Genomic DNA, 72,089 nt, shown 5'->3' on the forward strand with positions numbered 1-72,089 from the left:
GTGCATTCTCAAAACCACTTTTACGTTACTGTTCAGACCAGATACAATGCGTTTTTCTAACTCTAAAATTTCACTTGAGACGCCTGAAGTTATAAAGTGTGTTCGTATCTGGAGAAAATATATATATATATTTTTTTTAATATTTTTTGTGTGTTTTTTTTTTGGTCATAGGACATATCTATGGCAACGCGTGAGCTGGCAAAGATTATGTTTTCATGAGTAGTGCAATCATGAGTGTTTATGCCACATTTGTCAGGTCAGGTTTCATGAATACGTTTATTGGTACTCATATATCATAAACACATCACAATACACTGTATAAATTTGGATAAGGGTAATAAGATACGTTTCAAATCTCAACCCAAAACATTTGTATTTTCATTTATTTAAACTCGATCTTAAGCTGAAAATATGCTTGCATATTAATTTAAATGTGTTTGCATATTAATTTAAATGTGCTTGTATATGAAGCGCAATTCCAGTGGTTTCACCAAATATTAAGCACACTCCTCCACACCTAGACAGTCAGACCTTCCTCGTCAAGGTAGAGTGGTATGTGAAGTGATATTTGATATCATTAACACGGTTTCATTTATTTCAACTTTTTCCTCGTAATTCAATACCCATCACTGATTCACGTCAGGTGCATAACAATGGGTTTTTGTTGGTTTGTTGTTTAACGCCTACTCAGCAATATTCCAGCTATATTACGGCAGTGTGTAAATAATTGAGTCTAGACCAGACAATCCAGTGACATCATACGTAATTGGGATATGATGGCATGTGTCAACTAAGAATATTGGCCCACATTTAGCCTTGATATTCGAACGCAGTTGCCTTTGTAGATTATCATTCTGAATTTCAGAAATTCTGAAATTTCGGGAGGTAGCCCACCAGTAGGATTATGATTATCATGCCAGATGATAGATGGTGGAGCACACTGTCACACAGAGAATCATCTGTCCCTAACCTCTTTGAGTTTTTTTCGGTAATTAATAGTTTATTTCTGAGTCCCTGTTACACTGATCTTCAGTAACCCATGCTTGTAAGAGGCGACAAACGGGATCGGGTGGCCTCTTCATGCTGTTAATCATGGATTGTCTGGTCCAGATCCGATTATTTACAGACTGTCGCCATATAGCTGGAATATTGCTGTGTGCGGCGTAAAACTAAACTCACTTATTTAAAAGAAAAGAAGCAAGATTATATCAGTGTTGAAAAGGCAATTGTTATACATAGTTCTGTTACTGAGGCTCATATTAAGGTATGATGTTATAGGCTCAGATATTTGAAAAACAAAAAAATAACTCTGGCACCCATTCACACTCAGATTCACTCGCATTCTTCCCTAAACCATAAAAAGGTTTAACACAAGCACCACAAAACATAAATTTAAGTAGTCAAGAATGGCTGTACTCATTAGATCAAGATTACTGAGCTTGTTTACGTGACGCATTAATCGCTGTTTTGGAAAGACCGTGATTCTTGTGAAGACATGTAACGTAATTCTCAAATGACTGTTTCCAGTTTACTCGTTCATCGTGCAGAACAAAGTATTTTTTAAAATTCGAATCCACTAGCATCGCCCACATTTGCACACCTGGACGTGATAAATTCAACAAATCCCGAACGTTAAATCCGCCGATAAATACATCCCCTTGCCATTTTTACACACAGCGGTGTCAAATATAATTCATTATTTATACCCCCCATCACGTAATCGTTTATTCAAGTCGAGTCGATCAGTGTTTTCAGGCAAGGACCCGAGCTCAGCCTGACCTTGACCGAGAGAGTGTTTACAAACACTTCTCCGCGAAGTCGGCCTGACCCCGTGATCTCGTGACACGGATGTTCATTGGCGGCTTGCAGCGAGATGCAATTGTTTACAAAAAATATTACATATATACCACTTGTCCGTGTGATTTACCTGCATATTATCACGCTCGGTGTGTGTTTATCTATATTTGACGGTGTGATTCATTTCCGACTCGATATTACCTGCTTATTATTATTTAAGTTTAAGAACTGGCCTTGTTTATTGAAGACGTCTTGCGTCAATCCTGTTAGGTGCCTTCGCTCTCATTTCTCACATACGGCGATCGATTTTCTTGTTGACAAAACACCCCATTTTCGCGGGATTTGACTCGCTGCGGAAGAGACTACATTAACCGAGTTTTGTCGAGGTCGTAATATCTATTACAGGGGAGATAGAGCATGACTGTCAAGACCTGCCGTCCATACCTTTACTGCACCTAGATCTCAGACAGATGGTGGCGTCGAGATCGCCTGTTGTTATGGCATTGTAGTTTCACAGTCTCTATTATACATCAGTTCCCCGTCCGTCAGGCTTTGTCCGTAAGCTGAAGATTTAGCTCTAAATGATTTGTTTATTTGTTGTTTAATGCCTAACACAGCAACATTCCAGCTGTATGACGGCGGTGTGTAAATAATCGTGTTTGCATCAGACAACCCAGTGATCAACAGCATGAGCATCAATCTACGCAACTGGGTTACGATGACATGTGTCAACCAAGTCAGCGAGTCTGACCACCCGATCCCGTTAGTCGCCTCTTACGACAAGCACGGGTTGCTGAAGACCAATTCTAACCCGGATCTAAGAATCTTTCGTCTCGCTGTGGCTCCTTCCCAATTTTAAAGGGATTCTTGGTTTTTACGAAAATTACATATTTTAGAAGCTACGCCATATTATATTTATGAAGGTTAGGAAGTGACAAGGAAGAATTATTCATAACCTAATTACCGTTTATGCATTGAAATAACCAGTTGCTGGAACGCATTTAGAGTGATGAATTAAGTTTAACAACATCCTCAGTGCAACGTTTCGATTTCGATTTCCTTGTGCATTGTGATGATGATACATCTGAATAGCTGTCGTGGTTACCTGGGAAAGGTCCACTGACTGCGTGTTGGGAAAACCAACAGACGCGTTTAGAAAGCAACACCAAGTCAGTGGGTCAGTACCCCTATCTTCTGTTAACTTGCTTTGTTAAATTTCCTTATCCAAGTACGTCATAACATTGCCATTTATAATACTGCGCAATTAGAATGAATGAATGAGTACGGTTTTACGCCGCTTTTAGGATGCTCCTGCAATATCACGGCGGAAGACACCAGAAATGGGCCTTCGGCATGACGAGCGAAAGCTTTACCTACTTAGCTGCGCCACCGCGCAGTTAAACATCACATGGGGCGGCTATTGTTTATGAAACTGATTCACACATGACTATAAACGTATGTAAATAAAAATAGCAATGAATGCAAAACAACATGTATGTATGCTGACGAAAAAGTTTCATTTTGTGAGTTTAGTTTTACGCCGCACTCAGCAATATTCCAGCTATATGGCGGCGGTCTGTAAATAATCGAGTCTGGACCAGACAATCCAGTGATCAACAGCATGAGCATCGATCTGCGCAATTGGGAACCGATGACATGTGTCAACCAAGTCAGCCAGCCTGACCACCCGATCCCGTTAGTCGCCTTTTACGACAAGCATAGTCGCCTTTTATGACAAGAATGGGTTGCTGAAGACCTATTCTACCCCGGATCTTCAAGGGTCGGAATCCATTTTCAATCCAGTTAGAGAGTAAAATCACGTCGGCAATTTTTCAGCCTTGTTTCACTAAATTTGAAAGTAAAAAATGTAGTAAGTAAAAAGGAGACAAAAGTGAGAGTTTGGATAGGAGCCGATGTGCTATGTGTGTTTGTTTCTTGTTTGGTGCCGTTCTCAGCAATATTCCAGTTATATGGCGGTGGTCTGTAAATAGTCGATTCTGGACCAGACAATCCAGTGCTCAACAACATGAGCATCGATCTACGTAAATGCTATACAACGACATGTGTCAACCAAGTCAGCGAGTCTGACCACCCGATCCCGTTAGTCGCCTCTTCTTGTTGAAGGCCAATTCTAACCGTACCTACACGGGTTGCTATGATAGAGGGAGGTGTGTAGTATAACACCGAGTTCAAATCTCCAGCCCTATGACAAGGGGAAAACCCATTACACGGATATTAACCTTATACAAGCATGAACATGTACTTTGATGAAGGATTTAATCGATTATTGGAATACGTGTCCACTCTCAGTCCAGTTGTTTGACAAACAGACACGTCTATCAAACGGAACTGACCGTCACAAACTTGAGGAGTAACTTTGATAAAGGATTTAATTTCTGATGTGAATACACAACATGTTTAGTCTGGACGTAAGACGAGGGAGCGTATCCATGACACACAAACGAGAGCCACAAACTTAAGAATACTCTTGGATCAATGTATCTATTACTGAGTTGAATATATGACGGACTCAGACCAGACATATGACGGGAAGGCACATCCTTGACAGAAATGAGCGTCACAAACCAGACTATATACTTTGATCAAGGTGAATTAATAATTTGAATCCATCAAGTACTTAATTTGTATTTGAATGCATGATGTGATAAATCCATCTGAACGACAGACATGGACATCCTTGACAGAAATGACCGGTACAATCCTGAGTACGTGCTGATCAAACAATTCATAATCTGAATCCACGACATATATAGTCCAGACGCATGACGAGAAGGCACATCCTTGACAGAAATGAGCATCACAAACCTGAGTATATACTTTGATCAACAATTTGAGCACTTGATTAGTAGCACATGACTATAACCGTTATGTCACACACGTACACGGATTTTTGTCAAGGATCAAAATAGAGTAAATTCAATGTTTTCTTTTTCCTTTAAGACACCCGTGCAGATCCCAGTTAGAATCGATCTTCAGTAACCCATGTCTGTCGTAAGAGGCGACTAACGGGATCGGGTGGTCAGGCTCGCTGACTTAGTTGACACATGTCATCGTATCCCAATTGCGTAGATCGATGGTCATGCTGTTGATCAATGGATTGTCTGGTCCAGACTCGATTATTTACAGACCGCCGCCACATAGCTGGAATACTGCTGAGTGCGGCGTTAAACAACAACCTAACCTAACCTAAAATCCTTTTGAGACGGCCCCTCTGTTATCAGTGAAAGATAAACAAGTTGTTGTTCATAGCGTGTTAATGTGTGTCACTGACGGGTCATGGGGTCATCAGTCATGTAACAAGGTACAAAAGCTATGACCTCTTCGTTAAAATAGCTGTTGAATCTGCGTGCCGAAACGAAGACGCCCCGAGTTAGTTCAACACACTTTATTGGAGAACATGCAGTATTTGAAATGTTTTAACCTCTTGCCCATAGGTAATAACTTAGGCGAGCCAGGAAATAGTTCATGTCTATTGTGTTTAGTAATAACTTTCCTACATAACCGAAATCTCAGCATGAATATACATGTATATATTTCTATCACTCGTGTCCTTTGTCCGAATCTGACTATTCTTGAGTGTAAATATACCTTATTATTTGTTAATTCAAACTCGCATCTTTTAAATATTAATTAATAAATTAATTATTGTTAATCAAGACAGGAACAGCCCATTAAATATAGTATACAAAAGAACGGTTCCATAATGTTATAATTTGTCTGGAAGAATATTAGACAACATCTCTCAGCCGTTAAAAATGGCAAACACTGGCACACTTTACTCCGTCTCTCGGAACCAAGGATACATTCAAATATGAATCCTGTAAATATTTGACAGTTCAAGATTTCTGTGCTTGAAATTAACATTATTCCCGGTTCCATTTAAACTATATATACATATATCATTTCTAAAAAAACACTTCTGAGATGAAATGTTTCTCTTGAAGCACTCCTAAACCCTTAAATGTGAACGATCTAAAAACCTATTGTTCATCTGAACAAAATATATACCTAACTGTGTCAGAGAATATAAGTATCTTGCACGTCCAGTTAAAGATATGTATGTTATCGATGTACATGAATACAAACAGCATCCACCCAGTATTTTTCGATTTGATTTAGTAGTGGAAAATCGTGATGAATATCTTTGCATACGAGCACCAGGTGACGAAACAGCTGTCTCCAATAACCTTATGTATACAGTTTTCAGGGCCTTGTTCTAAATCAATTTTTGCAGACATATTTCTCCTTTACAAACTGAATGTCATTTGATGCTGACAGACGCAGTGTGAGTGAGTGAGAAGAGTTTTACGCCGCACATAGCAATATTCCAGCCATATGGCGGGGGCCGTCTGTAAATAATCGAGTCTGGACCAGACAATCCAGTGATCAACAGAATGAGCATCGATATACGCAATTGGGATACGGTGACATTTGTCAACCAAGTCAGCGAGTCTGACCACGAGTGAGTGAGTAAATAGATTTACATCTATGACATGACCTCTAGCGTGGCGTGACGAAGAAGAGGTTTTAACACTTTCTCCTGTACAATGCAACATCCTTGGAAATGCGAAGACGTGAAAACGTTGAGTCGATATGGGCACATGAAACAAACTTTGTTGTCGAGCACACGTTTTATATTAACGTTAATTAATTCAGAACTGTGAACAGTTTGCATAATGGCGTAATGATAAGATTGTCTCCTAACAGACACCTGTTGTAAAATAACATTCTCAGGTAATTAGATATTTTTCGCCTACTCGGCAATTGCAATAACGTACATGCAAGCAGAGCACAACTGGTTGTAACAAACACCGTATACTGGTCGATGGCAGATGGGTTTTTAACTCTGCGTTTAGCAATGTTCCAGCTCAGTGATGGTGACGTGTGCAAAGGTTTAAGCGGACAAACTAGTGATTGATGTAAAGAGCAACGGGATGAGATGACGCGTAATCAGCAAAGTCATGGAGTCTGACCTATTATGCATTGCGTACATTGCAGGTGACCAATCTTAAACTCGAATCATTAAGGAGTACACATGAATCTAGTTGACCATGCACCAGGAAGCGTTATCTTGCTGATGACGCAGGAACACAGTTTTTCGTATACAGCAGGGAGATACGATGGCGCCCTTAGTCTACCATGACACATATGAGTGAGTGAGTGAATGAGTGAGTCAGTTAGCTCAGGCATTGCAAGGAGTGAGTGATTGAGTTGAGTTTTACGCCACACTCAGCAATATTCCAGCTATATGGCGGCGGTCTGTAAATAATCGAGTCTGGCCCAGACAATCCAGTGATCAACAGCATGAGCATCTACCTGCGCAATTAGGAACCGATGACATGTGTCAACCAAGTCAACGAGCCTGACCACCTGATCCCGTTAGTCGCCTCTTACGACAAGCATGGGTTACTGAAGATCAATTCTAACCCGGACATTCACGGGTAAGGCGTTGCAAGGCGTGGCGATGATGATAAAGAGGTTTAACGCCATTGAGGACAGTACATCGGTTATATCACGGAGGGTCAGTTTCATGTGGGAGGGAATCCCGAAATTATGCAGGTGTCGACCTAGACTAACGCTGATTCTCTGAATCAATATAATTTTTATAGCAACAAATAATTCCTTTTAAACTGAAAAGGAGCCCCAGTGAGAAGGGAATTTGGGAAACTGAGTAAACCTAGACTTGCTTCATTAAGGGCTTTAGCATTGCGGAAAGGGTTGGGAGGAGTAGAAAATAATGTGGTTCAGGGACTTTGAGACAGAGTTTAAGATATTCAGGTACGTGATAAGGTGGGATACAAAGATGCTGTATCCATGTTTTACAGACAATCACCAAGTTATAAGTACACGTGTATACTCGGCCAAGTCAAATTGTAACGTTGGTACTGGGTGCACCCCTACAAACATCCGCCATGACATTCATTTGTGCATAAAACAACAGTACCTCTCACTGCAATTGAGAGTAAGTGAGTGAGTTTATTTTTACGCCGCTTTTAGCAATATTCCAGCAATATCTCGGCGGAGGACACCAGAAATGGGCTTCACACATTGTACCCATGTGGGGAATCGAACCCGGATCTTCGGCGTGGCGAGCGAAGGCTTTAACCACTAGGCTATTAAGAGACTTCCGTCGCCACATAGTAAAGATCAATGGTATCTGAAGCAGGCTTTAGTCCAAATGACACTTTGTGCTTGACTTCACCGCAAATAGATCACAGCGCGTGGCAAGAACACCTGCCACACGCGCAGTTAACACTGGCCATTGTCCAGAAAGGCCGAGTGACCGGGGTGTCAGGTGCGCGTTGAAGAACCGCTGGGGCGTTGACCAACCGGCCACCGGTCAGTGAGATCAATTCCCACCGGGAGGGATTAATGTCGACCAAACGTCCCCTGCTTCAGCTGTCAGCGTGATCCGGATGTATAAAGGATTAATCCTGAACGAAATGATAAATATAGTAATTTACTACGCATCGCTCCGACACGGGAAACAATGTAGTGTCTAATCCAGTGATTATGTGAGAGATGTATGATAATATTAGAGATATTATCTCCATGTTCATTCTAAACAGGAAAACAATTAGGATTTATTATGACTGCCGAGGGATCAGACAGTTTCAAGTAGAGATGATCGAGAGATAAAATAATATTAAAATTAAAATGTCTGCTTTCGCCGCCAATCCTCTCCCACACAACCCACCTCACCCCACCCCCAGATGAAATCAGGTTAAGAGTGTCCGTATCGAACTATCTGACCGATATTCTGTGTTCTCGAAGAAATGGCCTTACACCATTCGTGACTGAAATGTTCTGAGCCTAACTAGTATCGGATCTAGCATCACCAACGCGGGCATATCCCCACAAGGTCAACACCCCAAATATCAGTTCCCTGCCGGAAAATATGGCCCTAAAAACAATACTCAACACCATTTGTTTTATTTTTATATTTTGTGTTTATAGGGGAGGGGGAACAATCTGCTTGGAATGCAACGTATACACAAAGTGAGTGAGTGAGTTTACATTTACGCCGCTGTTAGCATTATTCCAACAATATCTCGACGGGGGACACCAGAAATGGGGTTCACACAGAGTACCCTAGTCTGTCTCACAGTCCCTTAACCTCATTATGTTCCCGACTGTCTAACCCTCCCTGCAATGGTAAAGCCCTACATGAAGCAAGTCTAGATTCCCTCAGGTTCTGAATCTCCCATCTCACTAGAGCTCCCGAGTTTCAATTTAAATGGGTTTATTTGTTACCATCAAAGTTATATATATTCAGAGATTTTAGTCTAACTGTACACATGTAGGGAATCGAACACGGGTCTTCGCCGCGAGCGAACGCTTTACCCACTAGGCTACCTACGGCCCGTATACACAAAGCGCTGCACAACAATGAACGAAACGAAGATGGCCAAGCGTCGGCAGACGTGTCGTTGGAGCAACAAGAGTCCACTAGGAACAAATGGACTCAATTCCTTTATTCCATGAACAAACACACAGAAGTATTCCTTGCTCCTCTGCTTTAGCATTAACTTACGATGGTCGTTGCTCTACGGTCGCATTATGGAATCGGCCCTAGTCCACTATATCGTCACATTCCAGTTGACCAGCAACGTGGAACTATGATCAAAATCTTTTGCCAATTTTCCATATTCCTTGTACGTATTTTTGTTAAGAGTGAGTTTTTGTACGAGTAAACATATTGCACCATACGTTGTTTGTTTTCTTTCTTTCGTTTTATTTAACGTCGCACGTACTACGTCGCACGTACTTGGCAATATTCCAGCTATATGACGGCGGTCTGTAAGTAATCCAGACACTGATCAATTATGAGCATCGATCTACGCCAGTGAGATACGATATCGATGGCATGCATCAACCAGGTCTGCGAGCCAGACCACCCGATCCCGTTAGGCGCCTCTTGCAATTGCTGCATGAAGACCAATTCTAACCCTGCAGGGGCAGTGCGGCAACCTAATGGTCAAAGAGTTCATGACATTAATACCTTACCAAATTTAGGGGCGGTGGGGGTAGCCAAGTGGTTAAAGAGTTCGCTTGTCACGCCGAAGACCCAGGTTCGATTCCCCACATGGGTACACTGTGTGAAGCCCCACTGTGATATTGCTGGAATATTGCTAAAAGCGGCGTAAAACTAAACGCACTCATTAACTGTTCAGGATGCCGTTGACAAAGCGATCTCAGCGCTAGATGATCGTAACTCCCATGCCTTATCATAGACTTACGACTGGCGTGGCGCTAAGGTTGTTTTGTACAGCCGCACCCAAAACACTTAATTGAGTTACCTGCTGGCAGCGTTCAAAACTGACATTTTATGGACAAGTGGCTTTAATGTAATTTCTCGATTGGCAGCAGTCACTCTAACCCGGCAGATAGCACCCTGTCCCATCACGTGTGAGTGAGTGAGTGAGTTAATATGTAACGTCACATTGGCAATATCTCAGCCATATCGTGACGAACCATCACGTGTGTAGAGATTGATATATGTACCCAGCAATGCAGTGTGTCACAGAGTACGATTCCACAGTATCATAGAACCACTAACAACGAGGTCCGTCCACTCTCCTTCTTCAACTCGGTTATTGATAAGATATGCGAGTTGCTTTAAAAAAACGGGGTTAGTTACCTAGAGAACAAAGTCCAAATCTATGTATCAAAGTCCACAGACAAAATATCGGTTTTAGTCACGTAGTACCTTTAGTTCTGTGGCTTCCTGTCAGCTGTGTCTCTTGTCGTGATGTTATACCACAATAACTATATAGGAAAAACGGCCTTGTATTTTCCGTCGTACAAATCAGTACAGGTTTAGTTTTCAAAATAAAAAGAGAGAGTTGAGTTTTAAAAGTGCCGCTTTGTCTTCCTGAAGCTATGTTTGTGAAAATGTCGGACCTGAATTCACACTTCGCAACACACTGGTTGAACCCACAATTCTCACTAAACTCTATTCGGTTTGTAGAGTCGTGTCCCTTAGCTCTCAAAGGATCTGCTAGTCTTGGTTTTGTTTCACAGATTCGTCCAATGATCATCCGTGGGTTGTAAATGCTGAACGCCAAAGATTAGAATTACTTCGGGCCTTCTTCCCACGGCACCCATGAAGGTCCGGGTTAGAATTGCTCTTCAGTAGCCCATGCTTGTCGTAAGAGGCGACTAACGGGATGGGATGGGGTGGTCAGACTCACTGACTTGGTTGACACATGTCATCGGTTCCCAATTGTGTAGATCAATGCTCATGATGTCGATCACTGGATTGTCTTGTCCAGACTCGATTATTTACAGACCGCCGCCATATTGCTGGAATATTGCTCAGTACGGCGTAAATCTAAACACACTCACTCACTCTTCCCACGTCAGGCTAATTTGCCGTGACATAACTATAGTACTGTTTCAAACCGTGTTTAAAAAAAGAGAGAGCAAATCATCATCATCATCATCATCATCATCATCATCATCAAGCGGCGTTAACACACCTCACTCGCAGGTCAAGCTGACATGCCCTGATCAAGCCGAAGTTCAGTTCAAAGCGGCGTTGAAACAATCCCTTTTAAAGTACACTGCGTAGGAGGACAGAGGAAACGGAGATAGTAATCACTCGATGCTTAAATGTCAACTTAAATACTGTAATAATAGCGTCGATGTGACAAAATATAAGGAAACCGTTATGCAATGCTGTCAAGAGAGAGAGAGAGAGAGAGAGAGAGAGAGAGAGAGAGAGAGAGAGAGAGAGAGAGAGAGAGAGAGATAGGCGGAGGGAGGGAGAGGAGGAGGGGGGCGGGGAGAGGAGGTAGAGAGGCGGGGAGAGAATAGAGGTAGGTTTCGAGTTGTTAATTTCTGGAAGTTTGGAGTCAATAATTACTGGTCTGTGAGAATCGGAAATTAGGTCCGGTGGTTACAATGCGCCATAGTCGCGGAATATTTGATTGACAATCCCCAATCTAATGGCCCTCTATGTCCCACAAGCCCCCTCTCCCCTCAATGTCACGACACGGACATGCCGGAAACACCTCGTCGGATGTTCTGAATTTGGACACAGTATTTCTGTAGTGTGCTACACGTCACAGAAATTCCACTAACTATCATAATTTTAATCTCGGGACGTTTATAATTAATGCGCAAAATAAACCAAAACAGAATCAGACAAGACTGCCCTGTTCAACAAAGAACGAACACAGTTGATTAATAGTTACAATTTATTACACATTGTTACCTGTAATCATCCAACTGCCATATGTTGACATTTACGCTAATTGCACGTCTGGTTCGTATCAATTACCCTCATCTTATGACCTTAGATCTCCTCCGCTTGACCAGCGTTCATTCTGCATGGGTGGTTAAATTACCCATAAATATTATTGTTAGTAATTATCCCTTTGATGTGTGGCCTCAATGCCAAATACCAAATAGAGACAGGTGTGTTTAATTAACAATAAAAACGTGAAGTTTAATACAAATCTCCCGGGTTTTATCGTTAAGATCGTTAGTTTTCCTTTAAAAGTGTGTCAGAGCTAAATGTTTGTTTGTTTGTGTTTAATTGTTCGAGTTGTTTACACATTACATTCGATGTGCATGGTTATCTGTCCTTTCTCTCAGTGTTTGTATAATCAGCAAAAATCGTTGTTTGAGAAGAAAGGAAATAAAAGGATGCAACAAGGAGCGAATGAAAGACCTTTGTAAAGAATTTCCTATTCTTTTGGCGTGGACATACCAGCAGTGATGGATGAGAAATGTTTTAAGATTATAACCTGAGATATTACGATATGTACACAAGGAATTACTGTTTATGTTTAGCCACTGAACACAGTGAATTACGTAATAACATGCACAACACAAAACGAAATATTGTATTCGGAAATGTGAGCTAGGACGGGATTTTTTTTTAAAAATGTGACACAGATTGAGACAATTTGTATAAAGACAGTTTAGAGATAAAACCCAAGATGAAAGCAGCCTATACAAACAAAAACAACTAAATGACATTTTAAAACAAAACAGGCCAACCCGTTACAGTTGCAGCATGTTTTGTGTAGACATTTAGTGATGTTGTCTAATAATATATGTGTATCTCTAAATAGAGTCAGGGGCGGTGGGGTAGCCTAGTGGTTACAGCGTTCGCTCCTCACGCCGAAGGCCCGGGTTCGATTCCCCACATGGGTACAATTTGTGAAGCCCATTTCTGGTGTCCCCCCGCCGTGATATTGCTGGAATGTTCCTAAAAGCGGCGTAAAACCATACTCACACACTAATGCTCCTTTATCAGAGCGGGGCGGCGGGGTAGCCTAGTGGTTAAAGCGTTCGCTCGTCACGCCGAAGACCCGGGTTCGATTCCCCACATGGGTACAATGTGTGAAGCCCATTTCTTGTGTCCCCCCGCTGGAATATTGCTAAAAGCGGCGTAAAACCCAACTCACTCACTCAATCACTCACTTTATCAGAGCAGATCTGAAACGTTTATATTTTAACTGTTTTTTCCCAGGTGTAAGATAATGCAGTTGTTGTGGGCTAAACTTACGCCTTACACACAATTAACTTATGCTTTTTGTTCTTTCCCGCTATGTTTTATATGGACACTTTCTATGAAGGCCTTGACACAAATAAACATTTCGTCATTGGCTGTATCGCTTCGAAGATCATCCGTTATGGCGAATGACGCCGAAATTATGATGGCATTGGACAATAGATGTTGGTGAGATCATGAATTCACCAGAACAGAAGCTAATACTTGACTAAATTCGACTTTCCAGGATTCTTCTTCGCTTTGGAATAAAGGGACGGTGTGGTAGCCTTGTGGTTAAAGCGTTTGCTCATCACACTGAAGACCCGAGTTCGATTCCCCACATGGGTACAATGACCCGGCCGTGATATTGCTTATCATTGCTAAATGCGTCGTGGAACGAAAGTCACTCACTCACTTTAGAATAAAGTGAAACCTCATTAAACCGGACACATGTTAGTCAGTATGGAATTTCGTTACAACGGGTCCTGGTTAAGCGGAACCGTTTATCTTGGTGACATATCTTAACCCACGCGACTTGTAAACTTGGAAATCTGGTTATCTGGAACTTGAATTGGAACCTTAAATGTCCGGATTCTTTAGGCTTATCTGATTATGATACGGTAAATATGCACAAGAAATATTAAAGCAACCGGATGCACTTGAACATTCCAAAATAGGTGAATACACACTGCCATGTAGAAATTCATATTGGGGATTACACTTTCTTAGTAAAGTACAGATTTCTTGTACTTTTGTTGGGTTGAGCCCAATCCGAGATTCAAACCCACACCCTCAGAGTCATGAACCTAATCGCCAGCACACGAAGCCGCGATGTTAGGGTTAGGTTAGGCGGCTGTACTTGAGAAAGACTCCCACAATGTTGTTCAGCACTTATGAAATATACTATATGTTTTCCGACCTTGAAGTCATTAAACAGAATTATGCATTTTCTGCAGTCACTTGTGAATTGAACTAAATGAAGGTTCATCTGATTAATGAGTATCGAGGAAATTATGTTCATCTATAAATTAGACGCAGCTTCATGTTTTTCAAGACATCTTTCCGGAATATACGTCTGTGAAGACGTTCAGATAATGATGATATTGCACAGTTTTATTCATGAGATTCATGTCAACAGTAAGGTCCAGTAATAGATCGATTAAATTCAGCAGTGTTGGTCCTGGGGCCTATAGTACAATTACATGTTGGTTACTTGCACGTGGTGCTAGTAACATATTAAGTTTCTATTGACATTGAATGCATATTTCAGTTAAAAGCTAATGATATTATTGTCACAACATCTATATTGTTTGATGTTAAAAGATTTGGCAATGTGTGTTCATACATTACAATTTTTGACAGACTTGGCAAATAATTAATAAATGATATTGATACCATCTTAATGACTTGGCCATACAGTCATGACAATTTAAGGAGTGAAAAGTGAGCGATAGGTCTTGTGGGAATTCAAAGATTCATTAAAACTTGAGCCGTCTAAGCGTAACTCCTGTGTGTAATATTTGTAAATATTCTATCCACTGTAAACATGCTTCTACTATTAATATTACATGTATTTTCATGGATTCATCATGTTTTATCTATAGCTGTGCTATAGTTTCTCATTAAAATGTCTTTTCTGTTGTCGGAATTGAAGTAAGTCCCACACATAGCTGGGATCATGTCTTTGAAATATATATGCAAACGTCTGGAACCTTGTGTTCCAATACAAGCGTTCGTAGCGCTACGACATTCGCCTGCCTATGATAAACTATAGAGTTGGTCTCAACCATTGACTGGATTACATTCTCATCGTCAGCAGAGAAATTTCGACTTCTCTTTTTCCTTGGGGTGCAGGCGACATTTCGCGATTCCATTTTTGGTAATCCGGAAGTAAACAGAAAACGGAATTGTGGGATATATGGAAGCTAACCAGTGACGTTAACCACACTGTTAAACCTTGACGGCGACGTTAGCTAACGGCATTACTAATCATGTTTTGAACAACGCATATTTAACGTTCTGTTACCTAACGGCCGGTTAAGGATTTAACCGGCCGTTAGGAGTTAACCGGCGGTTAAGATAACCGAGTATTGAACAACCGGGCCCGGGTACATAAATACAAAAACCCCATAACAATACATTATTCACGAATGAAACTCGCTTCTTGAAAATATATATGTGAGCTTTAAGCGGTTCTTTCTTTCATTATAATTTTTAAAAATAGGTTAGAATATCGATCTTCAGTAACCCATGCTTGTCGTAAGAGGCGACTATAACGGGATCGGGTGGTCAAGCTTGCTGACTTGGTTGACTAATATCATCGGTTCCCAATTGCGCAGATCGATGCTCATGCTGTTGATCACTTGATTGTCTGGTCCAGACTCGATTATTTACAGACCGCTGCCATATAGCTGGAATATTGCTGGGTGCGGCGTAAAACTAAACTCACTCACATCTTAAAAAAAGCTATGTAGTGAAAAAACGCCTGTCCTTTTAAAAGGACCTTTGCTCGATAACTAAACAACTTCAGTTTTCTACAGGGTCTATGAAAGTAACACCCGGATGTGTTTACATAACTTTATAAGTTTTCACTGTATCCTTTGTTTACCGGGATGGCTGTCAGAAGTGAAGAGACTGTGTTTATCGATGACATCAGCAACACTGACAACAAAGATTTGCTGACGGTAAGCATTGAGCAGAATATTACTCCACCCAAAGTGCCTTCAAGGGAGGTCTTGGTCAAACAATGGACGTAGGGTTGAATATATTTTGTCCATAACATAGGTACAGCCCGTAAAATCACACAAAGAGGTTAAATTACTTAATACCCCCAGGCAATTCGTCATGCTTCACGTGGTTCCTCTTCGGTGCAGTTTCACTGCAGTGTCAACCTGTTTTGTTGACATTGTTTCAAGCTCCGCCCGTTTTGTAACGAATGCTACCATTGGATCAAATTTGTTAACGGCGTTTTCATTGGTTGATTGGCACGTGACTCTCACATGCCTTGGGCCGACACTTTGTTGAGTGTTTATTGCAAGGCTCACAGTAAGACTATGGGATATTTAGGGACCCTGGCAGAACCATGCCAGCCAGAAGAGATCGAAGTTAGCGTGGAAAGGAATTAGTTCACCATGTTGTGCTTTGTCTCACAACCAAACTCCGTTGTTTTGGAAGTTGAAGTGGATCCGCGCGCCGACGGCCAAGACTGTCTCGATAAAGTAAGTTAGTTTCCCGGCAACAAATGACGTATCCCAAATACTGTTCAAAATCGCATATACAACTTTTTTGACGTTGGATAACTTGACGTCCACAGATTTCTCGTCAAATCAGCTAAAGAGGGTTTTTGTAGTTGTTAGAGAATCACAATCCGTCACGCTTCAATGAGTCACGGGCAGAAGCGCAACCACTTGATGATTTCTCCTCGCTTTTATATTCATATGAGTAGAGAAGAGCTCTCAATTTCATTACCATTCGACTTTGATTATTGATAGTAAAATATTTTATTCAGTATCTCTCAATAAATTTTGCCGTCATATTCGTTCGCCGGCAATGTTGACAACCATCAGCTGTTTGCCATCAGCTGGTCGGCGAGCGAAAATGGCCGCCGTTGCAGGGTCAAAGTCCACTCTGGATTGAACCTGGAGAAATTGCTTTGTCTGTTAAGTGGTAGTGTGCCCATCCTCACGAAGTACATGTCATCAGTATGCAAAATGTCAGATAAAAGCTACTTGAAATGATGAAAGATCTTTAGTTGATGTTATTTCTGGACACCTGATTTAAGTTAGTTGGAATATTGGTTCAACATAGAATAGTGAAAGGAAGATTAGAGTTGTATGGATAACATGTTTATAATCTACCAAGTTCACACCCCATATGTGAAACTCTTTAGACGTGTCAAGATCCATGTTGTCAATTTACTATTAATGAAAAATGCTAATGAATATAAATAGTATATTATGAATTCTAATAATATTGATATGTTTTGATAAAAGATGTGATGTAACTTGACTCTCCATTGGGGATGACCATTATACAGATATACATATACTGTATTGATAATGATATATTCTAACATGTGTTAGATAGTTACCTTGATGTGAGATTCTTATATTGGTTGTGGTTAAGTGGATTATTTTACATGGTCTCTTTTACTAAATTAATGCCACAAAGTACTGCCCATTCTTCAGTCCCATACAGTACACTAAGGATGTACAGTGGATACTAGACCTATGTATTATTCAGTGATTATATTGTTGGAGTACAACATGCTCTCTCTCATATAGACTATTGGTTAGTCTCTGAATATATATACTAGTAATTGTGATAGTAATATTTAAACTGAAAAGGAGCCCCAGTCAGATAGGAAATTCAGACTGAACCTGAGGAAATCTAGACTTGCTTTAGGGCCATGATTACGGGAACTAGTCAAATGGTCCGAAGGACAAAAGGGCCGAGAAGTGCCAAGTCAAAAGGGCCGATGGAAAAAGTCAAAAGGGCCGAGGTGAAAGTCAAATGGGCCGTGACAAAAAGTCAAAAGGGCCTTATTCCTAGTCATATGGCCTGAACAGAAAAAAGTTGAGAAAGGTTTTACATTATTTGTTGACACATATGGCATTGAAACATAATATCATCATAACATTAATAAAATGGTAATGGCATGGTAATAGCCAAGCATGTAGCCAAGTTTTCATGTAATGGCAATAAATATAGTTCACATAATTAACAAAAATAATGTAATAGTAATTTACACAAGTTCATTTGTTCACAATTTACACAAGTTCATTCGTTCATAATTTACACTAGTTCATTCTTTAATAATTCACACACGTTAATTCAAACACACTTGGGGCATTCACTCTGGAGATTTCATTAGTTAAGACACTGAGTCGAGATACTTTACAATAAAAACGTTAGACTCGCATGTTTTGATTAGATTTGGATTAAAAACTTACAACAAAAACAAACCTCCCACGTGGATTAGTCGTGAAACTGAGTCAAGACACTTCACAATGAAAACATTTGCGTCTCATGTTCAAATTCAATTTAAAATAACAACGACAAACTAAACACTATTTACACTTTTTTACTATGTAATTTATGAAAATTTTATTTTCGGCCTTTTTGAGGGCCTTTTTGACTTTCATTTCGGTCCATTTGACTTTTAACCTCGGCCCTTTTGACTAGAACCCCATGATTACAGTAGGGGAAATAATGTGGTTCATGGTCTCGCACTAGCTCTCATACAGAGAGGGCTTTTGTCGTATGTAAAATAAATAGTAGTCACCACCTGACCTGGGTTGTAATTTCCCAAATGATACAGTGTGTGAAACCCTTATCTGGTGTTGCCAGCCATTATATTACTGGAATATTGCTAAAAGCAGTTTTTCACTCACTCACTGTAAGAAGTGTCTATGAAGATCAAAGATTTGTAGAAAGTGGGGAAAGGAGGTCTTTTATATGATTTAAGTATACAGATCTCATTAGATGTGGGCTCGTTTTGTCCCATCAGAACCTGAAGGATCAGAATTTAACACCATTAAACAGCACTGAGTGTCTGAAGTACGGAGGAAGTAAGTTATCCTATATCTAGATTAGAGGAAAGACTTGTTGACCGACCCGCGAGAGCACTGAGCAAAGTCTGACAGCTGCATTCTCGACATCATTGTCCGAGCTTGTGTTATCATTTCCAAAAGTAGGTCAGAGATTTCATTCCATGACTGTGAGTTATACAACTGACTGTAGTGTGTGTTTCATTACCGTTTATTGATATTCAGCAGAGAGCGCAAGGCGTACATCATGCGGAACAGAAAGTATCGTGGTTTGAGACACCTTTATTTGTCTCTGTTACTACAGGTGAACTGACAGTGAACCTGATCAGTTAGTTGAAATTACAGTAATAGTAAACTTAGTCATCGTACAGTTATGGGTCAATTGATTTGTCTTTCTACTGGAACAAAATTGTGAGGTCACCAGCTGGGCATGGGTGTAAGTAGAGGTAAATTGTCATGGTTATGTCTTTAAATTCTTTGACTTCCTACCTGTGTGGCTATTTCAGATTGTTGTATCAAAAAAAAATTATCATACAAGTACAATTTGGCCTTGGACAAGAAGACATAATTCATCTCACAAAACCTAGAGTATACATGGCGTAGTCAGTCACACTGTGTTTTATTGTAAGACTTGCCATGGCTGGCTTTCAAGATCCATGGACTTTAGTAGTTGCAGGCCCTGAATAAGTTCTTTAGGCCCTCAGGTAACAAGACTGCAGGTTAATGTGACATGCAATACTGTGAGACATTAAGAATGGTACAAGTTTGAAATTTGAAAGTTTGAACTCTACCTAATGGGAAGGTGCTTATTTTGAACACTGCATTCACCCTGTCCATTTTCTGCTCCAGTAGTCAATATTCATGAGTAAGTTTAGTTTTACGCCGCATTTAGCAATATTTCAGTAATATCATGGCGGGGGACATCAGAAATGGGTTTCACACATTGTAGCCATGTGGGGAATCGAACCCGGGTCTTCAGCTGGGCTACTTCACCCCCCTCAACACTAATGGATTCTCAAGCTCCTGAAATTTGTGGGTTGCTCAGTTTTTGAGTGTGATCATGTAGAATACATCATTTTATGTGTGGAAACTGTATTTCATGAACTGTGTTAGCTTAAAGAAGACCACAGGTCAGAGTTAAATTTAGCTGATGTTCATATGAATTGTTCATATTTTATTCATTTTGGGCACAAGGAAAAGCCCTTATTTGAGAAGGGTTTGCACCCTGGACCAAGTTGACATTATTGTAATGTTAAAAACAGTTTTTGAGAAGGTAATTGTGAGTATGGGAACTGCTGATCTTGTTTGTGTAGATTGGGTAAATAACATTTAAGATTATGTATATGAATTTAGGTAAGTGAACAATTTTGAAAGATACATTTCTACTGACTGAATCCTGCAGCATGCCAACAATATTAAAGTGTGTTATCCTCTACAGGTCAGTGAACAACTTCACATCATCGAGCAGGACTACTTTGGGCTCCAGTACCGAGGCAGTAAAGGGGAGACGTTATGGCTGAACCTGACGGAATCGGATCGACGATCAGATTGGAGGAGCCCCTCCTTATCGCTTCATGTTCCGGGTGAAGTTCTTTGTGGAACCCCACTACTTACTTCAGGATGAAACAAAGTAAGTCAATACAGAGTCCTACTCTTACGGCAGGTCACCTGGTTGGTAGGGGAATAGTATTTGCCGTGAGCACAGTTGCACTCTTTAGTCCAGACAAGGGGGTATGTTTTGGTTGCCCTTAAGCCAGGATCCATAGTGTGTGCTAGCCTTTGGTCTGTGCTTTTGGGTCATCCATATTGTCCTGGATTCAGTCACTTTTGCCATTTATAGCATTCAGCTATTACGCAATACCATGACTGGAATACTATGTGCACACGATGTACTCCTTTCATGAAATACAAACTAGTTCTGATTGCTATCCTGAAGTACTCTGTGAATCACTTGCTTGATAATGGTGTGAAGCCTACACTGAAGGGTCGCTCTAATAATAAGAAGTTCATCCACTATTGTTATGCTTCTGAAGAAACTAGGTGCTAGACTAAACTAAATAACCATTTTGGTGTTGATAAATTTCTTCTTAGATAGTTTGTCCTTGTAAGTAAGGGTAGAGATTGGGAAAGAAAGCTTGATATTTTTACATTGTGTGTGTCTGAAATTTGTTTTGTGAATTCACTGCTAGTACATTGCGCAGCTGGTATCTCATTCAGAGCCAGTCAAGATTTAGTCAACTATGTCATTTGTTCAAGATTTTAAGTCATGACTTGTCTTTTGTAGGCACCACTTTTACCTACAAGTGAAACAAGAACTGCAGTCCAAGAAATATGAATTAACAGATACACCTCAGGCTGTGAAGATGTTGGCCCTGCTGTGTCAGGCAGAGCACGGGGATGCAACAACCAACTCCTTCCAGCAGAATGTGTACACGCAGATGATGCAAGGACTCTGTGAACCCACGGAGGATATCCTCAATATGGTGTATGAGGAACATTGTGAACTCCGGGGAATGACGGCGGTGAACGCAGAATATCACTTACTTCAGGAGGTGTCCGAGCTGCCTACATATGGTACAGAGTTCCATGATGCCAAGAGAACATCTGGAGAGCCAACCAAGATTGGAGTTGGACCTGAAGGATTGTCCATGTATAATGTCGAGACAAACAAGATGGATAGGTAGGTGATGGTTGATGCATGGTTAAACACTAATGAATCACAACTAGTAGACTCTTAGTTCTGAATGAAAGAGGGGAGTTGGGCCTGGTGGATAGCACAGTGGTTGAAGCTTTGGCTGTTCATGGTGTGGTTCAGGTTTGATAGCTCTGTAAATCACTTCCTGTTGAAAGTGACAACTCTTCCAAATGAAAGAAGACTTTTTTGAAAGTGTTATTCTCTTTCACACAATGTCCATCCCATCCCTAGAAAACATTTTAATAAATTCAAAATGCTAAAACAACTTTGAAGGAAATAATCAGTTTACAAGTGGGATGCAAGTGGTCCAACTTACATGATGAATATGGTACTGTTCAAAGTCTCACGTTTCGTCCTCTAACAGACGTTCTGTTATATTATCATAGAAATCACCTCTAACCAAGTCTGTTCCATTTCAGGATTGCTTATGCCTTAATCCAAATGGCAACCCATATGGATCAGAAAGTTATCCTCCGAGTGTTCGATGAGAAGGGAGAGCCAAGTATCCATCTTGTGTTTCGGTTCAAAACCTGCAAAGCTGCCAATGCCTTGTACCGCTGTGTGACGGAGATGCATTCCTTCTACCGCTGCGACACAGTCCGGGAAGATGTGTCCACACAGTTCTGCAGAGACCTCAAAGGAACAATCTGCTCGATATTCAATGAAAATACTTCACTGGGTAAGTACAGATGTACACTGGGTTAGGATAGGTCCCCCAGAATCGATTGCTTGTTGCAAGAGCAATGTAGCTGTCTTAGTGATAATCATTAAGTTAACACACATGAAACGCATTGAATTTTTGGGGTATTTTGACGTTAGATTTGTGGATCCTTGGTCCAACTGATTTTATATTCATATTTATCGTCCAAACCTGGCTTCCACAGGAGAGATTGCTTGGGTGATGTCAAGAAATGCATCCCATGGGATATTACTCCATTGTAACACTTAGTAAAACTTTGTAGATCTTTTTGAGGCCACCAGTCACTATGACTAGTCAATAAAAAGTAAATATTTTTAGATATATTTGGGATGGGGTGAGATGCTGAGTTGTATACTTTTTGAGATATATGTTGAGGACACTACAGAAAAAACACCTGATTTTTTAGAACACAAAGTTAAGAATAATATCAAGTTTCATTGTGTTGTGCTTTTTTCAGGTAAGAAGTACATCTTTGACATTCGACGTACATGTCGAGAGGCTTATGACCACGCAAGAAGGAAACTGTGGACTGCAAACCAAGATGGTGAAAAGATGAATGGAGCCGAACCTCTTCGGCGTAGTCGTGAAAGCATTGTCTGTGATAACAATGAGAATGCCATTGTTAGAACTGAGTGCCAGGTAAGATGGAATACTAGTGATTCGGACTGTGAAAAGAGTAGTGGTCTGAAATTAATAAAGCATATGGATAACAAACTTTTGTTTATTACAAAGTGTGATGTTTTTAAATAGATGCTAACATCGTTTATTGACTCACCAACTTCTAGAATGCTGATGAAATTTTTAACAATTGTTCTGAATTTGTTGCTGGCTGTTATTATTTTGATTTCATGATAACTTATGAGTGAATTCTCGAAAGACTAAATGTCACCTATCCAAGACATTCAGGAATATTGAATCTTGTTTCAGGAGCTGCGAGCCCGGCTAGCTAGTATTGAAGATTCCCTCCGCTGTGTAGTGTGCATGGACAGACAAATCTCAACAACATTTTGTCCGTGTGGTCACGTGATCTGTTGTTCCGAGTGTACACAACACATAACAGAGTGCCCAGTGTGTCGCACGTCCATAGACAAAGTGCAAAGGATTTTCATTCCAGGCCTTCACTTGGAGCCTCAGTGCTCTCACCTGTAGTGAGAAAAACTCCCGCCAATAGTGCCTGGACGTGTGGGACAGCCTGCCAATGCAACAACCCGGTGATATTGTTCTCGGAGCTGGTTCTTCGGGTAATGTTTTATCAAATGTTTTTGTCGACATCGAGGATGTGCGAACGTTGGAGTTCGTTCTTGGATAACAGCAGTGGAAATGGACCATGTGATTACATTTCGACATTATGCACAAACTTGCCTTCCCTGCTTTAAGCAGGATGGAAACATATCCAGTCTGTTCCTTCGTACAAATGACGAACAGCTTCAATGTGAATTTCCGTAGGTGTCATCCTTGGTACAGAATCCAGTGGATGATACTGGATCGTTTTGTAAATTGTCTGGAATTGTACAGATCTGACTTCATTACTACATTAACAACCCTTGTAGATCATTGCATCATTGGTAGACTAGCGCTTCATTTCATAAAACCATACATATCTGTGATACATAAGAAATTCCACGTTAACACAAAGCCAAAAATAGCTGTAGCAGGACTGAGTAAGAATAGCTTCAGGATGATGTGAATAATTATGGTCTTGAGGTCCAATAATGGGAATGAGGGTAACTCCAAAAATTTGTTTGGGAATTGGTGCTCTGAAGCCCTGCTTACCATAACCATGAAACTGTCATGTCACAAAATGGTTAAATATTTTTCTATTGAATATGACGGAATTATTACAATGTGCTTATTCCTGAAACATCCTTTGCGGGGCCTTGTAGTTCACCGGGGATGTGTATCCATGGTAACAGGTTTCGCAGCATATATTATCTTGATGTTACCTTGTTAAAATCTAGTCAAAGAGAATCAAATCCTTTCCTTTTGGAGCAGTATGGATCAATTTGATAACCATTCAGTACTTGTCCATGATGCTAATTTATTTCACAATATGAAGCTTAATAAGGAAAGTATTTCAAAGATTTTCTTTATCCAAAGTTATACCAGTGGAAATGAAGCTACTGGCATTTGACTGATATATTTTTAACTCTATTCTGTTGTTAAATTTCAGTTTCAAAACAATAAATTTATGGCATTGTTTACTGGATAAATGTATGTTTATTGATCCATGCGTTACAGCGTTTATGAACTGTAGATATTACTGTTATTTTATAGATTATTAGAAACAAAAATCTTTTTAACAGCAGACTGTTTTAACATGTACACGTGATATTTAAGCTATCAGTGTTGAGTTATGTTAACTGTTAACATTCCATTATACACGTTACCGTTCTTGCACTGGTTTTAAGCCAGTGCATCTCAGGAATACTCTTTAACTGTACTTAACTTTTATATCTTTGAATGATAGAGATAGATTTTAACAATTCACAAAGATTGTAAAGCCAGACCAAATTAATTACTTGTTTAATTACATAGTTCTTACCCCACATATTTTAAAAATGAATTATTTTTTTTAAATCTCGGATGTATGATTGTATTTCATAGAAGCTAACAGAGGCATGTTAAATACATGTATATATTTTGAAATTTATAGTAGCTGAGTTCAAGTTCCTATCATGAGCATGACTCTTGAACATTTAGAATTAACTGGTGGGACTTGAATTGTCAAGATTGGCCTCTGCAGTATAGTTGCATGTTATATATTCAAATTTGGGGATGAGGAGTAGAGTTCTGGAAAACTGGAAATTTTGGGATTTAAGTCATAGTAAACAGATAAAGTGGTATGAAGAACCTGTAAAACATCCAATTAAGTTGGTCTGTCTAAAGGAAATGTTATTTTATCATGTGGAGCTGCATGCAAAGCTATAGATTGTGATAGGGGTGTTCCATCAACTGCATAAAAAGGCTGCATTTGTGATAGCAGTTTTGCAGCAAGGTTTTGTGATCAGTGAAATTTGAGGTATGTTCACTTTTTTGAAGACACAAGATCCTTCTTTTAGTCTAAAATTTTAGTACTGTAGTAAATGTTGAAATCAATTTTGGTGTGAGCAGTGTGCGAAGTAGTTTCCAAATTTTGTTTGCCAGTCGGGCTAGCTATGCCTGAAAGTTACTAGCAAACAAACTAGCCCGAAATTTGAATGTAGAAACTAAGCAAAAGATAACGAAAAGGTAAAATACCATCATAAAAATTCACTAGACAGTGGGGCCAGATATACTGGCCCGAGTGGATTTTACTCGCCATGGAATAGCGGGCCAGTGGCTATTTTGCACACTAGGTGTGAGTGATAAATGCCATACTTCAGATTTGGTGGGGTATTTATTTAAGGTCATCAGTGAAAACAGCAGTGCTCTAGCTGTCGTATTTACCCCAAAAATTGTCAACACTTACACACTTAAAGTTATATTAGTGCTAAAATTATTACAATATAGTTTACACAAAGGCTTGAAACAAGTTGTAGCCAAGATTGCCTTGCACAACTTGTTCTTATCAAGCCAATTGTAAAGAGGCTATATTATAACTTTCAACATAGGCTTAGGACCAAAATAGTAATCTTTATTTACACCTGTGGCCCTTGGCAGATGTTGATAAGTATAACATTAAGATACACATATAAAAGTGAATTGCAAATGGCATGATGTAATTGTGTCAGGTGAATGTGCAAATGTGCCATAGGTTTGTGCACAGCTTTGATTTTCTGTAACTTATTTTCCATATTCTGTATTTATTGTAACATAGTGGAATTATCATGCAGGACACACATCAAGGAGATGATGTTTGTGTCACTGTACCACAGTCTTTCGTATGTGGATGTGACCTACGTTTGCTGTCATACCAGCTTCATATCGTGGGTGATGTCTTGAGAATCAAATGTCTTCCTCATCTTTGTACCATCAGCTTTGAAAGAAAAACAGTGGGATAAGCTTAGGGACCACTTCATACCTCAGAGGAATTAACAAAACTGAATGAGCTTGGGTGTTTGAATTCAGCTCTTTAGATGAAATGCCATACAGCTTATTGCAAAGATCCATATTTTGAATGGGTATTTTCCATCAGGCTTTGGTTTGGTGGTGCAAAGGTGTTTTGTTCGTTTGAGGGAACCAGAATTACTAATATATATTGTAATAATAATCGTAGCAATATAAAATCGGTTATATGGTTAAGATTATTTAAGAATATATATATATGTGATATGTTGTCCCAAAACCATTGGTTTGGGTTGAGTGTCAGTTATGATCTAGTCAAGGTGCTCCGATTCGGTCTCTTCAAATTTGTGTTGTGATAAAAATATATGAGTATCCTGAATTCATTCCAAAAGAGTAACTTACCAATGGGCCCAAAATTTGAAGAGGGGAATCTTGAGGGGAATGGGTGCAATTGGGAAGTGAAGCATGCCTTGCATTGTCATAGTAACCGCTAATGTGATGGTGACATTTGTAATATAAATAATAGCAAACATGATTTTGATTCCATGCTGGTATTCCTTTGTACAGGGGTGTCTGTTTGAAGGTACATCCATTGGTTTCACATTTGAATTCTGAAGAATAAACAACCCTGTTTCACTATTTCCTCCGATTTTCCAGATGCTATTTGAATATTTTTAGACCATGATCTCAATTGAATATTACTAAGGATATCTATTGCTAACAACGAGCTGTTGAAACCAAATGGCATCCCACACACTGAAATCTATTAAAGGTTATATTTTGATCTTGTTCAGTGAACTGTACATATATGATTTTCAAATCAAACGGGTTACCTCTGCACAGAGCTTTCCATTGTCAATTTCAAACATAGCCATGTTATTTTTATCATTGTGAATAAACATTCATTGTATTAATATCATGTCTGTCTTGTGTTATGGGGCAGTGGGGTAGCCTAATGGTTATAGTGTTAGCTTGTCATGGGTTCGATTCCTCACATGGGTACAATGTGTGAAGTCCATTTCTGGTTTTCCCCCACCATGATATTTGCAGCTTCGCAAAATAGGCGATTGTAGTCCCACAGTTGGAGAGGAGATCGGTCTATCTGCCCTGTGCCCCAGGTGAAGAATCTTGGTGTTGTTTTCCGTTCTTCAATGTCACCAGAATCACAAGCCTTAACAGCAGCAAGATCAGCAACCTTTCATCTCCGCCGAATAGGTAACATCCGCCGCTATTTGGACATTGACACATCCAAACTTTTAGTTCAGTCATACGTCATCTCACGCCTAGACTGCCGTAACTCCCTTGTGTCAGGAGCAGCAGCAATCCAACATCTCCAGCTTGTATAAAACAGAGCTGCCGGGATCATTACCAGGACAAAATGTCAGGAACACATCACCCCTGTGCTGAGGTTGCTGCACTGGCTCCCAGTAAAGAAAATACAGTACAAAATAATTTGCATCCCCTACTCAACCCTCTATGACATCAATTCACCAGCTTACCTCAAAGACATCATAGAAATGTATCATCCAACTCGTGTCTTGAGGTCAGCCTGAAAATGCCAGCAACAAAAACATCCATGGTAGACAGGGCTTTCAGAGCTAAGTACCGCGCCAGCTTTGTGGAACTCTCTACCAGTTGAACTGAGATCAGTATCTTCCCTGGAAGCATTTGGGAGCCAACTACAAACTCATCTCTTTCTAGCTACCTACTAGTTTCTCCACTTTCTCTGCACAGCGCCACTGAACAGCACTGGTTGGACATTATGCGCTTAAACAAATGCATTATTATTATGATGATGATGATGATGATGACATTGCTGGAATATTGCTAAAAGCAAGTGAATATAGAAGTGAAATGATTTGAGTCTGCTGAATGAAACATATTTTCAGAAGCATCCGTCTGTGTCACATCAGCTCTATAATAATATATTATCACCCAGGGTTAGTTGGTTCGTTGTTTAATGCCGCACCCTGCAATATTATGGCCTCATGGCGGAAGTCTGTAAATAATCTAGTCTGGACCAGACAATACAGTGATCAACAGCATGAGCATCGATCTTCGCAATTAGGATACGATGACATGTGTCAACCAAGTCAGCGAGCCTGGCCACCCAATCCCGTTCGTCGTCTCTTAGGACAAGCATTCATGGGTTGCTGAAGATCAATTCTAACCTGGATCTTCACGGGTGTATCAGCCAGTGATATGTATCATCACATCACATGTGGAGGAGCAGAGATGCATGCAGAGGTGATCTTGTGTGTGCTGTCTAATGCCACTCATTGCATTCAAGAAACATGAAGCTGTCTTGACCAGACAATCCAAAGACTGACGTCATGAGCATGGGTCTACGCAATTGGAGATCTTATGACAGGAACCAGAGTAGAATGAAGTTTGTATTTATGACAAGCAATAGCCATTGGATTTCAAGTGAGTGAGTTTAGTTTAGTTTTACGCTGCACTCAGCAATATTCCAGCTATATGGCGGCGGTCTGTAAATAATCGAGTCTGGACCAAACAATCCAGTGATCAACAGCATGAGTATCTACGTGCGCAATTGGGAACCGAAGACATGTGTCAACCAAGCCAGCGAGCCTGACCACCGATCCGTTATTCGCCTCTTATGACAAGCAAGGGTTACTGAAGGTTCATTCTAACCCGGGTCTTCACGGGTCTATTGGATTTCAAGAGGAAGCACGCCGATAAGCTTTTCAGTCCTTTGATTTTAAATTATCAACATGGGTATTCTGTTTGAAAACTTGTCTTGACAATGAATGTCAATGGCTGAGGGTGAAAACTGATAAATGATGACTTTGCAATGGTCAGCAAAATATTGTCATTGTAAATTTAACCCAAACAATATCTCCTGCAGAAGTGGGAGATGATCAAAATGGGAGATGATCAAAATGGATCAACAAACTATCACAGGGGCGCGTCACGCTTAGAAACAGCGTTAGAAAGCCATATAGGTATATAGATCATTATATAAAAGGATATAGTACTAGTGTAGGGTCTATATACCTATATTGCTTTCTAACGTTGTTTCTAAGCTTGTTCTCGTCACTATATGGCTGGAATAATGCCGATGTGACGCAAAACCCAACTCAACTCAACTCTAAGCGTGACACACCCCTGTGCATACAATGCCATGGTGAATTGTATTGGCCATAATTTATATAATTTATGGCTTTGGGAGTGATGATTTTTATGGAGAAGCATGTACAATGGGAATGAGGCATTTACTCTGGCAGTTAAACCTGCCTGGAAATGTGGCCCGACCGAATGTTGCGACTTAACGCGCATCAACGCAGCATGATCACGTATTGTGAATATCTGTCGTCTGCCAGACTTTGTTGTCATGAAATTCACGTGCTGCACGTATGTTACTGACGAATTTTAAATAAACCAAAATGGGTCAATTCATTCAGGAAGGCCATATCATTTGGTAAGTACGGATCTATTATTGTTGTTTTTAATTCAGTACCGCCTTTTATGGAATACTGCAGAGATAACTGTTTAAATGAAAAGTCTCGATCGTGAATATTATAGGTCTTTTGTAGTTAATGTGTACAGGAGCTCGTATATCTACTCTATTACAACAGTACGTACCTATATATAACGTTCAAGGTTGTATATATATATTTCTAGCAAATGTCATATGTTATATATAGGCATTAGCAAGTGCTGTAATTGGCGACGTGTTGAACACGTGTGTTCATGCGTAGCTACTAAGATGTGTCCAAAAAGTGTCTATTTTCAGAACAGGTTTGGTATGCTGAAACGCAATATATACAGTGACCCAGATAGCATTCAGACGTTGGCCCAACGTTGGCAATGGTTTTGCCAACATTGCCAACTTTGGGCCAACGTCGAATGCTATCTGGGGAACGGTGTTGAATCTGGGCGGGGCGGTGGGGTAGCCCAGTGGTTAAAGATTTCGCTCGTCACGCCGAAGACTCGGGTTCGATTCCCCACATGGGTACAATGTGTGAAGCCCATTTCTGGTGTCCCTCGCCCTGATATTTCTTGAATAACGCTAAAAGCGTCGGAAAGCTAAAACTCACTCACTAACTAACTTGAATCCGGGCCGGCAGCTTGACAATATTGTTTTTTACCATTAAGTGTTATGGGATACAAACATTTTGTGAAGGTCCGCGGTTTTTTACGAATTGGTGCAGTTTGAAGGCATATTTAGTGATTCAGAATCATGATCGGCTGGCCTACGACATATGAATTATGCAAAACAATGATTTACGTAAAACATAAAAGACTAAATCGGATTTCTGTTCACACTAAAGAATATTGTTTCATACCATTAACCAGAATCGATATCGAAATAACACGAACATTTATTTTAACAGTTTGTTCACCAATCCAGATTTATGTGCTGAATAAAATACCTTTTAACCCAATGCACAGATTGAACATGCGCGCTACCGCAAATTTGTTTGGCAAATAAAATAAGCCGACAAGAGTAGCGTCCCTTGTTTAAACAACTTCCGGTTTTGGTGAGGAGCACATGCAGAGGAATCAACGGCAGATTTGATACATGTGTGAACGTTGATTCAAGGAAAATGGCTTCCGCTAGAGCAATTGTCATAGGACAGGTGATCAAAAGAGGCATCGGACGACCCGACACAGTCAAAGTGCGATGTTTGAAAATGTCACTTGACCGTTATCTTCTCAAGGTGAGTAGATTTCTTGCTAACAACATATCACTGTTCAATGGCAACACCATGATAGTAATGCTGAAGGGGTCGTTGTCGGCACAGGTACTACAGATACGTACCCCCAGGTACGTTTCTGTATTCAGATATGTACCCTAAACAAAGTCAAAATACAGAAACGTACCCGGTACCCTAAAAGACGGACGAGTCCATATTCCGCAATCCAAAAACCGAAACCGTATGTAGTTTGGCTGTAGGTGAATTCGTAGACCAGACTGGTTCGTAGACGTGGAAATCCGGTGTATTCGTAGACGGATTGAGCGGTGGATTCGTAGACGTTATTAAAATGGGAAAAGTTCAACCTCAATGATGATGAAAATCGACGAAAAGTGTTTGCATTTTGTGAAATAAATAAAATATATCAGGTAAGTATGATCGGCGGTGAAAATATGCTTAAAATAATAAAATATGCTTCACAGCGGTCCACGTCCGACAAATTCCGACAAATCATAGGCCCCTAATATATTAAATTCAGTTGTGTAAAATTAAAAGATATGTATTAGGTAAGTATCGTCATTCAACGTTCAACTACGCAGACCAGCAGAGAAGTAGCAGAAAACACTTACATCTCCTACACAGAGTATTTCGCAATCAAAACAACTCACCACTTCCTAATTAACATTCACAACAACTCAGTGAAACCTGTTAATCCTCCCACAACAATGAAAACAGTCGGGAAATTATGATGAGTAGACTAATTTTGTCTGATCCGCCGACAAAGTTTACCTGTACAAACACTTATGGTATATAAACCTCAAGAAGGTAAGAAGAAATCATTCTTCTATCACACTTTCTTGTCCTTATCTACCCTTAGCCTCGTATCACTGAAAACAAAGCATAACAACTTCGTTATACACATTCTAAGTAAAAATCAAACTTAATATATACTATTATTCAATTATTAATACACGTCTACAAAATCACCGTCTACGAACCAGTCTGGGTTACGAATCCACCGCATCTACGAACTGGTTCAGTCTACGAAATCACCGTATCCCTGTAGTTGTTCCTGTTCAACTGATTGCGATAAGCAGGGATAATCTACAACAACGTTATATAGTCTCCCTGATTGGTTTCTAGAATAAAAAGTAAGATCCTAAATGAAAACATGCAGGTAGGTAGTCCAGCATATAACTAGACTTTGCACTATACCGAGGTGTGCTGGAATACGAGTTTATTCATATGAACTAGCAGGTAGGTAGCAATGTAGGTTGCAAAAGTCCTCATGGTCTCTTAAATGGGGATCTACCTCCAGTTGTTGGCGAACTATATAGCTGTTTTTATATTTTGTCATTAAGAGAAATATCATTTTATGGTTACTTGCTTGTTTAAAATCTAACTCTGTGATAGTCAGTTATTTTACTGTTCATTGTTGATAGGTATTCATATCATTTAAACAAATATTCCAGCTATATGGCATAATAAATGTAAATAATCAAGTCTGGCCTAGACAATCCGGTGATCAACAGCATGAGCATCAGTCTACACAGTTGGTATACAATGACATGCTTCAACCAAGGCAGCGAGCCTGACCACCCCACCCCAACCCCACGTTAAAAATGAACATAAGGCTGGCTGTATATATGGCAAGAAAAAGGACTGATGAAATATCCTTTTGGAGCACCACTGCTAGCACTGAAGAAGATGGCAACTCAGGGAATCATTTTTGCAGACTAGTGAGGACAGTGATCATTCATAACCCTGTTTAATCTAAATTACTGTTTCAGTAAAGGCAAGTCACTTTCATGGATGACAATGTCTTTATTCTGTTACAATGCGGCATTTTGGAAAGCATCTATTTCAAAATGTCGCACTATAAAAATAAAGTTGTCATCCATGAAGTAACTGGCCTTTTTTGTTTCTCACCAGCTTCTAAACAGACAGGGTGATGGGTTAGCCTCATGGCTAAAGCTTCCTCTCATCTTGCTGAAGACTGGGGTTTGATTCCTGACATGGGCACAATATGTGAAGCCCATTTCTGGAGTCCCCCTCCATGATATTGCTGGAATATTGCTAAAAGAGGCGTAAAAGCCAGCTCACTCACTCACTCACTCAAACATTCCAATCAAACAGATCATCACTGTTTCAGTTCCACATGTTTATATTTCAGTACTTCAACAAGAGGACTCACCACTGGGCCATTGAGACGTCAGTGACCACAGATGTTGGCGACATTGTGATGCTACAGAGACTCCCAGAGAGGATGACAACTAAAGTGGGTCATGAAGTGAAGGAGATTGTTTACAAACTGGGATCTGTGGTTGACCCCATTACTGGGACCAGGTGCCGAGGACAACAGTTCATTGATGAAGCAGAACGAGAACTACAGAAACTGAAAATTGAAGGGGAACGATCGTGATAAGCATTTACTGATTTACATTTTCATATTTGTGTGTGTGTTTGACTTTATGAACTATAACAGTGGAGATGTGTGTTAAAGTACGTCATGAATGGACATGTGATGTTAGTTGATTCTCATGAGATGATGTGTTTCTTGTCATCTGCCTCAACAGTCAATGTGTACCAGGATAAATGTTGAAAGAAGAAGTTTTCAAGAGAGCAGTTTTTGTTGTTGTTTTGTTTGTTGTTTAATGCAGCATTCACCAATACTCCATCTACATGGCTGAGGTCTGTAAATAATCGAGTCTTGACCACACAATCCATTGATCAACAGCATGAACATCGATCTACACAATTGGGATACGATATCATGTGTCAACAAGTCAACGAGCCTGACAACCAGATCCCGTTAGTTGCCTCTTACCAATTCTAACCTGGATTTTCACAGAACAGTGAAATACCTTATAAGTCTTGACCCTGTTTTTACCAAAAAACCTGTCCATCTAATGAACACTCATTCTTTTTGAAAATATTACTTCTTTTAACTGCCAATTTTTGATGATTTAAATAATATTTGCCTTCTGGGATTGGAACATTTTGCTGTGCGTGAAAGTCTGGATGTAATAAGGCAACATTTCGATACAAAAAACAGTATGTATTATTTTTTTTAAGTTGAACCAAACATTTGTTCAATCATTTGTTATCATGCACGTCTTACACTAAGCAGTCATCCATTTGACTTGGGGGGGCTGGGGAGGAGGGTAGTAGAGACCAATCTATTTTTTAGACCAACCTATTTTCTCTCCAACTGTATCCAACTGTTGGATATTTTCCACAAACATGTTATTGATTTCACGCCAACAAACTATTCATTTTGTTGTTCTGTTAAACAAACTGTTCATTTGAAATATCTTCCCACCTATTCCATAGTAATGAAAAACATGCCCCCCAGTAGAACTTTTAAAATGTGTGGCTCATGATAAAGGTAAATTTATGTATTGGCGGATTCATTTGAAAATGACTGGAGACCACATTGAAGATACGTATTTTGTTCAGGGGGGTCGAAAACAACCCCCAACCCCTTTTCAAACTTTCTGGATCCGCCCATGATTTATATATTGTAACTAGGGTTTGCATGGGCATGAAAGGCCTGTGTTAATTTCCCCCAAGAGGCCCTAATTGCCAGTGGCTTTCCCTGAAAGGCCCCATATTTAGCAGAGCTTTTTATGATTTTACAGGGTACTGAAACACAATAAAACTACCTGGCAATGACAGTGGGTGTTGACTAATCTGCATTGTAAAGAAACTTACCCAGTGTAGCAATTGGTGCTTGGAATTGGTTGCACGGTGTACGGTCTTAGAATCATTTACAGACATATTGTTTTTACAGTATTGTTTTATTGTTTATTGACCTGTTTAGATAAGAGTAGCAATGTTGTGGTGCATATAAGAAACGAAACACAAGATTACTGATACTCCTGTAAGTCCAATTAGTACTCTATATGGTTTTCCAGTACTCCTCTGTTGAAAACATAAGGAGTATGTACTCCCAAAAAAATTTTTATCTGGAACCCTAAAGTTTCATTTGCAAATGTCACATCCAATTTAAAATGATACATCTTGCTACTTTAAAGTGATGACTTATATAAATTGTCATGAACATCAACTTCCTGGAGTCTTCAAAAAATATTCAATCATGACTTTTCATTAAGTGAAATGAGTTTACAAAGAATTAAACACATTTTCAGGCCCTGACAGCTTGTAAGATATGTTCCCTGGGCAAGTTTTTCAAACACTTAAACAGTAGTTCCAAAATCGTTTGCATTTGATTATGAGAAAATGTGATCGATTGCTTGGTTGTTTAGTCACTGCGACCAATCTTCCATTATTTCAGTTAATTGGAACACTGCTAGTAGCGATGTAGGTAAGAGTTATCTCCCCCTGTTAATCAGACAAGCAACCAATAGTTTCTCTGTTGTACTATCTACGGGTGCCACGCTAGACAAGACAACCTATAGTTTCTCTCCTGCATTGTCTACTGGTGCCGTGCTAGACAAGACAGCCTATAGTTTCTCTGTTGTACTGTCTACTGGTGCCATGCTAGACAAGACAACCTATAGTTTCTCTGTTGGATTGTCTACTGGTGCCATGCTAGACAAGACATCATATAGTTTCTCTGTTGTTCTGTCTACTGGTGCCATGCTAGACCAGACAGCTGATAGTTTCTCTGTTGTATTGTCTACTGGTGCCATGCTAGACAAGACAACCTATAGTTTCTCTGTTGGATTGTCTACTGGTGCCGTGCTAGACAAGACAACCTATAGTTTCTCTGTTGTACTGTTTACTGGTGCCATGCCATGCTAGACAAGGCAGCTGATAGTTTCTCTGTTGTATTGTCTACTGGTGCCATGCTAGACAAGACAACGTATAGTTTCTCTGTTGTATTGTCTACTGGGCCATGCTAGACAAGACAACCTATAGTTTATCTGTTGTACTGTCTTCTGGTGCCATGCTAGACAAGGCAGCTGATAGTTTCTCTGTTGTACTGTCTGCTGGTGCCACGCTAGACAAGACAACCTATAGTTTCTCTGTTGGATTGTCTACTGGTGCCATGGTAGACAAGACAACCAATTCTCTGTTGTACTGTCTACGGGTGCAGTGCTAGACAAGACAGCCTATAGTTTCTCTGTTGTACTGTCTTCTGGTGCCATGCTAGACAAGACAACCTATAGTTTCTCTGTTGGATTTTCTACTGGTGCCATGCTACACAAGACATCATATAGTTTCTCTGTTGTTCTGTCTACTGGTGCCATGCTAGACAAGACAACCTATAGTTTCTCTGTTGGATTGTCTACTGGTGCCATGCTAGACAAGACAACCTATAGTTTCTCTGTTGTACTGTCTACTGGTGCCATGCTAGACAAGACAACCTATAGTTTCTCCGTTGGATTGTCTACTGGTGCCATGCTAGACAAGACAACCTATAGTTTCTCTGTTGCATTGTCTACTGGTGCCATGCTAGACAAGACAACCTATAGTTTCTCTGTTGTACTGTCCACGGGTGCCGTGCTAGACAAGACAACCTATAGTTTCTCTGTTGGATTGTCTACTGGTGCCGTGCTAGACAAGACAACCTATAGTTTCTCTGTTGTACTGTTTACTGGTGCCATGCCATGCTAGACAAGGCAGCTGATAGTTTCTCTGTTGTATTGTCTACTGGTGCCATGCTAGACAAGACAACGTATAGTTTCTCTGTTGTATTGTCTACTGGGCCATGCTAGACAAGACAACCTATAGTTTCTCTGTTGTACTGTCTACTGGTGCCACGCTAGACAAGACAACCTATAGTTTCTCTGTTGTACTGTCTACGGGTGCAGTGCTAGACAAGACAACCTATAGTTTCTCTGTTGGATTGTCTACTGGTGCCATGGTAGACAAGACAACCAATTCTCTGTTGTACTGTCTACGGGTGCAGTGCTAGACAAGACAGCCTATAGTTTCTCTGTTGTACTGTCTTCTGGTGCCATGCTAGACAAGACAACCTATAGTTTCTCTGTTGGATTGTCTACTGGTGCCATGCTAGACAAGACATCATATAGTTTCTCTGTTGTTCTGTCTACTGTAGCCATGCTAGACAAGAGAACCTATAGTTTCTCTGTTGTTCTGTCTACTGGTGCCATGCTAGACAAGACAACCTATATTTTCTCTGTTGGATTGTCTACTGGTGCCATGGTAGACAAGACAACCAATTCTCTGTTGTACTGTCTACGGGTGCAGTGCTAGACAAGACAGCCTATAGTTTCTCTGTTGTACTGTCTTCTGGTGCCATGCTAGACAAGACAACCTATAGTTTCTCTGTTGGATTGTCTACTGGTGCCATGCTAGACAAGACATCATATAGTTTCTCTGTTGTTCTGTCTACTGGTGCCATGCTAGACAAGAGAACCTATAGTTTCTCTGTTGGATTGTCTACTGGTGCCATGGTAGACAAGACAACCTATAGTTTCTCTGTTGTACTGTCTACTGGTCCCATACTAGACAAGACAACCTATAGTTTCTCTGTTGTACTGTCTACTGGTCCCATACTAGACAAGACAACCTATAGTTTCTCTGTTGCACTGTCTACTGGTGCCATGCTAGACCAGACAGCTGATAGTTTCTCTGTTGGATTGTCTACTGGTGCCGTGCTAGACAAGACAGCTGATAGTTTCTCTGTTGGATTGTCTACTGGTGCCGTGCTAGACAAGACAGCTGATAGTTTCTCTGTTGGATTGTCTACTGGTGCCATGCTAGACAAGACAGCTGATAGTTTCTCTGTTGTACTGTCTACTGGTGCCATGCTAGACAAGGCAGCCTATAGTTTCTCTGTTGGATTGTCTTTTGGTAATAGGGGTAAAACGACGACTGGTCGGCTCGGAGTCAGTATAATGTGTCTGAGTGGGGTATTCATGCTTAACTGCGGCCAATCTGCGCCATGGTATGTCAGTGAACTAGCACTGTAAATTCTGGACTAGTACAAGCAGCCACACATACACACGCATGCACATCGTCATATCAGCGAAATATTCTCAAATACGATGTTAAACCCCGTTTCACCTCATTGACTCATGGTTTCAGTCGGAGATTGAAATGTATGTTCAATGTTGAAATATGTCCAGCTTGATATCAATGTAACTGAGTAATAATGTAACTGAAATGTTGCTTCATTCAGTAAACAAGAAGTTGCGATGATGAATGAGCATATTTTCCTACTTAACGACCATTTGTTAGATTGCCAGTCAAACGTGATTAAGCAGTTTGAGACTTCAGCCAATAGTCCGGAGCCTGTGTCTTGTAAAATTGTGATCTATCTTGTTAGTGCAGCCTAAAGTGAACTTGGAGTAACTGAGATTCACTGAAAACGTAGACTAACGCTTAGTCCTTAAATATATAAAATATTGATGGTAACAAATAAACCCATTTTAAATTGGAAAGGAGCACAAGTGAGTTTGGAGATTGAGGAAATGTAGGCTTGCTTCATTTAGGGCTTTACCATTGCAGGGAGGGCTTGGCAACAGGGGAAATTATGTGGTTCAGTGACTGTGAGAGACTACTGAACACTTTAAGAACCATGTTTGTGTTAGTAGGCTCGAAAGTCTTTTGCACAAACTGGACTAAATGGTGCTGATTATATACACTGACATGACATAGTAGATATTTTGGAATTGAACCGAAGTATGCAGCCTTTGACCTTCATGATATGAATACGTTGGACCCCCAAAATTGTTTCAGGATCTCCCATTTCATTCACTGAAGATGGAGTTACTTGTTTCTAACCAAAATATACATTTTCAGAGACTTAGTGTCAGCGTAGGACTCTCACTGTCCCATGGGGATGGCGGGTAGCCTATGGGCACAATGTGTGAAGCCCATTTTTTGGTGACGTGATGTTGCTGGAATATTGCTAAAAGCGGCGTAAAACCAAACTCACTCACTCACTGTCCCAATATTTGCAGGGTTTCACAACACTGATTTGCTGACTCACCCCCAAAGTTACAAAAGATCTTTGACGAATCTTCATGAAACTGACAAGACACTGCTTAATATGCATGTTGGTATTTTTAGCCTCATGCACTGTTTTCAGGTTGATGTGTTTCATTAACAAGTGGGGGCGGTGGGGTAGCCTAATGGTTAAAGCGTTGGCTCGTCACGCCGAAGACCCGGGTTCGAATCCCCACATGGGTACAATGTTTGAAGCCCATTTCTGGTGTTCCCCGCCGTGATGTTGCTGGAATATTGCCAAACTCAGTCAGTCAGTCATTAACAAGTTTCCATTTCATACATAATTCGCTCAGAAATCAAACAACAAATATAATTGGAAGTGAGATAATGTGTGGTGTTAGACTTATGACATTTTTTTTTATTGGTTGCACGTTTTTTTGTTTTGTTTTGTTTTGCTTGTTTTTTATTCTTCAAATAATGGATTTCTAAGGAACCTAGTATCTATCCAACTCGAAGCTGTTCAACGGCGCATCACAAAGTTTACCCCGGATAATCCAAGTTGCCTGTTAGGCGGTAGAAGGTTATAGTCACATGACTTATCCCACCGGGTACCCATATTCTGCTGAGTGAACACGGGCAATTTTGAACAATAACCCACTTACCTAAGGTGAGACCACATGTATCACACACGCTTCGTTGTGGGGCAAACCACCTCCGTGGTGTAGTGGTTAGAGCGTCCGCCCGGAGAGCGGAAGGTCGTGGGTTCGATCCCCGACCGCGTCATACCAAAGACGTTAAAATATGGTACTTGTTGGTCCCTGCCTGGCGCTCGGCATTAATGGGTACAACAAGGACTGGTCGGCTCGGAGTCAGTATAATGTGTCTGAGTGGGGTATTCATGCTTCACTGCGGCATGGTATCTCAGTGGGCTAGCACTATAAAACCAATTTAAGTCTGGGCTAGTACAAGCAGTCGCACATACACATACACACACATGCACGTCGTCATATGAGCGAAATATTCTCAAGTACGACGTAAAACCCACTTTCACCTCACCTCACCTCGTTGCGGGGCAGGACTGAAGTCCTAAAAACCCAAGCTGCCAGACACGGTCACCCATCCAAGGACTCACCGCGCCCTGTGAGCTGAGCTGTATGCATCTATTTATTGAATACAGGCGAACCTTTTCCTCCTTGCCTCTTGAAATGGTACAGATCGAACAATGTTGAAAATACAACAAAGTGATCATTATTAGTCAAGCATTGTTCTCAAAGAGTGCTTTTACAAAGTCTGAAAGTATGGATGTGTGATGTGGGTACATACGTGGACATAATTATTCCCGGCCTTTCTCTAATAAGCATTGCCTCTTGAGAAACACACATAGTCACAATCAACTGAGGCGCACATAAAATTCCTTTCTTTTGCCTCCACATTCGTAGGAGTGGGTGAGTTTAGTTTTACGCGGCGTGTAGCAATATCACAGCGGGGGACACCAGGAATGGGCTTCACACATTGTATCTATGTACAGAATCGAACCTGGCCCGCGTTTCACAAAAGCCTCCTAAATTTAGGAGGTCGTAGCCCATACGACCTTGTTTACGACCCTCTTCCGACCTCCTTTACGACCGTTTCACAAAGACGTCATATCCATGTCGTACGACGCGGTCCTAAATGCATGTTGTACATTGTATAAGAGATACTTTGTTGCATAGCAACGCATTAAGCGAGACCGAACGGGCACCTGCTTATCTTGTTATTCCCAAAGTATTTCAAAATAGAAATACAGTTTGAATAACAATACAAATGTTATGTTTTTAATTCAATGTACAGGTTATCTTATCGTAAAAAATATCAATAAATGAATTATTTTGGATTTTCCATTGAAAATTACAAGATAAAATGTATAAATCATTTCCATTTATTATCAGTTGTACTTATAAGGTTTGAATTAAGTCGCTGTCCATTAACTTGTTCATATGAAACTGCAATATTAGTCCCAATGTATTGAATATTGCACACTATAGGACCTAAAGTCAATGTTGCAGTTATGGCTACGCTTGATCTACTAACACTTGTGTAAAGGTTCAAAATATGGTGTGATACTCTAAATGTGTCAATTTCTTTTGTAACTTTTATTCAAACCATCAAAATCTTTCAAAGAATAGAAACGTATACCCTATATCCACGTATGATATGATATTGAACAAGGCTAAATGTAGGTACTGAAGTTGGTTTCATGAAAAAAATATCTGAATGATACGCAAAATATACATCATAGTACTGAAAGTGTAATCAGAAGGATAGGACGATTGTGTTTTTTCATCCGACCTTCAGCTCAAAGATATTGCCTAAATAGAGAATACTACACGAGGTCTCATTACATACGAATTATACGAAACGAGTGTCCTTCCTGTGGTATCTGACCGAGCGAAAGTATAATTCGTTTGTAATGAGACCGAGTGTGATATTTTATTTATTACCCACGTCTTACATGCATGAAATTGACAAAATAGCGTATTTTTGTTATGTTTTTGGTTTCAAACCGAAACCGGTTTCATAAAGAGGTTGCGGTAGAGTTTTGTACTGTAGTACAATATTTGCATGACGTCACACTGTAATGACGTCACTGCCTTGGTAACCAACGTCACGATGCATGTCAGTTGTCATCGCCTCGTACAGCCTCCTACAGTAAACTACTCCATAGCACCTCGTTTCCTGGTTTCCAGTTGCTTCATTCGGCTAACATCACTGGTGGAAACATTGCGTTTATGTTTTTAGAAGGATATAATGTCTCAGTTCGACTCACAATTAAACAGCGACACGGCAACGTTCGCAAAATGTTTACATTCCCACAATGCATTTAAGTTGTAGAATGAATGAATTCACGTGTTTGTTATGAATGAAAAAATAGTTACGTCAGAATGTGACCTAATTGAGAGGTCATCGGTTATCCAATCAAATGGTTAGAATCTCAGGTCATGTCGTTACGACACAGGTCAACGCGATATGACACTCGTGTGACGTACGAGATTAGTATGCAACTACCCATACGTTGACCTCGTGGGTAATAATATGTAGTACTACCACAATGTTGACGTGTGACATCACAACCGATGAGAGATTTTTTACAAAATGGCGGCTCGCTGACAAGGGTACACAGGATTTTGCGAGGACTCTTATTCCCTTGATTCAGGGATCGTTTGTACATAAATATGAAATGTACTTAATCAGAGTGACTCTGACTATCTGTGTATTGTTATACATGAGTTTCAGCAGACGAGTACTTCCGTGTATATACGCTCATGCGCAACGAGCGTAGGGCAAAAGAACGAGGAAGTAGTAGTGACGTCTGCAATAACCGATATCTAACTGGAAGTTAAGCTGCGCAAAGACTTCAAACTACCGATGAGTACCTACTACAAAAGTCTGTCCACCACAGACAAACTTCGCTACGAAGAAAAACTGAACTTTCTAGGCTTTTGTTTGGATGACGACCCATACGTAATTAATAAACGATGGAGTGATGATGTGACGCAATGGCCAGATCTACAGTACGGCGATCTGTACACTTACCTCATTGATACACCGGGGCCTTACACAAGGACCAGCCTGCGATCTTTCCGTTCTCTGTAGGCGTATATTTTATTCGAAAGTGGATGGGTTCAAACGACTTTTATCAGGCACAATGCTGCAAAGACCAAGTGTATTTTGAAGGTATGTTCAGTGCTTGTGTCAATTGATAGTGTAAAATCACCTCTATTTTTTTAGTGCAACTGCGCCACACAGCATGGCAATTCATCATTTCGTTCACCGCATCATTTAAGCTGTAATGTCGTTATTTCGTGTTAATTGTATTAAAATGTGAACTATTTTGTTATTGTAGTTACAGATACAAAACCCCAAATAAACCAGAGACCATATACCGGTATATGGTCTCTGAATAAACCAACAAAAAAAACAAACCCCAATTGAACAACCATTGTCCTTATGTTTGTTTTTAAACAAAGTCAATACCCCTGTAGAACAACGCATTTGCGGATGAATAAATGTCTGCATGTATTTATTCCAAACTATTTTCTTTTATAGGCTAAAGTTCAAAGGTCACAGTCTGTAAATGAAAAACCACATGACGCCAGGGTTGGACTTGATGTGTGTGGCAAAATTGAAAGTGCGCATTGCACATGCATGGCAGGGTGAGTGAAAGTTATTATTTAATTTATGGAGCCTTATGTATCTCTATTCGAGATGCATTTGTACAAAATTCACATTAATTTTGTGTGGAAAATGAGTGAATTAATCAATGAGAGTTATGTTTTAACATTGTAAATGCAAGCAGTGGACAATGTTGTAATGGATATGGAATATCAGTTGTATTTTGCAATCACATTGAAGTCATTCAATTTTAAATTTAATAAAATTTGTCATGATAATTGTACAGGTACAATTTATTTCAGACTTGGAGAAGTATGTTCTCATTGTGCTGGGATTTTGTTCAAGATAGAGGCCTGTGTTCGTCTTGAGTTCAATAAAGTTGCTTGCACATCAATGCCCTTTAAATGGAATCAGAACTTTACTCAAAAGGTAATAAACAATGTGTGAATTAGAACTGAATTATATTTCGTCTTGTTTTGTTCAACCATATTTATTATTTCAACAAATTTGTCCAATATCATCCCAAATTGTTAATTTAGAATTAAATTTGTTTATTACTAATATTTATTTCCATGTTATATTTATATTAATTAATAAACAGATGAAGTAAAATGCTTTTCTACAATTATTAATTAAAACAAGCCATAATGTGAGTAGAACGTAATCAAATTCCCATTGATTTCTTGAAGTCAACTTATTTTTGTTTCAGGTTCAGCCAGCACTTGTTGATGACATTTGTTTCTCTAAAGCCAAGAAAGATCAGATACCTGCACCATTGCCTGCAATACCAGAAGTTACCTTTGCCGACACTTCAAACCTAAGATTAAAACTGAGAAACAGTGTTCCAAATGCTGTACTTTTTAGCATTACTCACCCAGTCATTACCGACTGGACTAAGATACAAAACGAAGTTCTGCCTTCACCATTAACTGTTCTCTATGATGAAACAAATAAGTATTTGTCTGAACAAAGTCTACAAATTATGTGTGAGAATGTGTTTTCAGATCAGCTTATGGTAACCGTTGACATGGTTGCAGCACTAGAGAAGGTAACAGTTGGTCAGAGTAAATCGTCAACCTCGTTTGAGCACCGAGTGGGACGTTTAACAGCCTCCAACTTTGGTAGTATTTTTCATTGTAGATGTAAACCAGATCAGTTTTCCTTATTGGAAAAGATCATGCAATACGACCAGACTACAGACACTGAAAACAATTATTGCCGAACTGGGGTGCCAGTTTCTTGTGAATGGGGTCTAAAGCATGAGAAAGATGCTCTTAAACACTACCAGTGCCTTATGATGTCATCTCATTTCAATCTTGCCTTAAGTAATTCAGGTTTAGTTGTGAACCAAGATTTTCTTCACTTAGGTGCAACTCCTGATTCTTATGTGTCATGTGATTGCTGCGGGCGAGGACTAGTTGGGGTGAAATGTCTCTATAAATATAAAGATGAACATCCATGCAAGTTAGCAGACCAACAGTTCTTCCTGAATCCCCACACTATGTCAAACCCATTCTGTAGCAATGCACTTAAGCTTTCACACAATCATTACTATCAAATTCAAGGACAGTTACATGTATGTAATCTTGAATTTTGTGACTTTGTGGTGTGGTCATCTAAAGGTCTTCAATGTAGAACGGGGGCGGTGGGGTAGCCTAGTGGTTAAAGCGTTGGCTCGTCACGCCAAAGAGCCGGGTTCGATTCCCCACATGGGCACAATGTGTTAAGCCCATTTCTGGTGTCCCCCGCCGTGATATTGCTGGAATATTGCTAAAAGCGGCGTAAAACTAAACTCAGTCAGTCAGTCATGTAGAACGAATATTTAAGAATAAGTCAATATAGGATACTTTGAAAGTCAAACTGGAAACTGGACTTTTACTTCTTACATGTAGTTCTACCAGAACTTCTCACCAGAAAGAATGACCCCAAAATGGAACACGCTTGTCCAACCCCAAGAAAAAAAACGGCCACGTAAAGTATGAGGAAAACACTATAACACGTGGGTAGTTGACAATTGTATTTACATGAACATCTGGCCAAGGGAGGTAAGATTGCAATTGTCTTGTCAAATTCTATAATGCAGTTATTCTATAATTTTACAATTTTGACCAATGTTGAAGTCAAAATATGTTTGTATTTCAGGCCTTATACAATCATATACAGATTGAATACACAGACGATTTTAACAGAGTATCACGCTTAGAAATTGCATTGTAAATGTATCGTGATAGTTTTAAGTTGATACAGTTATCATTAGAAGGCAGGAATTGTTTAAATGCTACAGTAGGTGACTTGGAGATGTACCAAACTACCATTCAGGAATATATTGTTTACGCAAATCTAATCTAAGATGGACAGACAAAAAAAATTGAAATATATACTTTACACAATGGGCTAATTCTCATACATGTCGATGGACATACACCGTCCTTCATTAAACTATAGGAATCATATTGTAGGCTTTTATCTCACACTGAGTACCAATCTTGATTAAATATATTGATAGGTGTTTTCTCAGAATTGATACAAAAAGTTTCACATTGCCAGATGAGTGGTTTAGCCAGATGAAACCATCACCATGAGAAAATATGTTTCTTACATGAGATGCCCATGTTACTTTAGCCAAATCATCTAGATGAACAAGCTTATTGTAAGCATTTGGGTAGTCTATTTTCATGCATATATACAATTTTTAGCCAGTATTTTATGCATCTAATATAGGAATTGACATACAAGGGATATCTCCCACAGCCTCCATATACCATATATGTTGGCGTTGACTGTCCCACGCCAAGAAACTTTTACACACCACTAGATGTACTCTTTTGATAATTTCAAAATGCTGGAATCCTCACATCTTGGATACGTTGAGTAAGATAGGCTCTATTTGTGAATCAAATAGCTTCAAAATATTTTGAGCGTCAACAGGCCAAAGTTATGCATCATAAACTATAAACTAATTAATGCTTTCCTGGTTCTCAAGGCTAGTTCAGCAACCAATTTTTTTCAAATTAATGGTTGTATGAAACATAAAACCAAGATATGTGTGCAGATTTCTTACAGTTACAGGTTGATTTACAAAACACCATCTATATCTTGCTGCAACTTGCCCACCATTTTCTGAAAATGATTATATGTGTTACACATACACTTGAGTTCCATGTCTTTGTATAACATTCTAACATATACAATTGTGTCGGAAGCCCAACAACTGATTCTGGTCAAATAATAACATCATTGTCAGATAAAAGTATTAACATTCTATTAGATATTTCTTTGCACTTATCTACTGAAGATATTAATAAATACAATTTATATGAAGGACAATGACTTTGTTGAATTGTACAACTTTAAAATGGAGTGTAAACTGTAGCTAATGGACAATGGATATATTCCAAGTCAATCAATGAACTACATCAAATTATTCCAGGATTGGAGGACACAAGTTCACCAAGGCAGCACACACTTGTACCATCTTGCCAACGGTACATTTCTCAGAGGTCTTCCCTCTTTTGACAAGAGTGATAGGCAGGGGACCCTTTATGACAGCCCAGTCTTTGAGGCGGTTGATAACGCGCTCCACATGAATCCTCACATTTGAGTACACCCTAGATGTTTCAACTTCTTGTCTTGAGATTTGGTTCTTGCCTTTGGTGTATGCAGGTACTGTCAACTTTGCACCCCTGGTTGCCAATTCAGTGTCGATGAAAAAGCCTCAGTCAGCCAAAACTACATCACCTGCAAATACATTGGATAATTGATTAATGTAAACATGATAATATAAAATTCATGGTTGGTATGCTATGCAACTAGTTTCAAGTTCAGAGGAATTATAAAAGAAAAATCACTGCATGAACTGTAATGAAGTATTTTATACTTCAAGCAGTGATTTGCATTTGGAACCTTTGCTGTCTGCTTGTGATTCTTACTTGACCTCACACAAATGTTCTGATCACAGAAGGCTAACTAAGCAGCTGTCATATTGGGCCAATATGTTGTCCACTGAGCTATCCTTATCCATGTTGTCTATTCGTGGAGTCAAGAAGTTAAATGTGAACAAGCTGTGACTGTTGTTACTGTAATTGTGTATTGTACAGAACACTAGTAACTTAAAATATAAATAATATGATGGTTATTCATATTACCTGGAACAAACTTCTCAATGATGCCACTCTGGAGAGTAATGACCTTGTCACTGGCTCGTCCACCCCACACAGGGGAGAGGAAGATGATGGCTCCAGAGGGGCTGATCCCAAGTAGAAACTTTACTGTGTTGTGTTGCTTGTACCGGGAGTATGTCTGTAACCTTGCTTTGTTGTTTCTTGGCCTTTCTATGAAGATTTCAGTACAGTCAATAATACACTTGACTCTTCGAAATGTCTTGTTGCGAAATGCTGTCGGCAGCTGCATGTCCATTGATTCTGGCCACTTGACAAGTCCTCCCAGTTGAATGTACAAGACGTCCAACCAAGCATGAAAGATTTTGGTGGCTGATGATTTTGCTATTCCAAATCTGAAAGCTAAATCTTGCATACACAAGTTACTCCTGAGTTTCATCAGAGTTAGTAGCAGTTCATCTTCCGAAGTAAGCTTACTTTTTTTTCTGTTGACATGATGTGACGTTTCACTTAAAATGTCTTTAAAGACTTCACAACTTTGAAGACCAGTGTAAAAGGACAACTGCTTTGGATTTTTTACCATGTTAGTGAAACAGCATACTCTGTTATTTTGTTTTTGTAGATGAGATACTTCTGCTTCCAACTGTCGTAATTTTGAGTGTAAGGAATCCACATGTGTCTGGACAAGGGTGACTTGCATTTCTAACGTTTCAACATACTTTTGTTGTATGGCATTGGTCTTCTCTAAGCTAAGGGCATATTCTTTCCAGTACTCCCTTTCTTTATGCAGACTGTCAATGTGCAGATCATGTAGTTCAGTCTGGCAGGCATTGGAATAGCAATGTCGGAGCGTCATCATAGGATCCGTCTGTACACATGCATCAGCATGACTATTGTCGTCAGTCTGAATCATATATCATTATCAGTTTATGAAAAATTACATATATAAAAAAAAGTCCAGTTATAAAAATTTAAAATGTAATAAGTTTAAAATCAAAACAAATTAGCCTACCCAGGCAAGTTCAATAGATTTGGGTGTGGAGAATTTACATTCAAGTTTTGATGTGTGTAAATGGTTAAAATATCAACCTTTCATAACTACGAACAGGGTTTTACATGACACAGAAATGTCTCCAATACCAGTACACACCTGTGTATCATGTGCATAGAATGGACACAGAAAACAATTTATATATTTTGCACAATATAATGAAACTAAATTCTCTACAAGCAATATAATGTTCCTGTCATAAACATAATGTTTACACTGTACAATACAGTGCAGTACTCTACCTGATTACTTTTCAGGACCTTTGAAATGGCTAAGGTGTCTTTTTGACCCCTAGTTATGTAGGGCAAGTTTAAACCCTGTGCAAAAATTGTAGGCCATTTTACATATAATGTATGTGGATGCAGTTGGTCTGATTCATGATTACATATGTTAATAGAAATCAGAGACCAAATAATAAGATAATCCCATATAGAAATTTAGGTTATAGTAATTCTTTACTTACACTAGATAGAGACAGTAGAGCAGTTGCAGCCAGGCCACGATTGAAATTCTCATGTCTGTGCTCAAGTCACTTCCTTCGGTCAATCTTCTGAGATGTAGTGACCTTACTGTCTTTGGTGAAGGAAAACAGACTTGGAATATAGTCCACATCATTGGGATCTTTTGATGAAAACAATGAAAAAATTCCATATTTGAAATCTACGGACATGTCTCTCCAATAAACAAATATTTACTTCCCCATGCCCCCAAATCAATTTTAAATTAATTTTATGATCGATTATAGGGTTAGAGATTATGGCAATGTTTCATGTATAATGAGATAACTTTCCTCTAAAACACATTGTAAATAGTCTGGATGCGGATTCTTAACATAAATTTGTCTTTAAAAAGTTGATAAGATGTTTTACAGTTGTTCGTGTGATGAAAGATAACACAAAAATTCGTAAGCGTCCGAAAACCTGCGCACATTCGAACATACATTAAAATTCAACGGAACAACTATTCATAATAATAACTAGATCTATATTTCTAACAGAAGGCTATATTTATCATAGCCCTAATTGCAGTGGTTAAGTTACATAAACATCTGGTAGAGCCTAGTCAACTATTTGGACATGTCCTTCAGATCGTTAATTTTCAAATTCATTTAGAGTGATTTCCCTTTATCAACTACTCGTCGACGCCTTCGTTTTGCTATGATCGATACTCTTTCCATACATATTCTAAAGGTATTGAGCCATTGCAAGCAATGAATAGCCGGCTGCTACGCAGTATTAATCGGAATTTTTCTTTCTTTACATTTCAAACTACAGTAGCGCAGTCTTCCGAGCACAGCGTTTGTTTTCACACCCAATATCCAGTTGGTATTGGTAACAAAGACCAACTGTTATTTGATTTTAAAAAGTATGGGAATTCAGTGATGCATTTGTCGCAGCTGACTATGAAATATACTCAATACCGGCCTTTGCGAGACGTGATTTTGTAAACACTATCCAATATGGCGGAAAGCGCACTTCGGCGTTCGTGAAAATATATTTTTGAAAACATCCAAACCGATTCTAGGTTCATCGGCAGCGTTTCAGATTATCATTAGTGATATTATGAAAAACTGATTTCAGTGATCATTAATATGTTATTTTTGAAATTCAGTACTCCCAGTAATTATCCGATTTTCACATTTGAAAACATACTGTCTACACTGAACAGCAAATAATGCTGTGAATCGTGATTTCGTATTGTGTATAAAATGGCGACATTTACGATGAAGCCTATTTTGAAAGGTTATTTAAGCACTTTAGCTTTGTCTGAGATTTTAGTGGATGGTATCAAGAAACAGGGAATTTCCCGCAGAATACAAAACTTTGAAGTATATTTGTGTGCGTGACATATTAAAGAATTTTATTGGACTTCAAAGTGAGGGTTGAAGAGGAAGGACATATGTCCCTGTGGCACCCAGGGTTTTTTAATCAAGTCCAGATACACGGCCAGAGCACTAGCGGTGTCGCGGAGTATTCTTGACACACTAGCTCGGGATACTCCATGGAGATCCCCGATTTCACTGAGGAAAACCCCTTTTGCCAAATAGCTCTGTGTACACAACACTTGCAGGGAGGTCGGAATAGCATGTGAACGCCTTGTAGGTTTGTTCAGTTGGGGCTCTAACTTTCTGCACAGTTAGAAAACAACATGAGTGTCGAGCACGTTCGACCTGTCTCAAAATTTCTCAGGTCTTCTTTGTTAGCGCGTTTTAATCACTTGCAGTGCCATAAGCGTTCACGCCATCTTTGGAGTGTTTACGACCTCCTAAAGCATTTACGACAGGTCAATCGGGGTCCTAAGTTTTGGGCTGTTTACGGCACAGTGTAAATAAAAATATACGACGTCTTTGTGAAACAGGGTAAAAAAGTAAGAGGTGGTCTACGACCTGCTTTGCGAGGTACCGGTAAGAGGGCTTTGTGAAACGGGCCCCTGGGTCTTCGGCATAAAGAGCGAACGCTTTAACCACTAGGCTTCCTTCGAGTTTCAACTCAAGGACACAAATGCCAATCGGTTATTTAATCGGAATATATAACTGAAAGCCTTTTAACAGGTTCGATACATGTGCATACTTGTTGCTTAAATACGCTAGGTACAAGGACTGCGCGTTATTATCAGCATACCGCAATATGCTTTTCAACGATACGTATTTAGGAGATAAACATCATGTGTTGGCGAATTTCCGGGTGTTATTGAGTATTTGAAGCACGGGAATTCATTTGGAACATATCGACATTGTAAACACAAAAGTAAACCGAAAGGTCCACACACGTTTTTTGTGTCTGCTCTCACTGACATCGAGTACGGGTACATCAGTGAAATGTCATCAGCCGGCCGTTTCGGCTGTCTTCCATGGTAGCATTTGGAACTGCTCATTTGTGACGTCATTCGGACTTTACGTCACAATATGATTTTAATGACGTCATCACAGCTGACGACGTAACAATACAATGGTGTGAGCGATGTTTGTATGTATTTTAAAATACGCAGAGAATTTCTGGGAATCAAATACCATTTGATCACGTTTTTCAACCAATCAGATAAATGACTTTTGGTTTACAATGTAGGATATTTCCTGAGATCTGGTATTTTGAGTTAAAAATATGTATGATGTTTAGTGAGTATCTACATGATTTACGTTAACCTCTACACAAGTAGTAGATTTTTACCCAGTTCCGGACACAATAGCATGCTGTCTGATTGGTTGTTTAACAAGACACGATAAATGGAATATCAAACAACACAAATATTTAAAACATGCAGGTGGCCAACATTCCAAATTTAATAGCAATAGCCTATTCAACTTCACATCCATATACCTATGTTTGTACTTCTTTTAAAACCATTTCAATGCACATTCCGATGTCCGTGAGTGATCTTGTTAAATAAAGATGTTATGGAATAGGTTAACAGGACAACTGCTGAAATTTATGGAATGTGCTCCACTAGCTCCACAGGTATGTAAGGCTGCTCCACATGAATGTGTGGAGCTACTCTTCAGGAATGTCTTTGTTCTCCCCTGGAATGTCTTTGTTCTCCCCTGGAATGTCTTTGTTCTCCGAGGAATGCTATTGTGCCCGGAACTGGGAAAAACTCTGCTACTTACACAGACGTTCATTCACAAGTGGCGGTGGTGGGGCTAGCCGAGTGGTTAAAGCGTTCGCTCGTCACGCCGAAGACCCGGGTTTGATTCCCCACATTGGTACAATTTGTGAAGCCTATTTCTGGTGATATTGCTGGAATATTGCTAAAAGCGGCGTAAAACCTTACTCACTCACTCACTCATTCACAAGTCTGTTTAACTTTTTATTGACCAGCAAAACAGTATACTTTACAATCTGTAAATTGTATAAAAGATCAAAGAATGCCTTACTATGCAACCTTTTTTTGAGTTTGCTGTTATCAGAACAGTAATATTTACTCTTAGCATCTTAGTATGTGGAAAATAGTAACAGCATATACAACCAGTGTCATTTTAAAAAATAGACGAGACTTACCGGTAAGTTGAAGTTTGATATATGGTCAAAAAGCCAGACCCCCAAAATAGTGAAAATGTGGTACAGTTCTGACGACCGAATGGGACGTGATTTTTCACAATCAGGTATGATTAGCTTTGATTTAAAGCCGGTTGTCATCAGCTACCGTGCGTGACTACCGTGCAGGGGCCCTTTTAAGGTGCAACATGTCATTTCAGTTATGGCAATATTTTAACCGATAACTGGACGGTTTAATTTGTTATTTCCAATTCAGGTAAACATGGTGTGCAAATGTTTCCAGATATGATTGATTTTTTTATCCTCCTTTTTGCCGATGATGTAATTTTAGTGTCAGATACTATCGTCGGTCTACAAAAACAACTGAATATTTTGGAACGTTATACAAATGAATGGAAATTATTTGTTAATTTTGAAAACTATCCAACATAGTTATCTTTAGAAGAGATGGGCCTGTCACCTCTAAAGAAAAATGTTTTTTGAATAGCAAACAACTATCTATTGTTAATCAGTATACCTATCTCGGACTATTGTTTTCCCATACCATGAACTTTAAAAAGTGTGTTATAGATCTGAAATCACGTGCTAAGAAGGCTCTTGTTAATGTTATGTCAGTTTCCAAGAATTTTGGAATTTTAACCCCGAAGATATATTTCAAATTGTTTGATTCACAAATCTAATTATGCTTTATGGATCTGAAATTTGGGGATGTCAACGTCATGAATGTCTAGAGAAACTACACCTTTAAGCATGTAAAAGATGTTTAAATGTAGCGCCAGCAACACCAACTTCTATGGTTTATGGAGAATGCGGTAGATATCCGAAGTATATAAATTCACAAATCAGATGTTTGAAATATTGGTTAATGATCCTTGGAATGCACGAACAAAGAATCCCAAAACTAGCTTATAACATGCTTGTACATTTAGATGATAGGGGTAAGACAACATGGGCGTCTTATATTAGAAATCTTTTATTTTCTCATGGCTTTGGATTTGTGTGGCTAAACCAAACAGTTGGTAATGCTAACCTATTTCTTAAGCAATTTCGAGAACAATCTGTTAGCATGTATTATCAATAATTGCATTCCTGTCTAGACATAAACTATATCTATCTGTATTGACATCTAGAAATATCAGACGCACATTTGTCAATCTTCGATTGGGCTTGTTAGACTTATCAGTAAATAAACGCAGACGATTTTCAATAGCGAGAGGTTCAAGGATATGTCCATTATGTAACTCGGCTATAGAAGATGAAATTCACTTCTCTTTTGTATGCCCACATATGCTGATTTAAGGAACAAATATATCCCAAATAATTACCTGTTAAAATATCCTTCAACTGCCTTTGCTTCCATTCTATCCTCCAAAAATGAAAATGTAATACGTAATCTGGCGCTCTGTGTAAAACATGCTGTTTCCTTAGAAGCAATATCTTATCTGAACTGTAATTTCTTTGGTAAAATGTCTGCAACATGGGCTGTATATATACATGTACTTGTATTAGTTGTACATGGGCCGGAGGCCTTAAGTACAATAAATATATTTGACTTTGACTTGATAACTCTGGTTTGGATTGACCGATTTTCATCAAAATAGTAGTTCTGGAATGCTCAGATTATGGTTTAAAATTGTAGCAAATAATATATATATGCTATTCGATATTGTGGTAAGGTTAAATGTCAACTAGAAAGTGCATTTGATAAGAAAAATATGAATTAAACTTTACAAATGAAAGGTAATTTTACCAAAATTCTGTTTGTCTAATTCAGCTGTACCATTTGAAGATCATATAGACGTTTAGTTGGCATTGTATGCATGAAATACTTTGTATTTAGATCAGCAAAATAGTACATAACGTCTGTTCAATAGTAACAGCTCCATGCTTCACATAGTATCAACGATACCAAATATGATAATGTTGGACAATCATTAACAACACACAACATAACAGAAAGCTCTAAAATGTATAATTGTATTATTCCAGATGTCTTTCTTTGCTCATCAAAGAATGATGAGTCAGTCCTAATGCAAGGAACATTTCCTCCACATCAATTCATATCTATTCTTCTTAATAGTCGACCCGTGAAGATCCGGGGTCCATATAGCTGGAATATTGCTGAGTGTGGCGTAAAACTGAACTCACTCACTCACTCTTAACAGTCATAGTGTATTCCCAGTTGACATGTTAGACAATGTCGAACATGCCAAGATCACCGGAACACGTTTCATGTCCACATCCACATGCTGAAGTACACAACAGGTTCAACCTCTTACAGCTACATCTCCCCCTACATGGACTTTTACATGCACAGATATGAAGCTGAAGAAGGTCCACAGGGGTGATTTAGACTAATCTTATTTGCAACTTTATCACAGAGGAATATTTGATGAAGATCATTAGGCGTCATTAATAAAGTGTCAAATGATATATAGCACATGTAAAGAAAAGTTTCTCAGAAATAATAGAGCTAAGAGTGTCATCATAATGTTTAATGTGTTGCCAAATGTGACACATCGTGACATACAGACAAAAAGTTCAAACGGCACAAGCAAACATCAGTTGTATAGACCAACCCCAAAATGAAAATGAGAAACATGAAGCACTCGGTCATTCAACATCTTGTGTGCCCTCCTCGCGCGTCCAAGACACAGGACTGGTACACCTTGTTCTCATGCTCCTTATCAAGTTCATAAAAAGCTTGCGGAATCACATTCCATTCCTCTACTAGAGCTCTGCGTAGTCCTGGGAGATCCACTGGTGCTGGGTGACGTATGTACACATGTCGACCGAGTTCATCCCAGTGATGCTGAATTGGGTTGAGGTCTGGCCGAGCATGCCGGCCACTCCATCCGCTCTACACCCATGCTGCCTGAGGAATTCCGTGACAATCCTGGCCCTAGGAGGCCTAGCGTTGTCGTCTTGCAGTAAGGAGGGTCGACCATATAAGCCATGTATAGCTTGCAGGAATAGTACAACTATAGGAGCCAGAATCTCGTCCCGATAACACTGTCCGGTACGATTACCGTCGACCACGTGTAGTGGAGTACGTCCAGTAGGAGTTATACCTGCCCAAACTATGACCGACCCACCGCCAAATCGGTTATGCGTGGCCACAGTTGCATCTGTGATTTGCTCTCCATTGCGACGATAAAGCCTCTGCCGACCATCATTGAAGGACAAACTGAATCTGGTGGACAAACTGCAGGTCGCCTACCGCGGAGTCCGGCTGCCTTAAACGTCGACGAACGGTGCTCCTGGATATCCTTACATTGTTAACATTGAAGTGTTCTGTCTGAAGATCTGCTGCGTTAAGGAATCTCCTAATTAACGCAGTGTTAATCATGTGCCTATCATCTCGGACTGTTGTGACTCTATGGCGACCTGGTTGACGTGCATATTCCACGGACCCATTGGCTTGAAATTTCTGCCAGTCTACCAATATCATTCTGACTCTCATTAAAGCGGACAGCAACCAGATTCAAAAAGGCCTATAACCTGACCCCTTTCAAAAAGTACAAAAAGAAGGTCTCATTTTAAGCTGTGATTTCAAACAGGTACCTGAACAGTGAACAACAGTGAAAAGCATCAATGCATGTGTATTGTCCTCCACTTTCCATGGATAGAGCGACTTGCACGTGCAAATCATTGACATTAAGTGACAGGTGGATTTCCATCTTGATAATTTGAATTAAAGATGTGCCATTTGTAACAGAATGTATCGGACGTTAAAGAACGTAAAATGACATTTCAACGGCCTGATGTGTTTTTCCATACTGTTAAGAAAGTTTGTAAAACATTCAGTTGTATATATACTAGGCACATAAAGAAACTGTGCATACAAAAATTTAAAATCTAAATTTATCAAACCTGTGTAGACACATAAGGATTTAAACTCAGAGATTAGTGACATGTATCCAACATGCATGCACGTGCCACGTTCCGTGACGTCAGTGGGTTCGTCCTTGAGACGTGCAATACATTTTTGCACGTGCATTCCGGGAAAGAGAAACAGAGCAAATGAATGCCACACAATACTGTCACTTTGGAAAGATCAACCCCTGCCCTTGCGATCGTTCAAAACATTAAACGGCTATTGAAACGCATAGCATGCCAAGGCTCACGTCTGCACAACGTCATGAGGCCATTGGGATGGTCCGTGGGGCAATGTCTCAACGACAAGTGGCTGCACATTTCCACTGCCACCGGAACACCATTTCTGCACTGGTGAGACGCTACCAGAACACAAATGACGTCATCGATCGGCCACGTTCTGGACGTCCACGTGTTACAACGCCAAGACAGGACAGATGGATAAGGGTGACCAATCTTCGCCACAGGTTTCATACTGCAGTGATGACTGCCCGAACCTTCCCAGGACTTCGCCGTATCCACCCCAACACAGTTCGACAACGTTTACGTCATCACGGGATCAGACCACGACGTCCCGCCATACGGCCTATCCTGACATAACGTCATCGACAAGCTCGCCGAATGTGGTGCCGAAATCATGTCCGCAGACCCTTGTTCTGGTGGAGAAATGTTGTTATTACAGATGAGTCAAGGTTTAACATGTCCCATAGTGATGGACGTCAACGTGCCTATAGACGCGTGGGAGAACGTTATGCACAGGCCTGTGTCTTTGGTGGTGGTTCCGTGATGATTTGGGGTGGAATAACAGCACGCCAAAGAACTCCTTTGGTGATTGTTCAGGGCAACTTAACTGGTGTGGGCTACAGGGATCTGATTCTTCGACCTGTGGCAATTCCTTTTCTGCAACGTCATGGCCCTGGGTTAACATTCCAACAGGACAATTATGCCCGCCCTCATACGGCAAGGGTTGCTATGGATTTCTTGTAACACCACAACGTTGACTTACTGCCTTGGCCTGCAAATTCACCGGATCTCTCCCCGATAGAGCATGTTTGGGACGAGATGGATCGACGTCTACGCCGTCTTCCTCATCCGCCAGATAACGTCCTTGACCTTGCAACAGAACTTGAGAGAATCTTGCGTGACATCCCACAAGCCTTCCTTGCACGTTTGATAGGCTCTATGCGTCGTCGATGCACTGCTGTTCTCAATGCCGATGGTGGACATACCAGTTATTGAGCTTGTGGCATGGTCGTTTGACCCCTGTCCCGCTTGTGGACTCGTGACGTCATTGTGATTGACTTTTCAATTGAAATTCTCCCAACTTGTTATGGTCTCATGATCCCTCCATTAAAGTTTATATGTACCTTTGACATTGTTATCGTACTTATCAACTGGGATAATATTTTGACAATGCACAGTTTCTTTATGTGGCTAGTATATTTCAAACGAAGATGTTTAAGAAATAGTGCTACCAATAGCTTGACCCTTCATTAATGACGCCGAGTATATTACAACAGAAACGTATTGCTTTAAATATAAAACGTTAAATGCCTACTTTTATGCACAACTCAAAGATATTCCTAAATAATATTTATATAAACATTTTGCCTCTACTATAACGTTATATGCAGCCTCAGTTTTAGTAATAATATCTAATGATAAACACATAACATGGTCGTGGGTAATGTGGCAGAAATCCCATATATACTTATGCGTAAAAACGCTGTGTCAAATATTGGTATAAGTTGTTGAAATTGCCTGCATTACGTTTTCCTAAAAAGTGTTATAACTTAATGTTGCTAGATGTTTCCCATGGTAAAATTAATTGGGCTCCAGAACTCAAACCTTAGGTTTTTATTCAATAGCATGGGATTTGGTTATGTATGGGAGAGCCAGTGTATTAACAATTTAGACTCATTTCTTTTTGAATTCACGACTAGGGCACAGAATATGTATGTACAGGGTTGGCATGAATCATTAACATCTACTTCTAAAGCTTATTCCTATTCACAGTATACACATATATTTGCCCCCGAGACATATTTAAGTTGTATAAATGTGAACAAATTCCGCATTGCTCGTGCACAGTTTCGTTGCAGCTCTCATCAATTAAATATTGAGACGGGTAGACATATCAACAAGCCAAGGAATCTAAGATTATGTCATATGGGTTCGGGTGCTTACATTGAAAATGAATATCATTTTCTCCTAATATGTTTTGCCTATGAGCATCTACGTACATCATATATTCCTGTGAACTATTATACATCTCCATCATTATGCAAATTTAATACTTTGATGTCCGTTGACAATTCCACTGTGCTACGAAATCTAGCTATGTATCTATTTTATGGGAATGAGCTGCGTACAAGCTGTTTGCTGGCTGTATGAAGTAATATTGTACTACGGGTCGGAACAAATAGAGATTGAGATGGCCGTGACACTACCAGCAGGTGTTGCTGAAGATCAATTTTGATCCCGATTGTTTTACACATCCAACGTATGTTGAACCTGTGAGAATGGTTAATGAAGATAATAGTCAGTCTCATGATATGGATTGTAGGTCATTCCAAATGCTATTATAGACAACACAACGTATGTCGCCAATATTAACTGGTCTCTACAGAAGTCGTACCTCAGAGAGGGAATTATCAAGTTACATTTAATCACTATATCATCGATTCAATACACGTACAGAAGTTGGTATTAACGTCAGTGAGATGCTTTAGAATTAGATTTTGAGCGGAAAACCTTGAAATCGTATATACATAATGACAGTGGAGTCTCTTTGCTCCAAAATCGTACCGATGAATTCCTAATTACAAGGAGTTACAAGTACAATTCGTCAACAATTTATTATATTAATTCAAAATATATTTGATATCTACCAATCGATGTTCCTTTTAAGGTGTGTGCACTTGAATGCCATCATATACGGTAAATTCCTTTGCATGAATGATCACACTGACATGTATTTCACGTGCAAGCATTCGGCTGTTACAGAATGTACAGACTCCCGTGTAACTAAATGTATTAAAACAACAGCAGTCTCGTGATAATTTGGTGGTGGTGGTGGTGGTGGTGGTGGTATAAAATGAGTATAGCATATTGGGCATATAAAGTGATGCAGATATGCTGCATGATTTAAATAAGGGGCTTAAAAAGGAAAGAAATAGGGGTTAAAAAGGGGTGGGGACGGGTGGGGGGGTGGGGGTGAGGGAGGCGGTGAGGCAAAGGCCGTGGCTGTGGGTTGAAAGGCTGTGGGTGAGCTGGCTGGGTTGAGAGGCCGTGACCTTGTACTGGAGAGGTTGAACTGGTTTGTTTACAATTTAATGGCTACTGATTGGCTGAGAGAGGGCGCGGACGTCGTAGCAGAAATAAGGCACTCTGGATAAGTGAAATTGATTCCCAAGTCTAAATAGGTAGGCTTATGTTGGTAATAGAGTAATAGTATGTATAAATGAAGTTTTGAAGCCTAGTCTAAATATATAAGCTATTGAGGGGTAGTGTAATGGAGATTTGTTTGGGAGGTTCTAAATTTTATCGTTAGGTTGGAGTTTTGTAGGAATGTGGCTATGGCGTGGAAGATAGTGGGCGGGTTGAGGGGATTAAAAAGTAAATGTATATTATTGTGGTATTTAGATGGTATACTGCTGTGTAGTTGTGTGATGTTTGTTTGTTTGTTGTAGGTGGCATTGTGTGAATATATGGTTAATGTCTTCTGGTGTGTTGCAGTGGGAGCAGAGTCCATCTGGGTGTCTGTTTTGTTTATAGAGTGGATAATTGAGATTTGTGATGCCTGTGATTAGTCGGTTTATGCAAATGTCAATGTTTTTGATATTGGAGAATGTAGGAAGTTTGCTGATAGGTGTTTTGATGATGTTTATAACCCATGTTGATTTATTATTATTTATGTTGTGCTGGAAGTTTAATTTGGATATATTTGTTTCAATAAGTTGTTTGAGTTCTGTTTTGGATGTGTGGAAATTGATGCTAGGTGAGTTGTGTGTGGTTGCTAGCTTGGCGGCTGTGTCTGCAGTGTTATTTCCTGGAATGTTGGTGTGGCTGGGTATCCATGTGAATGTTATGTTTTTGTTTAAGCGTTTGAGTGAGTCTGTTTGTATTATAATATTATGCATTAAGTCAGGGCCTGATTTTGAGTGCATATTTTGTATTTGTTAGATAGAGCTGAGAGAGTCGGAGAGTATGAGAAAGTTTGTTTGTTGAATTGATGGTATTAGGTGTAGTGCTGAGAGGATTGCAGTTAGTTCGGCGGTGTTAATAGTGGTGTAGTTTGAGTAGTGCAGGTTTGTTGTTAGTGGGGGGGTTTGATCTACATGTATACCTATGCCTGTTTAATTGTTTTTGTTGATGGATGCATCTGTGTAGATGTGGGTGTATGCAAGGTAGTCTGTTTGAATATGGTTGTTTATAATATTTAATTTGGTGTGTATATGAGTGTTGTTTGGCAGGTCCATTCATTCATACACTTATCATATGTCATTGGAGCTGGACGTACTGGTCTCGCCTGGTACGCCCCACACCGATCATCGATACCCTTCATCCAAATTCATCAATCCTACACCCAATCTACCCTCCTCCTCTCAACCTCAGACACCCACATCAGCAAAGCGACCGGTCACCCCTACCCCACCGGCCGCTGGCCGCGGCCACCCAAGCTGGGACTAACAATCGCAAGTGTGCGCCATTTTTTCCTTGTGAATCTGTGTAAATAGACAATCTGTAAATAGACAATCAAATAATTCAAAAACAATTCCTCACACTTCTTCCAGTTTATTTTGTTCACCTTTCATTTGTAATTTGTTTCTATTATATCTATATATTGTGTACACCCACCACAGCCCACAAAACAACTCTACACCCTCCCTCCCCCGCCCCTCCCCACGCATCATGGCCTCCCCTACCCCAACTCATCCCTATTCTCCACCCCTACCAAAGATTTTCCGCCACTCACATCCCCCCACCTAGTTGATTCAATACCAATAAACTTCGGAATCGACCTAGAAACCATCCTTCCTGACCTCCAAACCACAACCAATCCCTCCCAACCCCCAATCTCCAAACACTCAAACCAAACCCTCCAAAACAGCCAAAAGACCACATATCTCACCAAACGACAACACCCAATCCAAACACGCACTCATCGATGGAAAACAAATAAGCTGGCAGCTGCCACGATGGCAATCATCTATACAGGGGTTAATCCACATTGACGCCAGGGAATCACAAACAGATATAGAAAACTACATAGACATTGCAAATATTATCCCAACACAACCTAAAATCACCCAATACTGCACAATCAATAACAAGCAACCCACCATGTACAACTCAAACACCCAAACAACTTTTCTCACCTTTGACACCACCACACTCCCCACTCATATCACATTTGGAGCGCTATCATACAAAGTACACCCCATCAGGAAAACCCCACAACAATGCAGATACTGTTTCTCTTACACACACACAACCAACACTTGCAAATCACCAATGTTATGTCCCAAATGCGGGTCGGACAGCCACACAGTAGAAGAATGTTCATGGCAAAAATACTGCATTCACTGCGACACATACGGACACACTTCAACACAAAATACATGTCCCATCAAGCAAAACCACATCCTCAAACTAAACAAACACATAAAACACACCGACCTGCCGAAACCAGCACGCATACCACTCGCATATCACTCTCTCCTCTCAGTGTCTTCCTCCACTCCATCTGCTAATACTACATCCAGCTCCATCCTCAGCCCCCTCCCCTCTAAACCCCCAAACCAGGTTCCATCCAACCCTCCCAAACCTACCCACCCACCACCCACTAAACTACCCCCTGCACCCACCCAACCACGCACAAACTCCCATCAAACCTAAACAACCACTCCTACCCACACCCACCCCACCCCACCCACCCAAACCCCACGCCCTAACACTGCCCCACTACCTTCCAAGCCCACAAACCAACCCCCACCTACCAATACTACTCTCCCCTAAACCACCCACCACCCAAGCTATCCAGCCCCACCTCCATAAAGCCAACAAACACACTGCCCCCCACACAAACCCAACCTCACGCTCACACAACAAAAATTAAATCAAAACCTCAACAAGCTCATAGAATTCATGTCTGCAGCCATTCTACTCAAAGATCCCACAGCTAAAAAACTACATACCCTCGCCCACAAACTCAAACTCTACCACAAGGGTCTAGCCAGCCTCCTTATCGCCATCAAAAACCTCTCTTAAACCTCTCCAACCATTAACCTGCCATAGCCACCAACAACCTATTGCTAATTATGCCCCAACCCATGGTCTTTATTAATCTACTGCTACAAATTACTGCAACCATGGCTTTATTACAGTGGAATTGCAATGGACTCCGAGTACACGGGCATGAACTCAAGGCACTCATCGCCCAAAATAAAATCTCCCCCCAAATAATCGCTCTACAAGAAACCAAATTATCACCTAAAATGCCTTCAAAAATACCAGGCTATATTTTCATTCATGGAAGATAGACCTCGGCCGAGTAAATATCCCAGGCCCCCCTGCCGGAGGCCTGGGCTTCTTTATTACAGAGCAATTAAATTATACCACTTTCGACATCCCCACCCAAGATCTTGAAGTCCTGGCTATTAAAACAAAACTTAATAATAAAGAATTTACCATCATAAACGTATATAGAAGACCCACCCACAAAATCACTACTAATGATTTAGAAATACTATCCAAATTCATAAGTCCATATACCATTATCCTCGGAGATTTCAATGCACACCATCCACTGTGGGGAACAAGATCTTTCACCGACATTAATGGGACTCGACTTTCCGACTGGCTAGACAAACACAACCTAAGCACACTAAACGACAACCAACCTACAAGATACCCACTCTCCCACCTACATTCACCCACAGCAATAGACATCACACTCACTACACCTAAACTTACACAATCTTGTATATGGGAGGTCCACAATGACACCTGGGGCAGTGACCACTGCCCCATCAAAATAACAATCTCATCACATACACACCCCACACCTACAAACACCACCAACAACATCCAATCCACACCTCCTGAACTCAAATTCAACCTAAAAAAAGGAGACTGGCATAAATTTACCACACTCTGCAAACAACTAGACACTACTAGCATCTACAACCACGACATATACACATTCAACAACAACTACACAAACGCCATTATAAACATCACAAAAAAATGCATTCCCACCATTCGGTCACAACCCAGCACTAAAAACAGTCCCCAGGTGGAGCTCAGACATCATAAACGCCAGAAAGGCAAGAAAAAAGACCCTTAACCAATCAAAAAGGGACCGTTCAAAATTACATTTGGCAAAAAAACTAAGAAATAACACTAAACAACTTATAAAGGCAGCAAAAATCCAACATTGGAGAAACTTTTGTTCAACCCTTAGGCTAAATAAAGCTAACACTCGACAAATGTGGAACACATTTAAAGCCATAAAGGGCATTTCCAAAAAACCCATTTCACCTAACCTCCCAGACCTCCCCACAAACAAGATAAGGCTAACGCTATTGCTGCCCATTTCTCGACCACTAGTAGCTCCACCAACTACCCACCACAATTCCAAAATATAATAAAAAAAACAAACCCACTTCTCCCCAACCCCCTCCCCCATACAGACCTCCCAATAAACAAATCCATTAACATACACGAGCTTAAATCTGCACTAAGAAACAAAAACACAGCCTCAGCCCCAGGTCCAGATGCCATCACTTACACCATACTAAACAAACTCACACCAAACATGCAAAACCTTACACTTACACTCTTCAACAACATCTGGACTTCGGGCAACATACCTACTGCATGGAAAACAGCCAGGGTGGTACCAATCCTCAAACCTGGCAAACCAAATAACGATCCAGATTCTTTCCGCCCCATTTCACTCACCTCTCACTTATGCAAAACTCTTGAAACTATCATTAACAATAGGCTAAAACACCAAATCTTAAATAAAAATCTTATGAAAGAGGACCAGAGTGGCTTCACTCCTAATCGACAAACTTTAGATCACATTTTACATCTGGAACAAGACATCAGAGTAGCCCAAGCCCCAAAACAATACACAATGGCCATTTTTATAGATTTCAGTAAAGCATTCGACATGGTTTGGCATAACGGCCTCCTACAAAAACTTCAAAAACATGCCATACACGGTCGAATTCTAAATTTCATTCACTCTTTCCTAAACGATAGACAAATAACAATCAAATCTCACAACACCATTTCGGATCCCTACCCCATAGAAAATGGCACCCCACAGGGGAGTATACTATCCCCAACTTTATTCAACTTTATGATTAACGACATATTTCCAGAAAAATGGCCTGAAATCTCAACTGCCAAATTTGCCGACGACATTTCATTTTGGACTTCATCCACTTCTGTAAAACAGGCATCTACTAAAATACAAAGAATGCTAAATTACATTCAAAATTGGGCCCAAAAATGGGGGTTCCATATAAATGTCAAAAAAACACCCAATCTACACTTAAATAATCAAAAAATTGAGTTAAAAAATGAAGCCAAATTCCTAGGAGTAACCTTCGACCACCATATGACATGGACACCCCACATTCATAACTTGGTCAACTCATGTCAAAAAGATTTAAACTTAATGCGAGCCATCAGCGGCACAAACTGGGGTGCCGACAAACACACACTCATCAACATATACAAAACTCTTATACTGTCGAGAATGGACTACGCCGCTCCGGTTCTCCACAACCTATCCCCCTGCAACCTCCAAAAACTAAACTCAGTCCAATATAAGGCCCTCAAACTAGCCACAGGCTCGAGGAGTGGTACCTCCCTTAATACACTGCTCCTTATCACAGGCACCTCTTCAATCACCCACAGAATCAACCAAACCACACTCACCTACTGGGCTGGGGCCCAACACAACCCCATCTTCAAACTAATTACAAACAAATACAACAACATAAAAAAATCAACGCTTAAAAAATTCAAAATAAAACCAAGTATCGCTCCATGCCTTACCCACCTCACCAGTCTGCTACATACCCAACAGTTAAACACCATACCTCACACACCTCCCATTACAAGCTACATCCACGACAAACCCCCACCACCCACAGACACCACTTTAGCCTCCACACTACTTCAGGACAGCCATCATCCAAATATTTTAAAAGTCCAAAACTTTGTTGTCAAGACATGTGAGACTTTATTGTAAAATATATATGACGCTAAGCTGTATTTTTAATCACTACTGTACATCCTTATCACTACCGCATTGTAAATTGATTTGACAGCCCATTAATTATTGTATAAGACATTTATAACCTTCATCGGTAATCCCCCTTGGCCGTGTCTGCCATCACATCAACTGGTCAAGGAAGTGCTATTGTTTTTCTGTCTGTCCATTGTTGTCAAAAACTGTATATATATACCTATTAGCTCACATCTAGACACAAAAAGGGTACGAGTCTTCCGACTGTCTGTTGGGACGACCACGAGCAGGATAATGCCGCTCATAGGAAACGCCCTGTGGTTGAGCAGGTACTCCGCTCACTGAGTTTAGTTTTACGCCGCATTTAGCAATATTCCAGCAATATCACGACGGGGGACACCAGAAATGGGCTTCACATATTGTACCCATGTGGGGAATCGAACCCAGGCCTTCAGCGTGACGAGCTCTGAGAAATAGAGAAGTGAACCATCATTTTTCAACAGATCATTAACGCATTTTACATTTGCTTTCACATAGCGTTTGAAGAAAAAGCGTTTGGAGATATTTGGAGATTTTTTAGTAGGTACGTTTTAACCGAATCACCGGGAGATTTGGGGAAGTTGGTACACAGCTGTTTGCAATTTCCGGTTTAGTTTTACGAGAAAATACATTTTTAGCAACTGAACTGTCCATTGTATCTGAACTATACAACCATAGGGTCGTGTCTCACTTAGAAACAGCGTTAGAAAGACATACAGGTATATAAACTCTATTACTATATGAAGGGAAAGGGATGTAACGACGAAACCACCCGCTCCTCAATCAAAGTTAGATCTCACCACCTAAAATACTTGTAAGGCCCCGCCGAGGCCTACGGATCAAAAGCTAGATGATTTCCCTACAAAATGAGCTATAAATGGTCACATTCGGATCATTGTTACAAAAGTTATACCACACGTTTCACCGAAAACAGCTACCTCCGCAGTTCAAAGACGGGGCCTTACAAGTATTTTGTGATTTCATTTTGTTTTTAAATTCTGACACTATGCATACATAATGTATAAAACACCTATTATCCACTTAGTCGGTTGCAGCGTAAATACCAGTCATCATAGTTTGAAATTTAAGATTTAGCCCTTATAAAATGTGTCCATCAGTCAGTGCTGTGAGTCATTATGTATGTTAATTTATTGATCCATTTCTTACAAAAGTTTAACACCATTCAACCTCTAAACGTAAGTAGTCATTTACAGAGATTTGTCTCAACAAACAACAGATCATTCTGACCACCCAAGAGGACGTGCATGATAGAATTACATTGCATATGTATCTTCTTTTGGTAACATTATGTTGACATATATTTCATATACAGACCATATACAATCTAGCTATAGCTTTATATTCTGATTTTCATCCAACACTTCTCGCAGAAAACTTTAGCGTTATGTTAAGAATTAACATAGAAAATGTGTTTAAAGTCATATATGTCTTTGATGACATAAATTGGAATTTAACCCCACAATTATTCCATGTAGATATGTATATGCATTTATTTATATTTTTTACGAATTTAATAGATACTACTGAATAAAGTCACCATCATACAAAAATATCAGACAAAATTCACGACGAAATTATCACGTTGCATAACAAGACTTTCACATTTCGCGCACCGCATCAGCTCCCGGCCGTACTGAATTACATGAGTGAGTGAGTGAGTGAATTTAGTTATACGCTGCACTCAGCAATATTCCAGCTATATGGTGGCGCTCTGTAAATAATCGAGATCAACAGCATGAGCATCAATCTGCGCAATTGGGAACCGACGACATGTGTCAACCAAGTCAGCGAGTCTGACCACCCGATCCCGTTAGTCGCCTCTTACGACAAGCATGGGTTACTGAAGGCTCATTCTAACCCGGACCTTCACGGGTCTGAATTACATGAAAGCAGCCTAATCGGCTTAATACGATAGAGATTTGAGTACATATACAATGAAAATACACTGCAGGTTTAAAAGTGTGATATTCAGACATCTGGTGCCAGACTTCCGATTGCAAAACGTCAATACAACGACAAAACTTGACCTGAAAACTATCAGCATGAGTTAACATGTTTCTTTACTTGCATCTGAACATAGTTCCATACATGTCCACATTCCAAAAATGCTACTGAAAGAAATTTCTCTTCATCGTTAAAATTTAGGGGGGATACAGGCGGAAGTCTTAAAGGAGAATACGAACGAAAACAAAACTTTTGATATATTGTAAAGGATATTCTAAAATCTCACATTCCGTGATTAAAATTGAACAAAAAGTTTGTAAAATAGCAATAAAAACACAAAAACGTACTCGTATTTCCGCCAATTACGGAAACACCCGACAGTTAATGAGCAGAGGGGGTATCACGTGTGTATGTGTGTATGCATGTACATGTATGTATGAACATGTATGTATGTTATTAATGTATGCACGTATGTACATGTATGTTCTGTCAACTATGTAGGTTTTATTACATACATATTTATACTTATTGTTATATGTATTTCAAATGTATGTCATATGGACCTGTGGCCTCTGGCTGAAGAAATAAACGTACCATTTGAATTGTCCAGAATGTGATCAGAATCAGTGACATCAGTGATCACATTATCAGCAGAATACAATTCTTGCAAATGCGTCTCTCCAACACTTGATTGCCTTATTTCCTGAAACTTGTGTCTGAACCACAGGTATAACTTGAAATTGAATAAGATGTTTAAACATCCATCATCGTGTGTTGTCTTACTTCCTAATGTAATTGCAAATGAAATAATTTGTCACCAACACCTTCTAACCATAAGTCAAAATTACACTTCCACCAAATGCATTATTTCAGCTATAATTAATTCAGAGTTAAACTTTCAACAATTAAACATATTTTTGCAGTGTATTCCTTTTATATAAAACCAAGGGTAACTAACCTGCAATTCACCAATTCAACACCTTACTCTCATCACCTTTACACGGGTTGCAGGGTTGAGTGAGTGAGTGAGTGAGTTTAGGTCTACGCCACTTTTAGCAATATTCCAGCAATATCACGGCGGAGGACACCAGAAATGGGCTTCTCACATTGCACCCATGTGGGGAATCGAACCCAGGTCTTCGGCATGAGGAGCGAACGCTTTAACCACGAGGCTACCCCACCGCCCATGCAGGGTTGGGAGGAAGAGAGTCGTGCTTGAGAATATTTCGCTCATATGACGACGTGCTTGCATGCGTGTGTATGTGTATGTGCGGCTGCTTGTACTAGCCCAGACTTAAGCTGATTTTATAGTGCCAGCTCACTGAGATACCATGCCGCAGTGAAGCATGAATATCCCACTCAGACACAGTATACTGACTCCGAACCGACCAGTCCTTGTTGTACCCATTAATGCTGAGCGCCAGGCAGGGACCAACAAATACCATATTTTAACGTCTTTTGGTATGACGCGGTCGGGGATCGAACCCGCGACCTTCCGCTCTCCGGGCGGAAGCTCTAACCACTACACCACGGAGGCGGTCTTGTTATAGAGGGGGCGGTGGGGTAGCCTAGTGGTCAAAGCGTTCGCTCGTCACGCCAAAGACCCGGGTTCGATTCTCCACATTGGTACAATGTGTGAAGCCCATTTCTGGTATCCCCCGCCGTGATATTGCTGGAAAATTGCTAAAAGCGTCGTTAAACAAAACTCACTCACTCACTGACTCTTTGTTATGATAAATCATGGACTTATCAAGAGATAAACCTTTTCACGGACAATTGTATATTGATGTTTAAGGTGTTATAAATTAATGTCAAGCAAGGAAATAAAAAAAGGCATATTTAAATAGTTTATTTTCCGGATGTTTTTATAATTTGCATATTCTGCACTTGTTACATACGTGTCATCACACACATAGTCAACTTGAACAGAGACCTTTAGCGGTCAACACTGGGGGGCTTACCATTTTGTCAGGTGTATATGTGAATGGACTTGGCTTTAACTTTAGATAGTCAGCATATGTGGATGGATACTAGGCACTTAAAAAATCTGTTATGATCATTACCAATTATCATATGAAGAAATCACAGAACAAATACTCCCATATTCTCTCAACAAGTGTGCCATATGATACAATACATAGGATTGAAGGGATTTAAATACAACGGATTTAATATAACGTAGAAAAAATTATCCCAGATCCCACATCCCAGATCGCACCCTGTATTACGAACCCCTCTTCTCTGTTTGCACCATGGCGATCTCCTGACAGCTGGTCCTCATCATGCCAAACTTAGATTTGAATTGACAGGATCCAAGATTTTTGTGAGTTAAGAAAATACGGAATCCAAGTTGGTGTAATTGTCTAAGAGTTTTCAAATAACCCAAATAGATTTCAGCCGGGGGCTCAAGGATATAAGTGCCCTTTTCTATGATCCAGCTGTGAAGCTCCAGATCGAGAGTTGTGACGTCATTCAGGAAACCGCTCGCAATGGCTTCTGGGAGAACTTTCCATTCCCAATGTTCAATATCCATTTTTAAGACATCAACATGCCGCTGAAAGAAATACAACACTGAATACATATGCACATATATAGATACTAACGCCGATTGGTGTTGGCGCATTAAATTGTAACAAACGTTAAGTAGGTCATGGTATTTTAAAGGCACTATAGCACACCACACTTCTCTAAAAGTAAATAAAGCATTTCTCTCATTGATACTAACTGTCAGCCCTCAGGGAATATTTTTACGTATTTAGATTACAATATTAAATTAATAAGTTCGAATGAATTAATGCAATGTTGCATTAAATCAACTCTCGCGTCCTCTACCGACCTGAATAGTATTTCAAGCGAAACCCATAGAGTTATGTCCCTTGGAGCGCTCTTTACGAATATCTTACCTGTGAAAGTACGTGTTAGAATGAACCTTCAGTAACCCATGCTTGTTCGCCTTGTTTACAAGATAGCGAAACCACCCAGTCATTAGGTGTATTGCGTTGTGGTGTCACAATGTAACAGTCCTTCTATTCGTGTAATGGTAGCTATTATAACTGGAGATTGCAATATTGCAGCAATATCATGGTGGGGGGACACCAGAAATGGGCTTCAGACATTGTACCCATGTGGGGGATCGAACCTGAATCTTCGGCGTGACGAACAAATGCTTTTACCACAAGGCTACTCCACCGCCCCACTGGAGATTGTAAAATCACCGTATGTTGATCAGTCCATTCAGGATTGTTTTCTCGAGAGTGTTTTTCACCGTCATAAAGATTGAACTTTGCCGAGGGCAAACAAACTACTTGGAAATATTATTGTGCACTTCCCGTGTTTTTGAACGATCTCGGCACATTTTTATGTTTATTCTGTGCCATAACTTTTGTGTGCTCAGGATATGCTTTACTTAATTTTGTGTTTTCTTGAAGACATTAATTTATTTTGCCTCATGACCTTGATTCCAAATTTCGAAGTTTATCCAATTACCAACCCCACTTCCTTTCCTCAGAATATTAAATATTGTGTCCCTATAAATACGAGTGAGTATGGATTTACACCGCTTCAGCAATATTTCAGCAATATCACGGCGAGGGACACCAGAAATGGGCTTCACATACTGTACCCATGTGGGGACTCAAACTCGGGTCTTCGGCGTGAAGAGCGAAAGCCATTAGGCTTCCCCATCGTCTCCAATAGATATGAAAGGCAAAATTATATAAATATGTAATGGGGTCAGTCCAAAATAGCATACTAGTATTATAATTGCCAGGGTAAAGAAGAGAGTTGTCTTACCTTGGCGTGACCGAGCTCCTGCTTCATCGCCCCGAGTGTTCGCATTTCCCATCCTTTCTGGCCGGCTGGGATGTGAACATTCTTATCCGACATTCCTATATTATGGAAAAACAACTTTTCACGTCGCTTATAGCTCTTCTGGTTCATGCTGAAATGTGAATTAGTGAAAAAGTTAAGCATGAAGCAGTACTGACTGAAATCGTCATAATGAAAATCGAATTTATCAGTTAAAATATTTGGTGTGATTGATTATGGTTTAACGCCGCATGCAGCAACATTCCAGCAACATTCCTGCAACATTCCAGCAATGGCACAGCCCGGGAAACCCCAAACTGGACTCGCACAATGCACCCAGCCCATATGGGGATCTGAATCCGAGGTGAGCAAACTCTTTAACCATAAACACAAGGAGGGAAGCCTAGTGGTTAAAGCGTTCGCTCGCCACGCCGAAAGCCGGGTTCGATTCCCCGCATGGATACAATGTGTGAAACCCATTTCTTGTGTCCCTCGCCGTGTTGTTGCTGGAATATTGCTAACAGCGGCCTAACACTCAACTCATTCTCTCACTCACTTAAAATAAAACGGCAAAATATTGTGATGATACTAAAACTATTATTGCTATATAAATCAATCGATCACGATATTTTAGCAACTCTACACTGAAAGTAACACAAACGGGTTACCTACCTTGGATCAAATGAATGAACTTCGCATCCGTACTGCCTTGATATCTCGTCGTCAAAACTGAAGTCATTATTTATCCTGAAATAAAAACTACCATTTTTACGCACCAAATATTGCCCCCCGGACAACTGCCCCCCATCAGAACAAAAAACACACCAACTAAAAGTAATAGTTTTAAAATTGTATTTATAGCACTATGTAATACAACACAACATATCAATCTTCAGATTCACTTAGAGCTCATTTTCCAGAAAGTTCATAAATATCAATTCACTTAAAAGGACAGATTGTGGGAGATGGCTCTTAAAAATTCCATAGAGTTATATTTCTCAACAACACGTGCCAGTCTTTT

The 72,089-nt window shown here is 39.9% G+C and overlaps 3 protein-coding genes across 3 annotated transcripts in view; 2 read left to right on the forward strand and 1 right to left on the reverse strand.

Annotated features, from left to right (window-relative positions):
- Positions 1-16,319: 16,319 nt before the first annotated feature.
- LOC124266366 (E3 ubiquitin-protein ligase MYLIP-like) lies at positions 16,320-24,831 on the forward strand. Its single transcript, XM_046701180.1, is given in 7 exon segments — positions 16,320-16,542; positions 20,312-20,398; positions 20,400-20,503; positions 21,158-21,553; positions 21,988-22,247; positions 22,726-22,907; positions 23,196-24,831. Coding segments are annotated over 7 exon segments (1,338 nt in total). The 5' UTR covers positions 16,320-16,455; the 3' UTR covers positions 23,418-24,831.
- A 5,900-nt stretch (positions 24,832-30,731) lies between these two features.
- On the forward strand, positions 30,732-33,535 carry LOC124266367 (28S ribosomal protein S17, mitochondrial-like). Its single transcript, XM_046701181.1, has 2 exons — positions 30,732-30,937; positions 33,087-33,535. The coding sequence occupies exons 1-2, from the start codon at positions 30,824-30,826 to the stop codon at positions 33,333-33,335; spliced, it is 363 nt and encodes a 120-aa protein (XP_046557137.1). The 5' UTR covers positions 30,732-30,823; the 3' UTR covers positions 33,336-33,535.
- A 35,950-nt stretch (positions 33,536-69,485) lies between these two features.
- The window catches only part of LOC124266342 (probable methyltransferase-like protein 24), a 10,253-nt gene continuing 7,649 nt past the window's right edge, over positions 69,486-72,089 (reverse strand). The window contains exons 2-4 of the mRNA XM_046701145.1: positions 71,741-71,815; positions 71,054-71,201; positions 69,486-69,815 (exon numbers count right to left, since the gene is read on the reverse strand). Of these exons, the coding sequence (XP_046557101.1) occupies positions 69,486-69,815; positions 71,054-71,201; positions 71,741-71,815 (553 nt within the window). The remainder of the gene's footprint in view (positions 69,816-71,053; positions 71,202-71,740; positions 71,816-72,089) is intronic.

This window comes from Haliotis rubra, unplaced genomic scaffold, assembly GCF_003918875.1.
Source record: "Haliotis rubra isolate DU_JTF1 unplaced genomic scaffold, ASM391887v1 Scf125, whole genome shotgun sequence".
Classification (NCBI taxonomy): Eukaryota; Metazoa; Mollusca; class Gastropoda; order Lepetellida; family Haliotidae; genus Haliotis; species Haliotis rubra.

Excerpts from the sequence above, each read along its gene's own strand:
- LOC124266367 (XM_046701181.1), top strand. The coding sequence starts at position 30,824 with ATGGCTTCCGCTAGAGCAATTGTCATAGGACAGGTGATCAAAAGAGGC. Across the intron at positions 30,938-33,086 it reads TTGACCGTTATCTTCTCAAG|TACTTCAACAAGAGGACTCA; the intron begins GTGAGTAGATTT and ends TTTATATTTCAG.